The sequence below is a fragment of the Triticum aestivum genome, chromosome 1D (genome assembly GCF_018294505.1).
Source record: "Triticum aestivum cultivar Chinese Spring chromosome 1D, IWGSC CS RefSeq v2.1, whole genome shotgun sequence".
Taxonomy (NCBI): domain Eukaryota; kingdom Viridiplantae; phylum Streptophyta; class Magnoliopsida; order Poales; family Poaceae; genus Triticum; species Triticum aestivum.
In genome coordinates this window covers 36858232-36930320 of record NC_057796.1, presented here as the reverse complement: position 1 = coordinate 36930320, position 72089 = coordinate 36858232, and positions in this window count along the sequence as shown.

The window sequence follows — 72089 nt, the reverse complement described above, 5'->3', positions numbered from 1 at the left end:
TTATCTTGAGCCATCGTGACAAGCAAGCAATCCAACACACGAGCAAACAAGAAGCAAGCGAAAAAGAGGCGAACGGAAAAGAGAGGGCGAATAAAATGGCAAGGGTGAAGTGGGGGAGAGGAAAATGAGAGGCAAATGGCAAATAATGTAATGCGGGAGATAAGGGTTTGTGATGGGTACTTGGTATGTTGACTTTTGCGTAGACTCCCCGGCAACGGCGCCAGAAATCCTTCTTGCTACCTCTTGAGCACTGCGTTGGTTTTCCCTTGAAGAGGAAAGGGTGATGCAGCAAAGTAGCGTAAGTATTTCCCTCAGTTTTTGAGAACCAAGGTATCAATCCAGTAGGAGGCCACGCACGAGTCCCTCGCACCTACACAAACAAATAAATCCTCGCAACCAACGCGATAAGGGGTTGTCAATCCCTACACGGTCACTTACGAGAGTGAGATCTGATAGATATGATAAGATAATATTTTTGGTATTTTTATGATAAAGATGCAAAGTAAAGAAAGCAAAATAAAAACGGCGCCAGAAATAGCTTGTTGTCGGGAGATTAATATGATGGAAAATAGACCCGGGGGCCATAGGTTTCACTAGTGGCTTCTCTCAAGAGCATAAGTATTTACGGTGGGTGAACAAATTACTGTTGAGCAATTGACAGAATTGAGCATAGTTATGAGAATATCTAGGTATGATCATGTATATAGGCATCACGTCCGAGACAAGTAGACCGACTCCTGCCTGCATCTACTACTATTACTCCACACATCGACCGCTATCCAGCATGCATCTAGAGTATTAAGTTCATAGAACAGAGTAACGCTTTAAGCAAGATGACATGATGTAGAGGGATAAACTCATGCAATATGATATAAACCCCATCTTGTTATCCTCGATGGCAACAATACAATACGTGCCTTGCTGCCCCTACTGTCACTGGGAAAGGACACCGCAAGATTGAACCCAAAGCTAAGCACTTCTCCCATTGCAAGAAAGATCAATCTAGTAGGCCAAACCAAACTGATAATTCGAAGAGACTTGCAAAGATAACCAATCATACATAAAAGAATTCAGAAGATTCAAATATTGTTCATAGATAAACTTGATCATAAACCCACAATTCATCGGTCTCAACAAACACACCGCAAAAGAAGATTACATCGAATAGATCTCCACGAGAGAGGGGGAGAACATTGTATTGAGATCCAAAAAGAGAGAAGAAGCCATCTAGCTAATAACTATGGACCCGAAGGTCTGAGGTAAACTACTCACACATCATCGGAGAGGCTATGGTGTTGATGTAGAAGCCCTCCGTGATCGATGCCCCCTCCGGCGGAGCTCCGGAACAGGCCCCAAGATGGGATCTCACGGGTACAGAAGGTTGCGGCGGTGGAATTAGGTTTTTGGCTCCGTATCTGGTAGTTTGGGGGTACGTAGGTATATATAGGAGGAAGGAGTACGTCGGTGGAGCAACAGGGGGCCCACGAGGGTGGAGGGCGCGCCCAGGGGGTAGGCGCGCCCCCTACCTCGTGCCTCCTGGTTGATGTCTTGACGTAGGGTCCAAGTCCTCTGGATCACGTTCGTTCCGAAAATCACGTTCCCGAAGGTTTCATTCCGTTTGGACTCCGTTTGATATTCTTTTTCTGCGAAACTCTGAAATAGGCAAAAAACAGCAATTCTGGGCTGGGCCTCCGGTTAATAGGTTAGTCCCAAAAATAATATAAAAGTGTATAATAAAGCCCAATAATGTCCAAAACAGAATATAATATAGCATGGAACAATCAAAAATTATAGATACGTTGGAGACGTATCAAGCATCCCCAAGCTTAATTCCTGCTCGTCCTCGAGTAGGTAAATGATAAAAACAGAATTTTTGATGTGGAATGCTACTTGGCATAATTTCAATGTAATTCTTCTTAATTGTGGTATGAATATTCAGATCCGAAAGATTCAAGATAAAAGTTCAATATTGACATAAAAATAATAATACTTCAAGCATACTAACTAAGCAATTATGTCCTCTCAAAATAACATGGCCAAAGAAAGTTCATCCCTACAAAATCATATAGTTTAGTCATGCTCCATTTTCGTCACACAAGAATGCTCTCATCATGCACAACCCCGATGACAAGCCAAGCAATTGTTTCATACTTTAGTAATCTCAAACTTTTTCAACCTTCACGCAATACATGAGCGTGAGCCATGGATATAGCACTATGGGTGGAATAGAATATAATGATGGGGGTTATGTGGAGAAGACAAAAAAGGAGAAAGTCTCACATCAACGAGGCTAATCAATGAGCTATGGAGATGCCCATCGATTGATGTTAATGCAAGGAGTAGGGATTGCCATGCAACGGATGCACTAGAGCTATAAATATATGAAAGCTCAACAAAAGAAACTAAGTGGGTGTGCATCCAACTTGCTTGCTCACGAAGACCTAGGGCACTTGAGGAGGCCCATTGTTGGAATATACAAGCCAAGTTCTATAATGAAAAATTCCCACTAGTATATGAAAGTGACAAAACAAGAGACTCTCTATCATGAAGATTATGGTGCTACTTTGAAGCACAAGTGTGGAAAAGGATAGTAACATTGTCCCTTCTCTCTTTTTCTCTCTTTTTTTGGCCTTTCTCTTTTTTATGGCCTTTCTCTTTTTTTATTCCTCACTTGGGACAATGCTCTAGAAAATGATGATCATCACACTTCTATTTATTTACAACTCAATGATTACAACTCGATACTAGAACAAAGTATGACTCTATATGAATGCCTCCGGCGGTGTACCGGGATATGCAATGAACCAAGAGTGACATGTATGAAAGAATTATGAATGGTGGCTTTGCCACAAATACTATGTCAACTACATGATCATGCAAAGCAATATGACAATGATGAACGTGTCATGATAAACGGAACGGTGGAAAGTTGCATGGCAATATATCTCGGAATGGCTATGGAAATGCCATAATAGGTAGGTATGGTGGCTGTTTTGAGGAAGATATAAGGAGGTTTATGTGTGAAAGAGCGTATCATATCACGGGGTTTGGATGCACCGGCGAAGTTTGCACCAACTCTCAATGTGAGAAAGGGCAATGCACGGTACCGAAGAGGCTAGCAATGATGGAAAGGTGAGAGTGCGTATAATCCATGGACTCAACATTAGTCATAAAGAACTCACATACTTATTGCAAAAATCTACAAGTCATCAAAAACCAAGCACTACGCGCATGCTCCTAGGGGGATAGATTGGTAGGAAAAGACCATCGCTCGTCCCCGACCGCCACTCATAAGGAGGACAATCAAAGAACACCTCATGTTTCAAATTTGTTACATAACGTTTACCATACGTGCATGCTACGGGACTTGCAAACTTCAACACAAGTATTTCTCAAATTCACAACTACTCAACTAGCACAACTTTGATATCACTACCTCCATGTCTCAAAACAATCATCAAGTATCAAACCTCTCTTAGTATTCAACACACTCATAAGAAAGTTTTTACTAGTCTTGAATACCTAGCATATTAGGATTATTTAAGCAAATTACCATGCTGTTTAAGGCTCTCAAAATAATCTAAGTGAAGCATGAGAGAATCAATAGTTTCTATAAAAAATCCACCACCGTGCTCTAAAAGATATAAGTGAAGTACTAGAGCAAAAACTATATAACTCAAAAGATATAAGTGAAGCACATAGAGTATTCTAATAATTTCCGAATCATGTGTGTCTCTCTAAAAAGGTGCGTACAGCAAAGATGATTGTGGTAAACTAAAAAATAAAGACTCAAATCATACAAGACGCTCCAAGCAAAACACATATCATGTGGTGAATAAAAATATAGCTCCAAGTAAAGTTACCGATGGAAGTAGACGAAAGAGGGGATGCCTTTCGAGGCATCCCCAAGCTTTGGCTTTTAGGTGTCCTTAGATTATCTTGGGCTCTTGCCACTCCTTGTTCCATAATTCATCAAATCTTTCACCCAAAACTTGAAAACTTCGCAAGACAAAACTTAACAGAAAATCTCATGAGCTCCATTAGCGAAAAAAACAAAAGACCACTTCAAGGTACTGTAATGAACTCATTCTTTATTTATATTGGTGTTAAACCTGCTTTATTCCAACTTCTCTATGGTTTATAAACTATTTTACTAGCCATAGATTCATCAAAATAAGCAAACAACACACGAAAAACAGAATCTGTCAAAAAACAGAACAGTCTGTAGTAATCTGTAACTAACGCAAACTTCTGGAACTCCAAAAATTCAGCCAAAATAGGAAGACCTATACAATTTGTTTATTGATCAGAATCAATTGGAATCAATATTTTATCACGTTCTGGTGATTTTTAACAATTTTTTCGTGAACAGAAAGTTTCTGGAATTTACAGCAAGATCAAATAACTATCATCCAAGAAGATCCTATAGGTTTAACTTGGCACAAACACTAATTAAAACATACAAACAAATCTAACCAGAGGCTAGAACAAATATTTATTCCTAAACATAAGCAAAAAGCAAAAAACTAAAAATAAAAATTGGGTTGCTTCCCAACAAGCGCTATCGTTTAACGCCCCTAGCTTGGCATAAAAGCAAGGATAGATCTAGGTATTGCCATATTTGGTAGGCAATGCATAAGTGGCTCTCATGATAGATTCATAAGGTAATTTTATTTTCTTTCTAGGGAAGTGTTCCATGCCTTTCTTTAATGGAAATTGGAATCTAATATTACCTTCCTTCATATCAATAATTGCACCAATCGTTCCAAGGAAAGGTGTACCAAGAATAATAGGACATGAAGGATTGCAATCTATGTCAAGAACAATAAAGTCTACGGGCACATAGTTCCTATTTTCAACAATAAGAACATCATTAATTCTTCCCATAGGTTTCTTAATAGTGGAATCCGCAAGGTGCAAGTTTAAAGAGCAATCATCAAAATCACGGAAACCTAGCAAATCGCACAAAGTTTTTGGAATCGTGGAAACACTAGCACCCAAATCACACAAAGCATAGCATTCATGATCTTTAATTTTAATTTTAATAGTAGGTTCCCATTCATCATAAAGTTTTCTAGGGATAGAAACTTCCAACTCAAGTTTTTCTTCATAAGATTGCATCAAAGCATCAACGATATGTTTGGTAAAGGCTTTATTTTGACTATAAGCATGAGGAGAATTTAGCACGGATTGCAACAAGGAAATACAATCTATCAAAGAGAAATTATCATAATTAAATTCCTTGAAATCCAAAATAGTGGGTTCATTAATATCTAATGTTTTGATCTCTTCAATCCCACTTTTATCAATTTTAGCATCAAGATCTAAAATCTCCGAATTTTTGGAACGCCTTCTAGGTAAAGGTGGATCTTATTCAGTCCCATCATTATCAAGATTCATATTGCAAAACAAAGATTTAATAGGGGACACATCAATAACTTTTAGATCTTCATCTTTATTTTCATAGAAATTTGAAGAACACGCTTTCACAAAGCAATCTTTCTTAGCACGCATCCTAGCGGTTCTTTCTTTGCACTCATCAATGGAAATTCTCACGGCTTCGAGAGACTCATTGATATGATGCTTAGGAGGAATAGATCTAAGTTTTAAAGAATCAACATCAAGAGAAATTCTATGAACGTTCCTAGCCAATTCATCAACTTCAAGCAATTTTTCTTCAAGCAAAGCATTGAAATTCTTTTGCGAATTCATAAATTCCTTAACACTAGTCTCAAATTCAGAAGGCATCTTATTAAAGTTTCCATAAGAATTGTTGTAGGAATTACCATAATTATTAGAGGAATTACTAGGATAAGGCCTAGGATTAAAGTTTCCTCTATACGCGTTGTTACCAAAATTATTCCTACCAACAAAATTCACATCCATAGGTTCATTATTATTCTCAATCAAAGTAGAAAAGGCATATCATTAGGATCAGAAGAAACACTCTTAGTAGCAAATAATTTCATAAGTTCATCCATCTTTCCACTCAAAACATTAATTTCTTCTATCGCATGCACTTTTTTATTAGTAGATCTTTCAGTGTGCCATTGAGAATAATTAACCATAATATTATCTAGGAGTTTAGTAGCTTCTCCTAAAGTGATTTCCATAAAAGTGCCTCCCGCGGCCGAATCTAAAAGATTTCTAGAAGCAAAATTCAATCCGGCATAAATTTTTGTATAATCATCCACAAATTCAAACCATGCGTAGGGCAATTACGTATCATTAATTTCATCCTCTCCCAAGCTTGTGCAACATGTTCATGATCAAGTTGCTTAAAATTCATAATATCGTTTCTAAGAGAGATGATCTTAGCGGGAGGAAATACTTAGAGATAAAAGCATCTTTGCACTTATTCCAAGAATCAATACTATTTTTAGGCAAAGACGAAAACCAAGCTTTAGCACGATCTCTAAGTGAAAAAGGAAATAGCTTCAATTTAACAATATCATTGTCCACATCTTTCTTCTTTTGCATATCACACAAATGAACGAAGCTATTTAGATGGGTAGCGGCATCTTCACTAGGAAGGCCGGCGAATTGATCTTTCATGACAAGATTCAACAAAGCAGCATTGATTTCACAAGATTCAGTATCGGTAAGAGGAGCAATTGGAGTGCTAAGGAAATCATTATTGTTGGTATTGGTAAATTCACACAATTTGGTATTATCTTGAGCCATCGTGACAAGCAAGCAATCCAACACACGAGCAAACAAGAAGCGAACAAAAAGAGGCGAACGGAAAAGAGAGGGCGAATAAAACGGCAAGGGTGAAGTGGGGGAGAGGAAAACGAGAGGCATGGCAACTAATGTAATGCAGGAGATAAGGGTTTGTGATGGGTACTTTGTATATTGACTTTTGCGTAGACTCCCCGGCAACGGCGCCAGAAATCCTTTTGCTACCTCTTGAGCACTGCGTTGGTTTTCCCTTGAAGAGGAAAGGGTGATGCAACAAAGTAGCGTAAGTATTTCCCTTAGTTTTTGAGAACCAAGGTATCAATCCAGTAGGAGGCCACGCACGAGTCCCTCGCACCTACACAAACAAATAAATCCTCGCAACCAACGCGATAAGGGGTTGTCAATCCCTACACGGTCACTCACGAGAGTGAGATCTGATAGATATGATAAGATAATATTTTTGGTATTTTTATGATAAAGATGCAAAGTAAAGAAAGCAAAATAAAAACGGCGCCAGAAATAGCTTGTTGTCGGGAGATTAATATGATGGAAAATAGACCCGGGGGCCATAGGTTTCACTAGTGGCTTCTCTCAAGAGCATAAGTATTTACGGTGGGTGAACAAATTACTGTTGAGCAATTGACAGAATTGAGCATAGTTATGAGAATATCTAGGTATGATCATGTATATAGGCATCACGTCCGAGACAAGTAGACCGACTCCTGCCTGCATCTAATACTATTACTCCACACATCGACCGCTATCCAGCATGCATCTAGAGTAGTAGGTTCATCAGAACAGAGTAACGCTTTAAGCAAGATGACATGATGTAGAGGGATAAACTCATGCAATCTGATATAAACCCCATCTTGTTATCCTTGATGGCAACAATACAATACGTGCCTTGCTGCCCCTACTGTCACTGGGAAAGGACACCGCATGATTGAACCCAAAGCTAAGCACTTCTCCCATTGCAAGAAAGATCAATCTAGTAGGCCAAACCAAACTGATAATTTGAAGAGACTTGCAAAGATAACCAATCATACATAAAAGAATTCAGAAGATTGAAATATTGTTCATAGATAAACTTGATCATAAACCCACAATTCATCAGTCTCAACAAACACACCACAAAAGAAGATTACATCGAATAGATCTCCACGAGAGAGGGGGAGAACATTGTATTGAGATCCGAAAAGAGAGAAGAAGCCATCTAGCTAATAACTATGGACCTGAAGGTCTGAGGTAAACTACTCACACATCATCGGAGAGGCTATGGTGTTGATGTAGAAGCCCTCTGTGATCGATGCCCCCTCCGGCGGAGCTCCGGAACAGGCCCCAAGATGGGATCTCACGGGTACAGAAGGTTGCGACGGTGGAATTAGGTTTTTGGCTCCGTATCTGGTAGTTTGGGGGTACGCAGGTATATATAGGAGGAAGGAGTACGTCGGTGGAGCAACAGGGGGCCCACGAGGGTGGAGGGCGCGCCCAGGGGGGTAGGCGCGCCCCCTACCTCGTGCCCTCCTGGTTGATGTCTTGATGTAGGCTCCAAGTCCTCTGGATCACGTTCGTTCCAAAAATCACGTTCCCGAAGGTTTCATTCCGTTTGGACTCCATTTGATATTCTTTTTCTGCGAAACTCTAAAATAGGCAAAAAACAGCAATTCTGGGCTGGGCCTCCGGTTAATAGGTTAGTCCCAAAAATAATATAAAAGTGTATAATAAAGCCCAATAATGTCCAAAACAGAATATAATATAGCATGGAACAATAAAAAATTATAGATACGTTGGAGACGTATCAGCAACCAATCCACCCAGATGTGTATTTAAGTAGCCACCTTAAGTTAACCATTAATATCTCTCACATCTGTCATGGATACACTCAACCAATCAATGTCTACGAGCATAGCATAGCAGTAATAGCATAACGTAGAAGTAACTCCCAGGGTTTGATAATAAAGGGCAATAGGTTCTACCTCATCATCTACTTCCCAATGCCCACATATTAATCAGATCCTACTCATGCAATGTTGGAGGATTGGAACTAATGCATAAAAACTACGTAATAAAGGGGTATGATCAAAGTGTTACTTGTCTTGCTGACGATCTGCAAACCCTAGAGACTCGTAGTAGCACGATTCGCACTCCGGAAATTCTATCGCAAACAAAAAATAGCATACATAAGCACTCAAGCATAGATGCAAGGGTAAAACTTAGATAATAAAGATCAAACTAAAAGTTCAACGGAAGTGCTTCGATTTACAAAAAGAATCAACCAAATCAGAACTACGAAACTCAAACTGTGTTCAAAAGAAATTCGAATTCAAATCTGCTTGAAACCAAAATTTTAAATTGTCAAAACAATGTTCAAGTTGGTTAACTGGAAAGAGGGGTTCGGGATGGAGATTTTGGCGTTGGTTACACTGGATTTGGACGAACGGTTAAAAATTTACAGGGGTTTGAAGATCAGGGGCTAATCTGCGATAAAAAATCATGGATAGGTCCCTGGCGAAAATAAAACAGAAAAAAGAAAAGTCTATCGGATGAATGTCCGCTAACAGAGACAAACGAATGAATTCGTTCGTTAAAACGAACTAACGGGTGAACATTCGCTAATTAGCGAACTGAACGGAAAAATAAACTGAGAAAAGCCTAAAAAAACCGATCTAGGTTTTACCTAAAATAGGCAAGAAAAACCGGCGGATCGGCGGCGGTTTCCGGCAAGGCGGGCTCCGACGAGGTGGCGGCTTGGGGTTGCGGGTGGCGGCTATGGCGGCGGCGGGGGAAGACGAGGGCAGAGGGGGCCGGGGCCGGCCCTTTTAAAGGGGGGGGGGGCATCCCGAGGCGGTGGCGGCGTCACGGAGTCCTTCGGGACTCCGGCGGCGTGTCCGCGCTGGACTCCGAGCGGGAGAGGGCGGTGGCGGCGCGATGGGCTTCGGCCTGCTCGGCTGGGCCGTTGGCCCAGTCGGGCGAAACGTTTTTTTAAACAATTCCGCCGAAGAAAATCCTAAATAATATTTTTTTCTAAAAATGCCAAAAAAAATTTCACCGTCTAAATAAAATATTTAGAACAAAGTGAACATTTTTCTGGCCTAAAAATGCAATTTTGAAAAATTCATATTTTTTTATAATTCAAATAAAATCTCAAATAAAATCCAAATAAAATATTTATTTGATTTTAATATTTTCCTCCAATATTTCTTTTATTTTGGAGAAGTCCTTTTATCTCCTCTCTTTTATTTTTATATTGGAAATATTTCAGATCGAAAAATATTAAAACCAAAATGATCCTATTTTCAAATTTGAGAAAAATTGAAATATGAAAATAAATGAAATCCCCAACTCTCTCCGTGGGTCCTTGAGTTGCTTAGGATTATCTAGGATCGCAAATGAGATGCAAATGAAATATGATATGCATATTATGACCTATTCATATTCGAAATTGAAAATTTGGGATGTTACACTAAAGATGAAGGTGTTGTCGGTCTTTCACTTGTGTCATCCAACTCCTACGACATATTTGACTCACCAAATGAAGGGATTGGAAGATGCTTCATGGCTAAAGGCCCCATGGTATCACACCCCGAGTATGTTGATTTCAATAATGATGAAGATGATTTGCTAGGTGATGATGATTTACTTGTTGACAACACTAGTGATGAAAACTATGATGGAGTTGCTATTAATCATGCTAATCAAGATGAAACAAATGACAATGATAAGAAGGGGATTGAGTGTCTAGCTAAAGAACTAAACACTCTTAAGTTAGCTCATGAGACTACCTTAGAGGATCATCGAAAGCTTTTAAAGACTCATGAGAAGCTACGCTTTGAGAAGCTCAATTTAGAGCAAGAGCATGGGTTCTTAAAAGCAATCAATGATGATCTTTGAAAGAAAAGTTCTTCTTACATTGCCAAGCATTTACTCTTGTCTACTTACATGCCACAAGTAAAATCTAGCAACAAGAGCAAGAAAGATTGTTCTTCTAGTAGTAACAATAATCATGCTAAATCCAATATTGTTGCTTCTAGTAGTTCTCTTGATTCCACTAATGATTCTCTTAGCCAAGTTACACTTGAGCAAGAAAATAGCCTGTTGAAGGGAATTTTAGAGAAAGGTGTTTACAAGATCCTTGCCGGAAGTAAGCAATTTGAGGAAATTATACGCAAGCAAGGAAGGCACGTGAAGAATCAAGGTGTTGGTTTTGAACGCAAGTTCAATGGCAACGGAGTTGAGTGGGAAGAAGATTAATACCCCAAGACGAAGTTTGTTCCTCAACAAGAGAAGTATGACCCCACTTCTTTCAAGGGAACACAAGCTCACGATGATCTTCCACCACAAGACCACAAGAAAAAAGGCAAGGACAAGCTACAAGAGGAGATTGATGCATTTGAAGAAGCTCGTAAGGCCTTGGTCAAGTGGGTTCCCAAGACTACATCAAGTTCTACTTCATCAAATACGACTACAACTCCAAGGATTCCCATCAAGTTCATGTGGGTCCCAAAGAAGAAGAACTAGAGAGTTCATGAGGGTCACTCCGCCAACATACTTCATTCATATTCATTTTGGCAAGGACAAGTGCAATCAACTTCACTAGTTCAAGGAGTCAGAAACCCTCTTGTTGGTAAGTCAAGGGACAGGTAACGTAATGCCTTCATGGACGTCATCATATATGTACTTCACTCTATGTCTATGGATATCCTTGTTTGTTCCTTGTGGGACTAACCCATGTAGGTATTGAAAGTGAAACTCACACTACTGCAGGATACTGCTAACGCGACACTATGATCAGAGACCCTTTGCCGAAACTGTGTGCAATGCAATAATCGCAAACGATGGTGTAAAAAAACAGTTAAAAAAGGTGCAAAACATTGGCGATGGCGGAGCCATCAAACACGGTTCAGATTTTAGTTGCGTGTGCGATGCGGGACACACGGTTAATCCATTCGAACTGTCTGCGATGAGGCGGAACAACAGAAATGAGCAGCCATAACAATGTGTGTGTGATGCAGGACACACGGTTAATCCATTCGAACTGTTTGCGATGAGGTAGAACAAGAGAAACGGGTAGCCATATCAATGTGTGTGCGATATACAGCATACGGTTAACTCGGACGAACTGTTTTCGATTAGGGAACACAACAGAAATGGTTCAACTTAACAAGATGTGCGTGATATGCGGCATACAGTTCACAAGGATGAACTGTTTGCGATGAGCCAAAAGAACACAAACGAGTCGTGTAAACAAGATGTGTGTGATACGTGGCAAACAGCCGACTCGGATGAACTGTTTGCGATGAGAAATTACAACCCAGACGGTCAATACAGTTACTTCGTGTGCGATTCTGTGTGTACAAACAACTTTGAAAATGCGAACTAGTTGCTTGCGGTGGCGGAGTATCGCACACGATGCGTCTGCGAGTACTCGTGTGCGATGATTAGTATGTTACACATACGTTTCCTTATGTTAACATGTGTGTGAATTTGCAATATGGACAGTTAATATGCAAATGCCTTCTGGACATCGGGCACACGCTTAAACTCAATGAACTGTGTACGATACTAATACTTTCCATGAAAATTTATGAACTTGGGTAACAACATTTGAGTAACATATATATAGTGGTTACACTATTCGACAAAAGGAGGATCTTCGTAACACGGTTTTGACAACCATATCCATATCTACATACTTAACATAGTAACAACTATCACATTTTAAGAGGCTAAGGGCCAACAACCATATGGTCCATATCTACATACTTAACATATATAGTAACAACTAGCACATTTTAAGAGGCTGAGGGCCAACAACCACAACTATCCACTGGAAGCAGCTTGATCACGGCGACTCGGCATCTCGTCAATGAAAAGGAAGAGCCCTCCTGTGCCTTGGTAGAGCATGAGTAGAACAGTGTCTCCAATTTTCCAATATGGATGCATTGCCACGAGAAGCGAGAACTTGTTAATTTGAATGGTTCCATTTCTGCGGGAAATGCAGTACCTTGCAATCACTTTGGCGTTATTAGCAGGCACAAGTGTAATTCGACCACGCCGGGAAATCGATCCAGGAACTGCTATAGGGGGCAATTTCTGTTGACATGTAGAATAAAAAACAATTGTAACATATCGTTGAAGATATATATAGTTTATGAGCATCAACATTAAAATAAGACTTTTTACCAGCGTTTTGTGCACACAATTGGTCTTGTTCAGTGTGTGCACCATAGGTCTAATTAATCCCATCCAAAATCCAGCATTCATACGCTGTGCTATCTCTGTCAGATTATCAACAAAGTTTATGACATGCTTCAAGTCCTTCCAGTGAAATTTGGTACGCTTAGTAACATACAGATCGTTCACTATGCATCCAACATATCCTGCTTAAAAGGTGGAAAGGTATTATTTATTCAGAACATGGCAGAAGAATATATAGTGCGCATAAATTGGTAAATAGAATTTGTTACTGCCTAGGAACGGAGTCAGAATATGATATCACAATTGGTTGCTTAAATAGTGATCAATTGGTTGCTTAAATAGTAATATGACAGCATGGAGAAAGTTGAAAGGACACTAACCTCGATCAGACTTTGATCGGCTGATGACGTTGGGGAAGTAAACATCCATGTTAATTAGACAAGGCTGTGGTGCACGCACTAGAATTTTATTGCCATCTTTCAGTTCATAACACTTAGACATTTTTCTCCAAAGGTCCGCATTAAAATAGGAGTGACCATCTTTATCAAGTTTTACGCTAACCGTCATTGTAAATCCATGTTGCGTTGTCAATATGACATCCTGGGAGTCATCAGCAAAGTAAAGCCCAAGATTTCCTTCTACTATTGTTCTTGCAAAGCAAGGGATGTACTGCTTGAAATGAAAATTAAGATCATAAATTAGATATATTGAAATAACAGAGCAAGATGGAAATATGGGAGTAACTGATAGAACAGATCCATATATATATAGATGAAAGCAAAGTACAAAAATATAGAATAAAAATAGATAATGTAACAAAGATTTGATGCAAATATATAGATAATGTAGCAATAGACGGCATATGTTCACAAATTTAGGCCATGCCGACCGTGGTAGGTTGAGATTGAACATACCAAGCGCTCCCTGAAGTCATCCGGAATGGTGAGATAGAACTTCGTTTCTGACTGGCCACGACCACAGTTGCCCGATTTGTGCTCGCACTGTGGACACATGAATGAACACCCACGAATCAGCTAGAACAAAAATGATTCCACGGCGATTTCCGCCGGTTGATTAACAGCGACGAATGGACTGCGATAAGAGATGAGTGAATATTTCGCTAATTAATTTCATTACCTTCTCCATGAGAAAAATCCCCGGCCCAATCCTGCAGAAAACCCCAGTCGACCTGAATCTAGAATGTCGGTGCAGATAGCCGGCAGAAAGCGGTAGGGGCGAAATCTGGTGCCGTTTGGAGCGCGACCTACGCCCGCCGCCAACAGCCGTCGACCTTAGGGTGCAGAGTTGCGAAGGAGTCCGCGGCGAGTGAGTGGGGACAAAGTGGGCGAGGGTTTTGTTTTTTCCTTTTGCATGTGTGAGTGAACACACACGGTTCGCAGAGGCGACGGAGATGAATCGTGTGCGATAGTAAATCACCGGGATTGAATGGGAATCCAAATTTCCTTTGTCCTTCATCCATGATTTTTTTCTACGATGAACATAAACCCTACTAATCATCATGTTCAAATTTGACACTTTTCCGGCTTCATTTACAATATTTAGGGGATTATGTGCATTTTGTAGGCATTAATGCACATAATTAAAATTCAAACAATCGGTGCATGAAAGGGTGCACAAGAACGGTCTGAAAAACCATACTCGTGGTATTTAGTAATTTCTCAAGCCTTTTACAAGGAATGGGTAGAGATTTCAATGGAATGCGTGGCAATAGTCAACCACAAATGCGTCATTTACTGGGTTATCAACTATAGAACAATGAAATATGTGCTTGAAAAACATGACGGCTGGCATGGTGCCATGGTATGGCCTCACCATGCCCTGGTTAAAAGCTAAGAAGGTTTGATTTATGTCGTCATGCACGCCCTTCATAAATCGAACCATCACCGAGGAAGTTCAATGCTTTCGAGAGGGAAATCACCAAGATTGAAGGGGAATCCAAATTTCCGTCCTAGTTTGTCATTCAGTTTTTTTCCAACGATCAACATACCGCCTCAAATGCAATGTGTTCAAATTTGAAATTTTTCCGAACTTATTTACCATATTTAGGGGATCATGTGCATTTTATAGGCATTAATTATGAACATAATTCAAATTCAAACAATCAGTGCATGAAAAGGTCCACAAGAACGGTCTGGAAAACCATGCTCGTGCTATTTAGTACATTCTCATGCCTTTTACAAGGAATGGGCAGATATTTCAAGGAAATGTGTGGCAATAGTCAACCATAAACGCGTCGTTTACTGGGTTAACAACTATACAAAAATGAAATACATGCTTGGAAAACATGACGCCTGGTGTGGTGCCATGGTATGACCTCACCGTGCCCTGGTAAAAATGTCGTCATGCACGCCTTTCATAAAACGAACCATCACCGAGGAAGTTTCATGGTTTCGAGGGGGAAATCACCAAGATTGAAGGGGGATCCAAATTTCCTTTGTCCTTTGTCCACGAGTTTTTTTCTATGATGAACATACAACCTGCAAATCACCGTGTTCAAATTTGGCACTTTTCCGGGTTCATTTGCCATATTTAGGGGATTATGTGCATTTCCTAGGCATTAATGCACATAATTCAAGTTCAAACAATCGGTGCATGAAAGGGTCCACAAGAACGGCCTGGAAAACCATGCTCGTGCCATTTAGTAAATTCTCATGCCTTTTACAAGGAAATGGACAGATATTTCGATGAAATGTGTGGCAATAGTCAACCACAAATGTTTGTTTGTTGGGTTTTCAACTATAGAAAAAATGAAATAAATGCTTAAAAAACATGACGCCTGGCATGGTGCCATGGTATGACCTCACCATGCCCTGGTAAAAATTTGAGAAGGTTTGGCTTATGTCGTCATGCACGCCCTTCATAAATCGAACCATCACCGAGGAAGTTCCATGCTTTCGAGAGGGAAATCCCCAAGATTGAAGGGGAATCCAAATTTCCGTCCTAGTTTGTCATTCAGTTTTTTTCCAACGATCAACATACCGCCTCAAATGCAACGTGTTCAAATTTGACATTTTCCCGGGCTCATTTACCATATTTAGGGGATTATGTGCATTTTCTAGGCATTAATGGACATAATTCAAATTCGAACAATCGGTGCATGAAAAGGTGCACAAGAACGGTCTGGAAAACCATGCTCGTGTTATTTAGTACATTCTCATGCCTTTTACAAGGAATGGGCAGATATTTCAAGGAAATGTGTGGCAATAGTCAACCATAAACGCGTCGTTTACTGGGTTAACAACTATACAAAAAATGAAACACATGGTTGGAAAACATGACGCCTGGCGTGGTGCCATGGTATGGCCTCACCATGCCCTGGTAAAAATTGGAGAATGTTTTCCTTATGTCGTGATGCGCGCCTTTCATAAATCGAACCATCACCGAGGAAGTTTCATGGTTTCGAGGGGGAAATCACCAAGATTGAAGGGGGGTCCAAATTTCCTTTGTCCTTTGTCCACGAGTTTTTTTCTACGATGAACATACAACCTGCAAATCACCGTGTTCAAATTTGGCACTTTTCCGGGTTCATTTTCTATATTTAGGGGATTATGTGCATTTCCTAGGCATTAATGCGCATAATTCAAGTTCAAACAATCGGTGCATGAAAGGGTCCACAAGAACGGCCTAGAAAACCATGCTCGTGCCATTTAGTGAATTCTCATGCCTTTTACAAGGTATGGACAGATATTTCGATGAAATGTGTGGCAATAGTCAACCACAAATGTTTGTTTGTTGGGTTTTCAACTATAGAAAAAATGAAATAAATGCTTAAAAAACATGACCCCTGGCATGGTGCCATGGTCTGACCTCACCATGCCCTGGTAAAAATTTGAGAAGGTTTGGCTTATGTCGTCATGCACGCTTTTCATAAATCGAACCATCACCGAGGAAGTTCCATGCTTTCGAGAGGGAAATCCCCAAGATTGAAGGGGAATCCAAATTTTCTTCGCTCTTTGCCCTGGAGTTTTTTCTACGACGAACATACACCCTACAAATCACCGTGTTCAAATTTGGCATTTTCCCGGGCTCATTTACCATATTTAGGGGATTATGTGCATTTTCTAGGCATTTAGCGCATATAAATCCTATCTAGCTACATGTGCACGGGTGTGATGTGAGGGACGTGGATTGCCATTCGATCGCGACGCATCCTACGGTGCACACGCGCGATCCGCGTGGCTGGGGTTCCAGCCAATCATAACACAACACACAATAGGCTCAGCGCACACTGTTTCCGGAAGCGACGGAGATGAACCGTGTGCGATAATGAACGAGCAAAATTGTAAGGGAAGCCAAATTTCTGTTGTCGTTTGTCGTTGAGCTCTTGAATACCACCGCACTGTACGGCTGCTCGGCCCCTCCATCCTAGAGCTCTCTCCAGGCTTCGTCCATGGCACCGCGGTGCACAGTAACTGGTAAGGAAGCGATGGCATCCTGCCGCGCCGCGTTCCTCGCCGCCCGCGACCGCACACATGGTAAGGAAGCGATGGCATCTCTCCGCGCCTAGTTCATGGCTGCCGGCGGCCAGACAGTTACATGGGTGGACTTTGAGGCTGCCATGGCCAAATGGGTGGCAGATCTAGAGGCAGCCAAAGCCGCACAGAAGGAGCGGAAAAGGAAGAAAGCAGTCAAGAAAAGAGAGTCCCGCCGCCACAAGAAAAAAGAGGTCACACACCATGGTGAGGAGAGCTTGGCGGAGATCGAAGCACGGTGGGCTGCCACCTACAAGGCCGGGAAGGAGAACGCCGGCGTCTAGCCAGCATGCCCTGATGGCAGCATGTGAGAAGTAGGTTAAGTTTGTTGTTTTAGAGCAAATTACCAGTAGTACTTTATGTTTGTAGTATTAACGTACAATGTCGGTAAGAGCATCCTTTGAGGGCTTTGAGCGTTGATTAGCATGTCTGCCTGTGTGCGTTTTTTTGCGTTAATCATTAGAAGATCACAAAACACATGGTTTCTATGCCGTACCCATCTGCGTTTTTTTGCGTTAATGACCCATAAGTCAGTTACCTGTGCGATGTTTCCTAATAAACCAGGCATACCATGGACCAAAAAAAATCAAGTACACGTGTACATTTTTTTGGAGACGGGATCAGCCAACTTTCTTTTTTCTCGCACACGAGTATTTTACGCGCTTCGTATGCATTGTGTGTTTCCCCCGCCCAAGTTTCAAGTTTTGCAGAGAAATTTTCATTAGGCGCAGGATTTCAGAATTTATTCCTCCAACCACGTCTCCAGCCTTAGTAACCCTCCTCCCTCACGCCTCCCCCTGCCGACATCTCAAACAGCCACCGCCGCAACCATAGCTTCAACCACATCTACGTTCTGCTCGGATCCAGTCAGGTAACCCACCAATATCTATCACGTCCCGGCCTGATTACTTAAATGGCGCTTGCGAAACATCCTCATGCCTCCAAATCCCCCCGCCAGGAGTGGATGGTGGTCCATGGCGCGATGGCCGCTGTGTGTGTTGACCCGGAGGAACACCTCGCCTCCACCACTGCCGCCGACATGGTGCAGGCTCTGGCCCAGATGAAGTCCCCCAGCGACTACCCCCCAGGATTTAATAGGTAAGATCTGACCAGCTAAATCTTACCAATACCACTTGCAACGGCTATGATCTGTACGATTGATGTATTAAGCATGTTCGTGCCTTGTTTATTTCAGTACTGCACACTGTGTGATGTCGAAATATTACCGTGTCCAGCTCAATTTCACCAATACCAGCAACAAACTTACAATACATGACTCAGGATATCACTAGAGATGCTGCCCGTTTGCTATTTTTAGTGGATGCTAACCCTGTTGTACTTAACATGCCTGTCCATGTACTTACGCAGGGTCATGTCTTACAGTATTTCACATAATTTGTGCAATTGCAGTTTAACTTCTACCATTTACTGGTTGCCTGTAGGTACACATGTCAGTGGCACTGATCCACGCTTCGACCCGGAGGAATAGCTCGCCTCCGCCGTCGCTGACTTTGGGCGGGCTCTGGCCAAGATGAAGTGCCCCAGCAACTACCTCTCAGGACTTACCAAGTATGTACTCACCAGTTCAATCTTACCAATACCAGTTGCAATTAATGGCTATGTTCTGTATGGTCGATGTATTAAGCATGTTCTAGTAAACATACCTAACACGTTTTTGCTACTTTCCCTACCTTTTTATAGACATCTGGGCCATTCTCTGCTCTGGCAGCACCTGCCTTGTGATGTTTAACTATGCCAATTGCATTTTTATCAGTACCGGTTTCAATGTCTATTAAGCCTATTGCAATTAACAGTTGAATCCATTTTTAAACAGTTGTATTTCAATTTCCACAAACATACAAAACATGACTTAGGATGCTGTTAAGCCTGTTGCAATTAACAGTTGTATCCATTTTTTAATCTATACATTTGCTACCATGCTACTCTCCGCAATGAAGATATGCTAGAGATGCTGCCTATTTGCTATTTTTGTTGGATGCTAACCCTGTTGTACTTAACATGGTTGTCCATGTACTTACGCAGGGTCATAACGGCCGATGCTGTTGTTTGCCGTCGAGGTTAGCTGCATCCCATGTCTTACAGTATTTCACATCATTTGTGCAATTGCAATTTAACTTCTACCATTTACTGGTTGCCTATAGGTACACATTTTAGTGGCACTGATCCACGCTTTGACCCGGAGGAATAGCTCGCCTCCGCTGACTTTGGGCGGGCTCTGGCCAAGATGAAGTGCCCCAGCAACTACCTCTCAGGACTTACCAAGTATGTACTCACCAGTTCAATCTTACCAATACCAGTTGCAGTTAATGGGTATGTTTTGTACGGTCGATGTATTAAGGATGTTGTAGTAAACATGCCTAACACGTTTTAGCTATTTTCCCTACCTTTTTATAGACAACTGGGCCATTACACTACTGGAATCAGCTAATTTGCCATCTGCCAGATCTTTGCCGTCTACTAGCTGACGGCAAAGACGCTCTTTGCCATCAGCTACCCAAAAGCAGACGGCAAAGAAAAGGCTGACGGCAAAGAAGCTCTTTGCCATCTGCCAGCTCTTTGCCGTCTGCCAGCAGATGGCAAAGAATCTTTGCCGTCCGCTGGCAGACGGCAAAGAGTGAGGTGGCCCCCACCCCCCGCTCGTTTGAAAAAATCTTAACGGCCCACCTCTTTGCCGTCCGCTAGCAGACGGCAAAGAGGCAAAAAGGCGGACGGCAAAGGCTGGCAGACGGCAAAGAGGGCACTTGACTAACGGCAGGTACCCCCCGCCCGTTACTCACTTCCTCCTCGCCTCTCCTCCCACCCCGCCGCCGCCGCCGCCGCCCGCCGCGCGCCGCCGCCCCGTCGCCCCCGCCGCCCCGTCGCTCCACCGCCCCGGCTCCCCGCCGCCCGACCGCCCCGTCGCCCCCCGCCCCGGCCCCCCGCCGCCCCGCGCCCCACCGCCGCCGCGGCCCACCGCCGCCCCGGCCCCCCGCCGCCCCGCGCCCCCCGCCGTCCCAGGCCGCCTCCTCCACCGCCCCGCCCCGGCCCCCCCCGCCGCCCCGGCCCCCCGCCGCCCGGCCCCCGCCGCCCGGCCCCCTGCCGCCCCGCCTCCTCCACCGCCCCGCCCCGGCCCCCCGCCGCCCGGGTCCCCGCCGCCCCGGCCCCCGCCGCCCGGGTCCCCCGCCGCCCCGGCCCCCCGCCGGCCGGGCCCCCGCCGCCCCGCCTCCTCCACCGCCCCGCCCCGGCCCCCCGTCGCCGGCCCCTCCCCGACCCGTCGCCGCCCCCCACAATGAGCCCCTCCCTTTTTTTTTCTGTTTTTTGTTTTTCTTTTCTGTTTAGATAAGGTTTTTTAGTTTAAGTTTTTCAGTTTAGAATTAATTAGTTTAGGTTATTTAGTTTAATTAGTTTAGGTTTAATTAGTTTAAATAGTTTAGTTTTAATTAGTTTAGGTTTTTAGTTTAGGTTTAGGTCAAGTAGAAGGGGGAAGAAGAAGAAGAAGAAGAAGAAGAAGAAGAAGAAGAGGAGGAGGAGGAGGAGGAGGAGGAGGAGGAGGAGGAGAAAGAAGAAGAAGAAGAAGAAGTAGTAGAAGAAGAAGAAGAAGAAGAAGAAGAAGAAGAAGAAGAGGAGGAGGAGGAGGAGGAGGAGGAGAAAGAAGAAGAAGAAGAAGAAGAGGAGGAGGAGGAGGAGGAGGAGGAGGAGGAGAAAGAAGAAGAAGAAGACGGGGGATGAGAAGAAGTAGAAGAATGAGAAGAAGTAGAAGTAGTAGAAGAATGAGAAGACCCCCTCACCCCCTCACCCCCTGACCCCCCAACCCCGACACCACACCCCGACACCCGACCCCGACTCCACCCCGACACCCGACCCCCTAACCCCCTGACCCCGACACGACACCCCGACCCCCCGACCCCCTAACCCCGACACGACACACCGACCCCCCGACCCCGAAACAGCACCCCGACCCCGACACGGCACCCCGACACCGACACGGCACCCCACACCGACACGACACCCCGACCCCCGACACGACACCCCCGACACCCCGACACCGAGACCCCGACCCCGACCCCGACCCCGACACCCCGACCCCGAGCCTGACCCGACACCCCGACCCCGACACCGACACGGCACCCCGACCCCGACCCGGCACCCCGAGACCGACACGACACCCCGACCCCGACATGGCACCCCGAGACCGACACGACACCCCGACCCCCGACACCTCCCGAAAAGGTGTTCTTTGGCCTTCCAGAAGCCGACGGGGTCATATATTTGTGAATTATTAGTTAGGTCATATATCTTTCGATTTTGTTATGAAAAACATCATATATAATTGTGGTGATCGGGTAGTTTAAATGTGCAGTTGTTTCATCGCTGCGAGGTTTGGTGTTCGACGACCTCGCCGTGCGTTTGACGAGCTCTACCCCTTCGTTCGTGGGTGAGCACAAATGACATGTCCTCCTCCCCCATTAATTATTTGATCTATTCCGATGAAACTTGATAGCTAGATATATATGTGTCTTGAATCATCAGTATGCGTAACCAATATGTGTCTCCCGTTCGAAAGTGTCATAGTTATAAATATGCATGCATTTGCATATTTATAACCTTGATTCTTTCGAATTGTCCAACGCTATCCATGGACAGCCCGAGTATGTTTAGATTGGGTTCGTTTTCCCATATGCTTTGCTCCGAATCCGACGCATAAATTTCTTCAGTGCCTCCCCTGTTGTTCTCCGGGTACACATCCGCTCTGTTTATTGCAGAGACGTGTATCAGGAGAACAGCGGGGAGGTGCTGCCGAAATTTTGTGTAGGATCCGGGGCATAGCATGGGAAAATGAACCCAATCTAAACATACTCGGGTGGGATTAGGACCTATCATTACCTATTAGAGTGTAGGTTGCATGGACGTAATAAAATTGACAAAGTAGATCAACTGATGAATACATACATGGTGAATTATATATATATATATATATATTTGTTGTGTGTCTAGTAGCTCTGAAAGTCAAGATGAGTGATCGTGCGTGGATGTACACCGGTCACACTGGTCAGAACAAATGGAGCACTGAATGGTTCACAAAAACCAACGGGTTTGTGAGAGCCGCATTTGCAAATGGCCAGAGGAAAACCTGGTGCCCCTGTTTACGGTGCGGCAATTGGGAAAAGAGGACAGAGGCTGAAATGGGCAAACACCTGCAGAAGAGTGGTTTTACGCCCGATTATACGGTGTGGACATTTCATGGTGAGTCTGCCCAACGTGACCGAGCTGAGGTGGATCGTCGTCGCACCGACGAGCATGGTACCGGGATGGAAAACATGGTGCAAGACTTTGATGATGCTCGGGATTCGGACAAGGAGATGGAGGAATCTGCAAAGGCCTTCAATGAAATGTTGGAGTCTTCAAAACGTCCGCTCCATGAGCACACTGAGCTTTGTCAGTTGGATGCCATCTCACAAGTAATGGCTCTGAAGGCTCAGTTCAACTTGGGCAGAGAATGCTACGATGCAATGATGACAGTATTTGGACGCTTTCTACCCAAAGGCCATGTAATGCCTGCAAACCTGTACCAGTCGGACAAAATCCTCCGTGCACTGAAGATGCCCTATGATAAGATACATGCCTGTGAGAAAGGATGTGTCTTGTTTAGGCTTGACTATGCGGACTTGAACTATTGTCCCATTTGCAAGTCTTCCAGGTATGTTGTGGTAGACAACGGTATTTGTGAGAAGACACAGACCAAAATCCCCGTTAGTGTTCTTCGGTATATGCCAATCGTACCAAGACTTCAACGTCTTTTCATGGTCGAAGAGACGGCCAGACAGATGACATGGCACAAAACGGGCAAAAGAACCGAACTAGATCCAGATGGGAATCTGATGATTGTACACACATCGGATGGTGTTGCGTGGAAAAAGTTTGATGAATTACATGGTGACAAAGCGGCAGATCCGAGGCATCCTCGAGTCGGCATCAGCACGGATGGGTTCAGTGTGTTTGGTATGACGGCAGCCCAATACAGTTGTTGGCCCGTATTTGTCTTTCCACTCAATCTCCCCCCCGGACAGATTATGCAAAGAAAGAACATTTTCCTGACGTTGATAATTCCAGGGCCCAACTATCCGGGGAAAAATATGAATGTGTACATGCAACCGCTTAAGGACGAATTGCAAGAAGCCTGGGATAATGGGTTCAAGACATACGATGCCTATAGCAAACGGAACTTCATAATGCGTGTCTGGTACATGTACTCGACGCATGACTTGCCGGCGTATGCGCTATTCGTTGGCTGGTGTGTGCATGGAAGGTTCCCGTGCCCCACATGCAAGGGAGCTCTTGAGTTTCGTTGGCTTCAGGCCGGTCGCAAGTTTTCTTGCTTCGACATGCATAGACAGTTCCTGAATCCTCGCCATAAGTTCAGGAAAGACAAGAAGAACTTCATCAGAGGTAGAGTTGTCAAAAACTCTGCACCACATGCATTGACAGGCCAACAGACCCTGGATCAGTTAAACGCTCTCGAGCCAGATCCAGAGCGTCCAGGGTACTTCAAGGGGTATAATTCTAACCACGCCTGGACTCACAAAACATGCTTATGGGACCTGCCTTACTTCAAAGACCTCCTTTTCCCACACAACATCGACGTGATGCACACTGAGAAGAATATCGCCGAGGCACTTTTAGGTACATTGTTCGGCATAGATGGGAAGTCAAAGGATAATACTAAGGCTAGAGTCGATCTGGAGGCGCTATGTGATAGGCCGTTACAAAACATGAAAGAACCGAAAGGAAAGCAGAACTGGACGAAGCCATAGGCATGGTTCAATCTTGGAAGGCCAGCTATGAGGGAAATTATCTTGGAAGGCCAGCTATGAGGGAAATTATCTTGTGGGTGAAAATGCAGGGTCGACTGGCCTTCGGCCCACGAGAGTTCGGCCCACGAGAGTTCGGCCCACGAGACCCCGGAGGAGCACACGTCCGGATGGGGTACCTGGCCGGATCAGCCCGAGGAGCCGAGTGGCCATGCTGATGATGGCGGGGAGCCAACTGATCTTGAGGAGGAGGGTGGCACCGTCTACCAGCGTGGTGCTACACGGCTCCCGTCCGTGCATGGCGACCCGCGAGCAGAGGTGGTTGATCTTCCCTGATGGGGAGAGGTACGTAAGTGCATTTAATATTTTTGTACCTTCTGCATTCACGTTTCTTCAAATAACTAATGCGTTGGCCTTGTCATGCTGCAGGGGTTGGGACCACCATCATAGTGTCCGCCGGCCCAACTCCGTCCTTGGAGTTCTTTGCCGGCAAAACTTCCCGGGGTTTGTCACGTTGCCTGGTGAGGTCGGCTTCCAGAGCTTGGGTTGAGCTGGGAGCACTACGTGGCTGCCCCGGCCCCGCCGGATGTCATTATCGACGGTGTCGTGTGCGACACGAGGGCAGACATGGTGATCAGGACGTTCTGGGTAATTTCTCCTTTACACATTTCAAAATCTTCAACTAGCTAGTTATTAATTGTACTAATCAATATTGTCTCATTTGATTGCAGACATTCTACAGGTGTGAGGAGGGATACGAGGAGGACAGCGCAAATGTTATCCAGAACGTCTGCAAGCGCCTACTCCAAAACTTACGGCACGAGGCTCGGGTGCAGGCTGTTCGAGACTACTATGCCTTGCGTGGTATCAAGAAGACCAAGCCGGCGTGCCGCGATAAGTTCCTGAGTAAGGAGCAGTACATGAAGGTAATTCTTAAGGCCTTCTACTTAAGTTCCTTCATTTAGTAATTCTTAGCCGTAGCGCTCAAGTTTCTATTTGCTAACTTAGGCGCCTCCGAGATGGTGTGCGGATCGGATGGATTGTTGGGAGGTGTTGGTCGATGAGTGGTGCTCACAAGAATGGCTAGCCCTCCACAACCAGGCCAAGGACAAACGTGCCCAAATGGAAGGTGTGCCACACCATCAAGGCAGCTCCAACTTATATCAGTTCGGGCGCAACTAGGTATGTGGTTTGCTTCATGATTCATGCAATTCATTCATCATGCTAGCTTGAGCCCTTTAATTACTAATTTTCATTTTTTCTCTCTTTCAGGCACGCTACAATAAGGCGGATAAGGTGCCAGAGGTGTACGACCTGTATGCCATGGCCCACACTGGCTCTTTCAAGAAAGTCAAGGCTTTCTCTCAGTCTGACCTCGATGATGCAAACAACTTCACCAACATCTCCTCCCACAACAAGCTCGTGAGATATAGAGATGAGGGGAAGGCGAGGAAAGGGGAGGACTTTAACCCGAGCCAGGGTCCCATTGATCCAGAGCTGGTGATGATATCTGGTGGCGGGAGGTCCCATGGCTCCATAGCCATTGGAGATGGACTTATCCGTTGTCCTAGCACTCTCCCGGAGATCAAGGTGCGCCAGTCGAGCTCCGCTCCTGAGATAAGGCCTCGTGAACGGCCAGTGCAACTCGCCATCAAGGTTAGTGATACGTACTCAGTTATCTTTCTCCATTACATTGTGTGCGCTTCCATCAATGATTACAAATGGTCATGTGAGTGGTGTTGCAGGCTGCTATACAGACTGAGAGAGATAGAACGGAGAAACTTTTGGCGGAGGCGGCGGAGAGGCAGCGGGAGATGGAGGAGAGGACGAGAAAGATGATGGAGGAGGAGAGGGCACGGAATGACATGCAGGCAAGGGCCATGTACGAGCTCCTTGTGGTAAGTTTCTTCTGCAGATTACTTGCTAGTCTTAACATTTGAGTCTCATTACTAACTAGTATGACTCTGTTCTGAAAACCAAATGTGCAGTCTGTGTGCGAGAAGTCCGGTCAGCCCGCTCCGCCGATGCCAGTGATTGCTCCTGGGAGCACGGTGAGTTTAGTTTGAATGGACATTACTTGGTAGTCTTAACATTTGAGTGTCGTAATGCTAAGGAGACGTTGGAAATGATCTTTGGTGCAGCTTAACTCCAGAAACGCATCGCAAGATCCTTCTCCAGGTAGCGGCACTAGCCACCCCGCTCCTACACCTCCCTGATCACGGTAAGTTTCTCTAGTGTTTTGCTTAACAAATGCATAAAGACCTAGACTTAGCTTTATTTCCTCCAATATGCTTACCATAATGACCTAGAGTTAGCTTATTTTCCTCCAAAATGACCCATTTTACCTAGGTTAGCTTATAAATGATGCAGTTCATCAAAGTTAGCTCAAAAATGACCCATTTTACCTAGATTAGCTCCTAAATGATCCATTTTACCTACGTTAGCTTTAAAATGGCCCATTTCACCTAGGTTAACTCCAAAATGACCCATCTTACCTAGGTTATCTCATAAACGATCCATTTCAACTAATTTAGCTCATAAATGATCCATTTGACCTAAGTGAGCTAAAAAACGATCCATTTCACCTAAATTAGCTCTTAAATGATCCATTTCACCTAAGTTAGCTCAAAAAGATCCATTTCAACTAAATTAGCTCTAAAATGACCCATTTTACGTAGATTAGCTCCTAAATGATCCATTTTACCTACGTTAGCTTTAAAATGACCCATTTCACCTAGGTTAGCTCCAAAATGGCCCATTTCACCTAGGTTAGCTCCAAAATGACCCATCTTACCTAGGTTAGCTTATAAATGATCCAGTTTATCCAAGTTAGCTCTAAAATGACCCAATTTACCTGAGTAGCTCCTAGGTTAGCTTATAAATGATCCAGTTTATACTTCTTGTTCTAGTCTTCTTCTTGTTCTAGTCACCTATTTCTAACTTTCTTATTTACCATTTTGCAGATTTCATTCACTTCATGGAAGCTAGCTTGCTATGATGGAGTGCTTGCTTTTCCTTTGATGAAACTTTGCATTGTATCTAGCTTGCTATGATGGAACTTGCTATCTTGATGAAACTTTGCATTGTAATATATATATGGATGGAACAATGTGTATGGATGGAACTTGCTTATGTATGAACAATGTGTATGGATGAAACTGATGTGATATGTGATATGTGATATGAAACTTATGTGCTGGATATGTGATATGGAAATATATCTATATATGTCATATATATTTTCTGTGCAAATTGTGGGATTTAATAAAAAACAGAAAAAACAGCCAATATGCAGGCTCTTTGCCGTCTGCCACCGACGGCATAGAGCTCTTTGCCGTCTGCCGCGGACGGCAAAGAAGCCACGTGGCAGCCAACTGTGCTTCCTGGGAGCTGACCCATTTGGTCAGTTTGCCTACAGTGGCAGATGGCAAAGACTTTGCCATCTGTGGCAGACGGCAAAGAACCTGCACTTTGCCATCTGTGGCAGACGGCAAAGACCAGAGAAATTTTGCCGTTAGCGGCGGACGGCAAAGGTCTGCCGTTAGCCACTTAACGGACTGACAGCGCAATTATTGCCGTCCGCCGTCTTTGCCGTCCGCCGCAAACGGCAAAGAACCTTTGCCGTCCGCCGCCAGGAAGCAGACGACAAAGCAGCTATTTACCGTAGCCTTCTTTGCCGGAGCCTTTTGCCGTCCGCGGCTGACGGCAAAGGTCTTTGCCGTCCGCCTTTCGAGCCTTTGTCGTCCGCCGTGGCAGACGGCAAAGTAGCTGTTTCCTGTAGTGATTATTTGCTCTCCCAACACCAGCCCTGTGATGTTTAACTCTGCCAATTGCATTTTTATCAGTACCGGTTTCAATGGCCATTAAGCCTGGTGCAATTGACAGTTGTATCCATTTTTAAAGAGTTGTATTTCAATGGCTACAAACTTACAAAACATAAATTAGGATGTTGTTAAGCCTGTTGCAATTAACAGTTGTATCCATTTTTTAATCCGTCCCTTTGCTACCGTGCTACTCTTTCGAAATGAAGATATCACTACAGATGCTGCCTTTTATTACCATTTGCTATTTTTGGTGGATGTTAACCCTGTTGTAGTTAACATTGGCTTTCCATGTACTTATAGAGGGCTACAATGGGCGATGCTGTTGTTTGTCGTCGAGGTTAGCTGCATTCCATGTCTTATACACCATCTATTCCTAAATATAAGTATTTTTAGAGATTCCAATGTAGACTACATAAGGAGCAAAATGAGTGAATCTAGATTCTAATCTAAACTATATCTATAATTCTATATACATCCGTATGTAGTTCATATTGAAATCTCAAAAAATACTTGTACTTAGGAACATAGGTAGTTGTATTTTACATCATTTGTGCAATCTCAGTTTAGCTTCTAACATTTACTGGTTGCTTGTAGGTACATATATGAGGGTACTGATCCACGCTTCGATCCCTTTTGCGTATGGCGCAATGAGATATTCATGAACAACCGTCCAGTGAGGAAACTAAGAAAGATTGTTAGGCAAAATAAACGGGTGATTGGAATGAAGCTCTTTATTTACACTTTGTCGAAGACAACAGTGAACTTTAGGATGGTAAGTAATGTGTTGCCTTTTCCCCCTGCCCACAACAAGTTACTCTATTAGACCTCAGTATCTGATATTTTTCTCTTTTCAGTGGTTTCCGAAGCTATTTACTGATGATTACCTTGCAAACTACAGACCGGAGTGGAGGCAACTAAGGTTAAAGTATATAATTCATGCTACCATGATAATGCTCTAGAAGTCTTCCTGAAGGCGGTGAAGGATCGGCGGGCGATCGTCAGAAGGGGTTGAATAAAAGTGGTTCGTGCCTATGGCATGCAGGAAGGCACATTACGGGCATTCCGCTTCTTCAACACCGTCAGCAGTCAAAATGATTTACACTTGTCTCTTCACCTTTACCGCCTTTAAATACTATGGTTCATCATAGTCAATTGCTGCCTAATCGTGTAATTACTGAACATATTGTAGTGGCAATTTTATTTATGGATTCGTTGTTGAACCATTGTGCTGAGAATTTGAATTGCATGATTCATATTTCATAATTTCCAATTCGAATAATAAATTACAGGAAAAAATAAAAAGAGAAAAGACGGTCATGGACCTTTGCAAACTGTTCTGGCAGTAAAAGCGCTTGTGATGGATAGCCCAATGCCACACAGTTTTCTACGTCAAATCGTGTGTGATGTAGTTAATGAAAGCAAACAGTTAACCATGGCAGAGCGTGTGTGATAGTTACACCTTTCACACACGAGCGTATACATAATACTGTATGGGATGTACATACGAACGGAAACGTTTTCCCTGGATTGACTGTGTGGGATGTACATAAGAACAGAAACGTATTCCTTGGATTGACTGTGTGTGATACATATGAACGGAAATGTTTTTCCGGGATTCACCATGTGGGATGTACATACCTACGGAAATGATTTTCTCGGATTACCGTGTGGGATGTACATACCTACAGAAATGATTGGGTTTCGATGCCTCGTCTGATCGCACACGGCCCCAGCCGGTGTGCCAGGAGGGCCTATCCCCGACAATTTCTGGGTCGTGTGGGAAGGAGTCCCCTATCGCCCACACTGACTTGGCGATGATTCCAAATGCCGTCGTGGAAAGGGGTTAAAAACCATTTGTATAGCACCGACGCGCACACGTATCACTCCAAAGGACTGCTCCAAATGATCTACATCAACATTGAGCATCCACATCTTCAACTGAAGTCATCATTGACAAAACCCAAGGTTAGTTCATCCCTCTAAGGGCGGATATCACATCTAGGGGGAGCTTTTCTCTAAGAATTGAGCTAAAACAACTAAAATGGTGTGAACACAACAATGCTTTTGTTGGCGTTCTGGGAACCAGGGTACCCAGACTTGCCTGCCTGCAACCCACGGCGTGGGTCCATCGGCGGCCCGGTACGGCCCGTCTTTAGCACCTTCAAGGCAAGACCCTCGCGAGGGGCCAAGCCTTGCGAGGCAGACGACGCCAAGACCTCCAGAGGGAGCGGCCTCTTCAGGCTGGCTCCTGACACTACAAAAAAATACACTACCGTGATGATACGTGTTTGTCACAGTAGGTCACCTTTCCTGTCATGTCTGTACATCCATGACGATTTTATGACAGAGTCAAGATAGTCATACCTGTGCTATCGTAGAGGTGTTCCATGATAATACCAAAATTATCATCATGGAACTATTCACTTCCATGATGATAAATAACGCGTCATGGAAGTGCTTTCGTCAAGGGTAACCGACACGTGGCATGCACTATAACGGGTCGCCATTAAGCTATCGGGTCCGGTTTTGTATCCGATAACCCGTTAACATCCCGGACCAATGGCAATTTTCCACGTGTAAAATTCTCATTGGCCGAAGGAAACACGTGTCAGCTCGTCATTGGGTCAGATAGGCGCCTATGATATGTCGACACATGCGACGGCCCACCATTGGCCCATTTAGCTTACAAAGGCCGGCCCGTTTGACTTGGTCACAAGTTAGCGGGCCAGCCCATGAAAAGCCTATTAATGGTCTGTTCGCAAATAGCCCATTTTATGGCCCGGTAACTCACGGCTCGTTAGGGCCTTCCCGAAATCGGCCCAACAGCGTCATGTGGACCGTCGAATATAACACGAGCCCATTTCACTTTCGACCCATGCATGGCCCACGACATCTTTCAGCCCATATGACGCCTTTTGTATCTTTAGGCCCTTTAGTGGCCCATGGTGACTCTAGCCCATAATGTACAATAAATTTCTTTGTACCCATTAACGGCCCATGATTCACATGGGCCGTTTCCAGCCCGTGTTAGCTTTCGGCCTACTGACGGCTAATACGTTCTTGGGCTCCTTTCCGGCCCTCGATTACTTCAGGCCCGTTACTGACCTGTTCCCCTAATGGGCCAAATTCGGCCCGTGGCTAGAATCGGCCCGTTTGTGGCCTGTTAAGTCGTTGCGCCGTTTCCAGCCCGTCCTATATTCTGGCCCATTAACGACCCGTTATGCCTATGACAGAATTAAGCCTTTGCTGTCTTCCGGCCTGTTAACGGTCTATTACCGTGCTGGCCGGATACCAATTACGCCCGTTTACGGCCCATGTGGACCCATTTATCCGACGGCCAGAGGCCCACCGATTCTATGGCCCGTTGGAGGCCCATTTATCTGGCGGCCCGTAGGAGGCCCATGGATCCTACGGCCTGTAGCAGGGTCAAGGTTACCACGGTCCGTATATGGCCCATGGTTGTTGCGGCCACTAGCAAACCAGGGAAAAAGAAGACTAGGAAATAAATAAGCCCGAAATTAATGCTAGGCTATTAAGGCGATTGCACAGATTACATCCATTGGGCATCAAAGTTCGCCACCAGTGCAAATGTAGGGAACACCCTACACTATAGAAAAATGGCTTGCTATTTTCTTCAGCGCATGGCTGCACGTTAAGAAAATTTTTGTATCGCAACAAAACAAATTACAACCATAAAACAAAAGGAAGGTTGGCATAAAAGCAAACAGTCTGGCAGATAAATGTGTTGGAAATATGCCCTAGAGGCAATAATAAAATGGTTATTATTGTATTTCCTTGTTCATGATAATTGTCTGTTGTTCATGCTATAATTGTATTAACTGGAAACCGTAATACATGTGTGAATACATAGACCACAACATGTCCCTAGTAAGCCTCTAGTTGACTAGCTCGTTGATCAATAGATGGTTATGGTTTCCTGACCATGGACATTGGATGCCATTGATAACGGGATCACATCATTAGGAGAATGATGTGATGGACAAGACCCAATCCTAAGCATAGCACAAGATCATGTAGTTCGTTTGCTAGAGCTTTTCTAATGTCAAGTATCATTTCCTTAGACCATGAGATTGTGCAACTCCCGGATACCGTAGGAATGCTTTGGGTGTACCAAACGTCACAACCTAACTGGGTGGCTATAAAGGTGCACTACAGGTATCTCCGAAAGTGTCTGTTGGGTTGGCACGAATCAATACTGGGATTTGTCACTCCGTATGACGGAGAGGTATCTCTGGGACCACTCGGTAATGCATCATCATAATGAGCTCAATGTGACTAAGGAGTTAGCCACGGGATCATGCGTTACGGTACGAGTAAAGTGACTTGCCGGTAACGAGATTGAACAAGGTATTGGGATACCGACGATCGAATCTCGGGCAAGTAACGTACCGATTGACAAAGGGAATTGTATACGGGATTGATTGAATCCTCGACATCGTGGTTCATCCGATGAGATCATCGTGGAACATGTGGGAGCCAACATGGGTATCCAGATCCCGCTGTTGGTTATTGACCGGAGAGTCGTCTCGGTCATGTCTGCATGTCTCCCGAACCCGTAGGGTCTACACACTTAAGGTTCGGCGATGCTAGAGTTGTAGAGATATTAGTATGCGGTTAACCGAAAGTTGTTCGGAGTCCCGGATGAGATCCCGGACGTCACGAGGAGTTCCGGAATGGTCCGGAGGTAAAGATTTATATATGTGAAGTCCTATTTTGGCCACCGAAAAATGGTCGGGATTTTTCGGTATCGTACCGGGAAGGTTCTAGAAGGTTCCGAAGTGGGGCCCACCTGCATGGGGGGCCCCACATGAAAGTGGGTAGTGGGGGCAAGGCCCCACACCCCTGGTCAAGGCGCACCAAGATCCCACCTTAGAAGGAATAAGATCATATCCCGAAGGGATAAGATCAAGATCCCTAAAAAGGGGGCATAACAATCGGTGGGGAAGGGAAATGATGGGATTTCTTTCCCCCACCTTTGCCAACGCCCCAATGGACTTGGAGGGCATGAAACCAGCCCCCTCCACCCCTATATACAGTGGGGAGGCGCATGGGAGCAGCACCCCAAGCCTGGGCGCCTCCCTCCCTCCCGTGACACCTCTTCCTCCCTGCTTGCGCTTGGCGAAGCCCTGCCGGGATCCCGCTACTTCCACCACCACGTCGTCGTGCTGCTGGATCTCCATCAACTTCTCCTCCCCTCTTGCTGGATCCAGAAGGAGGAGACGTCCCCGCTCCGTACGTGTGTTGAACGCGGAGGTGCCGTCCGTTCGGCGCTAGGATCATCGGTGATTTGGATCACGATGAGTACGACTCCATCAACCCCGTTCTCTTGAACACTTCCGCGCGCGATCTACAAGGGTATGTAGATGCACTCCCCTCTCTCTCGTTGCTAGCTGACTCCATAGATTGATCTTGGTGATACGTAGAAAATTTTAAATTTTTGCTACGTTCCCCAACAGTGGCATCATGAGCCAGGTTTATGCGTAGATCCTATCCACGAGTAGAACACAAAGTAGTTGTGGGCGACGATTTGTTCAATTTGCTTACCGTTACTAGTCTTATCTTGATTCGGCGGCATTGTGGGATGAAGCGGCCCGGACCGACCTTACACGCACTCTTACGTGAGATAGGTTCCACCGACTGACATGCACTTGATGCATAAGGTGGCTAGCGGGTGTCTGTCTCTCCCACTTTATTCGGATCGGATTCGATGAAAAGGGTCCTTATGAAGGGTAAATAGCAATTGGCATACCACCGTCGTGGCTTTTGTGTAGGTAAGAAATGTTCTTGCTAGAAACCCATAGCAGCCACGTAAAACATGCAACAACAATTAGAGGACGTCTAACTTGTTTTTGCAGGGTATGCTGTGTGATGTGATATGGCCAAAAGGATGTGATGAATGATATATGTGATGTATGATATTGATCATGTTCTTGTAATAGGAATCACGACTTGCATATCGATGAGTATGACAACCGGCAGGAGCCATAGGAGTTGTCTTAATTTATTGTATGACCTGCGTGTCAATGAAAAACGCCATGTAATTACTTTACTTTATTGCTAACCGTTAGCCATAGTAGTAGAAGTAATTGTTGGCGAGACAACTTCATGAAGACACGATGATGGAGATCATGATGATGGAGATCATGATGATGGAGATCATGGTGTCATGCCGGTGACGAAGGTGATCATGCCGCGCCTCGAAGATGGAGATCAAAAGGCGCAAGATGATATTGGCCATATCATGTCGCTTTATGATTTGCATGTGATGTTTGTCATGTTTACATCTTATTTGCTTAGAGCGACGGTAGCATAAATAAGCTGATCCCTCACTAAAATTTCAAGAGATGTGTTCCCCGTAACTGTGCACCGTTGCGAAGGTTCATTGTTTCGAAGCACCACGTGATGATCGGGTGTGATAGATTCTAACGTTCGCATACAACGGGTGTTGACGAGCCTAGCATGTACAGACATGGCCTCGGAACACAAGCAAAACACTTAGGTTGACTTGACGAGCCTAGCATCTACAGACATGGCCTCGGAACACAAGAGACCAAAAGGTCGAACATGAGTCGTATAGTAGATATGATCAACATGGAGATGTTCACCGATGATGACTAGTCCGTCTCACGTGATGATCGGACACGGCCTAGTCGATTCGGATCATGTATCACTTAGATGACTAGAGGGATGTCTATCTAAGTGGGAGTTCATTAAATAATCAGATGAACTTAATTATCATGAACATAGTCAAAAGGTCTTTGCAAATAATGTCGTAGCTTACGCTTTAGTTCTACTAAGATATGTTCCTAGAGAAAATTTAGTTGAAAGTTGATAGTAGCAATTATGCGGACTGGGTCCGTAAACTGAGGATTGTCCTCATTGCTGCACAGAAGGCTTATGTCCTTAATGCACCGCTCGGTGTGCTGAACCTCGAGCGTCGTCTGTAGATGTTATGAAACATCTGACATACACATTTTGATGACTACTTGATAGTTCAGCGTGTGATGCTAACGGTTTAAAATTGTGGCACCAAAGATGGTTTTGAAACGTCACAGAACATATGAGATGTTCCAAAGACTGAAATTGGGATTTTAGACTAATGCCCACGTCAAGAGGTATGAGACCTCTGACAAGTTTCTTAAGCCTGCAAACTAAGGGAGAAAAGCTCAGTCGTTGATCATGTGCTCAGATTGTCTGAGTACTACAATCACTTGAATCGAGTGGGAGTTAATCTTCCAGATGAGATAGTGATGGTTCTCCATAGTCACTGCCACCAAGCTATTAGAGCTTCGTGATGAACTATAACATATCAGGGATAGACATGATGATCCTTGAGCAACTCGTGATGTTTGACACCACGAAAGTATAAATCAAGAAGGAGCATCAATTGTTGATGGTTAGTAAAACCACTAGTTTCCAGAAGGCAAGGGCAAGAAGGGATACTTCATGAAACGGCAAATCAGTTGCTACTCTAGTGAAGAAACCCAAGGTTGAACCCAAACCCGAGACTAAGTGCTTCTGAAATGAGGGGAACGGTCACTGAAGCAAAACTACCCTAGATACTTCGTAGATGAGAAGGCTGGCAAGGTCGACAGAAATATATTGGATATACATTATATTAATGTGTACTTTACTAGTACTCCTAGTAGCACCAGGGTATTAGATACCGGTTCGGTTGCTAAGTGTTAGTAACTCAAAATAAAAGCTGCGGAATAAACGGAGACTAGCTAAAGGTGAGATGACGATATGTGTTGGAAGTGTTTCCAAGGTTGATGTGATCAAGCATCGCATGCTCCCTCTACCATCGAGATTGGGGTTAAACCTCAATAATAATTATTTGGTGTTTGCATTGAGCATAGACATGATTGGATTATGTTTATCGCAATACGGTTATTCATTAAAGGATAATAATGGTTACTCTGTCTATTTGAATAATACGTTCAATGGTCTTGCACCTAAAATGAATGGTTTATTGAATCTCGATCGTAGTGATACACATGTTCATGCCAAACGATATAAGATAGTAATGATAGTACCACATACTTGTGGCACTGCCACTTGAGTCATATTGGTATAAAACGCATGAAGAAGCTCCATGTTGATGGATCTTTGGACTCACTCGTTTTTGAAAAGATTGAGACATGCGAACCATGTCTGTTAGTATATATGCATGAAGAAAGTCCATACAGATGGATCATTTGGACTCACTTGATTTTGAATCACTTGAGACATGCAAATCATACCACATGGGCAAGATGACTGAAAGGCCTCGTTTTCAGTAAGATGGAACAAGAGAGCAACTTGTTGGAAGTAATACATTTGATGTGTGCAGTCCAATAAGTGCTGACGCACGCAGTGGATATCGTTATGTTCTTACTTCACATATGATTTGAGTAGATGCTGAGAATATTTACTTGATGAAACACAAGTCTGAATTATTGAATGGTTCATGTAATTTTAGAGTGAAGTTGAAGATCGCCGTGACAAGAGGATAAAATCTCTATGATATGATCATAGAGATGAATATATGAGTTACGAGTTTGGCACACAATTAAGAAATTGTGGAAATTGTTTCACGACTAATACCGCGTGAACACCATATTGTGATGGTGTGTCCGAACATCATAACTGCACCCTATTGGATATGGTGCCTACCATGATGTCTCTTATCGAATTACAACTATCGTTTATGGGTTAGGCATTAGAGACAACCGCATTCACTTTAAATAGGGCACCACGCAATATCGTTGAGACGACACCGTATGAACTATGGTTTAGAGAAACCTAAGCTGTCGTTTCTTAAAAGTTTGGGGCTGCGACGCTTATGTGAAAAAGTTTCCGGCTGATAAGCTCGAACCCAAAGCGGATAAATGCATCTTCATAGAATACCCAAAACAGTTGGGTATACCTCCTATTTCAGATCTGGAAGCAAAATTGATTGTTTCTAGAAACGGGTCCTTTCTCGAGGAAAAGTTTCTCTCAAAAGAATTGAGTGGGAGGATGGTGGAGACTTGATGAGGTCATTGAACCATCACTTCAACTAATGTGTAGCAGGGCACAGGAAGTTGTTCCTGTGGCACCTACACCAATTGAAGTGGAAGCTTATGATAGTGATAATGAAACTTCAGATCAAGTCACTACCAAACCTCATAGGACGACAAGGATGCGTACTACTTTAGAGTGGTACGTAATCCTGTCTTGGAAGTCATGTTGCTAGACAACAATGAACCTACGAGCTATGGAGAAGCGATGGTGGGCCCGGATTCCGACGAATGGCTCGAGGCCATAAAATCCGAGAGGATCCATGTACGAAAACAAAGTATAGACTTTGAAAGAACTACTTGATGGTCGTAAGGCTATTGGGCACAGATGGATTTTAAAGGGAAGACAGACAATGATGGTAAGTGTCACCATTAAGAAAGCTCGACTTGTCGTTAAGATGTTTTCCGGCAAGTTCAAGGAGTTGACTGCGATGAGACTTTCTCACTCGTAGCGATGCTAAGAGTCTGTCAGAATTATATTAGCAGTTACTGCATTATTTATGAAATCTTGCAGATAGGATGTCAAAACATTGTTTCCTCGACGATTTTCTTGAGGAAAGGTTGTATGTGATACAACCAGAAGGTTTTGTCAATCCTGAAAGATGCTAACAAGTATGCAAAGCTCCAGCAATCCTTCTAAGGATTGGAGTAAGCATCTCGGAGTTGGAATGAACGCTTTGATGAGATGATCAAAGATTTTGGGTTTATACAAAGTTCATGAGAAACTTGTATTTCCGAAGAAGTGAGTGGGAGCACTACAAATTTTTTGATGAGTATATGTTGTTAACATATTGTTGATCAGAAATGATGTAGAATTTCTGGAAAGCATCCATGGTTATTTGAAAAGTGTTTTAATGGAAAACCTGGATTAAGCTACTTGAACATTGAGCATCAAGATCTATAAGGATAGATCAAAAACGCTTAATAGTACTTTCAAATGAATACATACCGTGACAAGATTTTGAAGGAGTTCAAAATAGATCAGCAAAGAAGGAGTTCTTGGCTGTGTTACAAGGTGTGAGTATTGAGTAAGACTCAAGACCTGACCACGGCAGAAGAAAGAGAAAGGACGAAGGTCGTCCCCTATGCTTTAGACGTAGGCTCTACAATATGCTATGCTGTGTACCGCACCTGAAGTGTGCCTTGCCATGAGTTAGTCAAGGGGTACAATAGTGATCCAGGAAGGGATCACATGACAGCGGTCGAACTTATCCTTAGTATCTAGTGGACTAAGGAATTTTCTCGATTATGGAGGTGGAAAGGGGGTTCGTCGTAAAGGGTTACGTCGATGCAAACTTTGACACTAATCCGGATGACTCTGAGTAGTGAACCGGATTCGTATAGTAGAGCAGTTATTTGGAATAGCTCCAAGTAGCGCGTGGTAGCTGCATCTACAAGATGACATAGAGATTTGTAAAGCACACACGGATCTGAATGTTGCAGACCCGTTGACTAAAACCTCTCTCGTAAGCATAACATGATCAAACCCTAGAACTCATTGAGTGTTAATCACATGGTGATGTGAACTAGATTATTGACTCTAGTAAACTCTTGGGTATTAGTCACATGGCGATGTGAACTTTGAGTGTTAATCACATGGTGATGTGAACTAGATTATTGACTCTAGTGCAAGTGGGAGACTGTTGGAAATATGCCCTAGAGGCAATAATAAAATGGTTATTATTGTATTTCCTTGTTCATGATAATTGTCTGTTGTTCATGCTATAATTGTATTAACTGGAAACCGTAATACATGTGTGAATACATAGACCACAACATGTCCCTAGTAAGCCTCTAGTTGACTAGCTCGTTGATCAATAGATGGTTATGGTTTCCTGACCATGGACATTGGATGTCATTGATAACGGGATCACATCATTAGGAGAATGATGTGATGGACAAGACCCAATCCTAAGCATAGCACAAGATCATGTAGTTCGTTTGCTAGAGCTTTTCTAATGTCAAGTATCATTTCCTTAGACCATAAGATTGTGCAACTCCTGGATACCGTAGGAATGCTTTGGGTGTACCAAACGTCACAACCTAACTGGGTGGCTATAAAGGTGCACTACAGGTATCTCCGAAAGTGTCTGTTGGGTTGGCACGAATCGAGACTGGGATTTGTCACTCCGTATGACGGAGAGGTATCTCTGGGCCCACTCGGTAATGCATCATCATAATGAGCTCAATGTGACTAAGGAGTTAGCCACGGGATCATGCGTTATGGTACGAGTAAAGTGACTTGCCGGTAACGAGATTGAACAAGGTATTGGGATACCGACGATCGAATCTCGGGCAAGTAACGTACCGATTGACAAAGGGAATTGTATGCGGGATTCATTGAATCCTCGACATCGTGGTTCATCCGATGAGATCATCGTGGAACATGTGGGAGCCAATATGGGTATCCAGATCCCGCTGTTGGTTATTGACCGGAGAGTCGTCTCGGTCATGTCTGCATGTCTCCCGAACCCGTAGGGTCTACACACTTAAGGTTCGGTGATGCTAGAGTTGTAGAGATATTAGTATGCGGTTAACCGAAAGTTGTTCGGAGTCCCGGATGAGATCCCGGACGTCACGAGGAGTTCCGGAATGGTCCGGAGGTAAAGATTTATATATGGGAAGTCCTATTTTGGCCACCGAAAAATGTTCGGGATTTTTCGGTATTGTACCGGGAAGGTTCTAGAAGGTTCCGAAGTGGGGCCCACCTGCATGGGGGGACCCACATGAACGTGGGTAGTGGGGGCAAGGCCCCACACCCCTGGTCAAAGTGCACCAAGATCCCACCTTAGAAGGAATAAGATCATATCCCGAAGGGATAAGATCAAGATCCCTAAAAAGTGGGGATAACAATCGGTGGGGAAGGGAAATGATCGGATTTCTTTCCCACACCTTTGCCAACGCCCCAATGGACTTGGAGGGCAAGAAACCAGCCCCCTCCACCCCTATATATAGTGGGGAGGCGCATGGCAGCAGCACCCCAAGCCTTGGCGCCTCCCTCCCTCCCGTGACACCTCTTCCTCCCCGCTTGCGCTTGGCGAAGCCCTGCCAGGATCCCGCTACTTCCACCACCACGCCGTCGTGCTGCTGGATCTCCATCAACTTCTCCTCCCCTCTTGCTGGATCAAGGAGGAGACGTCCCCGCTCTGTACGTGTGTTGAACGTGGAGGTGCCGTCCGTTCGGCGCTAGGATCATCGGTGATTTGGATCACGACGAGTACGACTCCATCAACCCCGTTCTCTTGAACGCTTCCGCGCGCGATCTACAAGGGTATGCAGATGCACTCCCCTCTCTCTCATTGCTAGATGACTCCATAGATTGATCTTGGTGATACGTAGAAAATTTCAAATTTCTGCTACGTTCCCCAACAAAATGCAGCACCAGAAGTTCAGAAGCTTAGTTCATTTGAGCAGACTATTATGTTTTCATGTTGTATTGTCCGATGGAGCACCATAACCTTCGCCTTCATTTCTCCTAGGCTCCTGAACAACATAGCAAATGTCTGATAGTCTGGTTTCAAAACCATGCATATCTTGACGACATCGAACAATGTCTGTCCTTGTTTCACAAAGGGTCTCTGTTAGGGAATGGACTTGTGTCTGGAGCGCAGATATAACATTGTTTTGAGCTTGCATATCTTGATCATGAGGCAGTTTGGACGAGGTTGCCTTAACAACCAACCCAGTATTATGCAGGAACATGCTTTTGGCACTGTTAGTGGACAGGTACTGACCCACTGCAGCAGGAGGTGACATTGCGGTTATAGTTTCCTCGTCACCTTCAGAAGGTGGCAGTTCCACCATTTTTTCCATAGCTTGTTGTAAAGTTGAGTTTTTTACATTAGTAGTACCAGAACAGATGATATTAAGGAGGCAGCAAAACCAAACAAAATAGCTTTGGTCTATATACAGAACTTATTACGGTGAACCTGTGTAAAATATTAGTTGTATTTTATAGCAAAGTACATAATAAAACCAGGTTCCAAACATATGACCATGTACCATGGCTAATGTATTGTCTATTTCTTGACATTGTATTGACAGCTAAGGATAAAGAGACAATGTCTATAATATGGTAAGCATAGTATGACATCAGTCATATCACAAAACAACTAAGAATAGACAAATAGGAAATTGTAACGTTGTGTGGGAAAGTCCAGCACGGAACTAGATTACATATCAAGATCAAAGGAACATCACTCCTCTCTTTTAAACCTTGTAAGGTGCAATGATACACTAAGACAATTGTGTATAAAATTGAAAAGAGTAATAGACATTGGCTGCAAACCATGCAGTTCAATGCACAAGTCAGAGTAAGTAGTAGTTAAAAGGCATGAGGATTAAGGACTTACAATAGCGGCTTTGACTGGTGTAGTCATGCCCTTCGTCTTGCTGGTGTGACAGTCCTTGAAGATTTCCACAACATTTTGTTCATGTATTTTTTGGTCCTTGCGGGCTTTCCTCTGCATTTGGAACAAGTCAATATAGATCTGATAATATGGTACAACGAAAAGAGTGAAACAGCAGCTAATTACAAGAGCCTCGCAGTGTGCAATATAGCTACGAGATCCTGTCGTGTGTTAGAATTTCACTTTCGTACAGTTGGCCTTGTTCTTTGCACAGTTCACCTACAAGAAGATAGATTTGTGAGGCACATGCGTAAATAGGAGTTCAACATGTGATCCAATCACATACATATAATGTACCTTACACTTTGGATTAGACCAGTGTTTAACGAGGCCTCTCCAGTCTTCATCCGATATATTTTCCACTTGAGATGTTTGGGCAAGTTCACAGTTAGCCTTGCCTTCAAATTGAGTTTTCCTCAAGTTATACCGATACTGTCGTAGAACATACTCGAAATCATGGGTGCAAGCTTGTCTGGTTGCATCATCTTGGCTATCCAACTTGAACCTCATCTGTTGAAAATTATGGAAGTCTCATTGTCAGCAACCTAGAAAGTATGGGACAGAGCAAGATGATATTACTAGTTTCCGTACATAACCATACTTATAGATAAATGGTCGAGGAAGGTGTTGAACTAGGTTTCGTCTTTGCCATTCCTGTACTGAATCCATGTTAGGAGGATACGTACATGACACCTAATGGCATCCGCTGCCTCTAATACTAACTTGGCTGACTCTGTAGCATCACGTGGCCTTTTTAAACTTGCCTCAAAACGGATCTCCAATCTTCCTCCTCTAGATTTAGTTAACCTATCGAGCATTAACCCTGATGTTTGTTTCCTCTTGCGCCTAGGTGCTAGTCCAATAATGAACATAGGAAGTGTTAGTGTACATCAAACTTTGAGACTTCATATAAAGAAGCATGCAACTGTAACTTGACTCCAGCAACTACCTTCTTGCTGTTGAAGCTCACATAGTTCATCTGATCTTGCCAACTCGCCTTGTGTCAAGAGTGCGTCAGAAGTAGTGTCAGGTGGCAAGGGAGCTTGGGAACGTGCTGCTAGCTGAGTTGCCGAATGAGTAACTCGTGCAGCTGGTGGTACTGTGGAAGGTGTTGCAACAACTAGGGCTGTCTCTGCTTATTTGGTGGCAGCTATTGGTTTCTATTTGGCTTGTTCTGCAGCTCGTGTAGCACAGGATACCCCATTTGTACAATTTTCTGCTGGACTTTAACCTTCTATTGCACAATCAGTACCAGTAGAATCTGCAGGATTCTTCCGCTTCCATTTCCGTGTGTCCTTAGTACTAACACCATCCCCTATTATTCTGTGTTCCTTCCTCTTTCTCTGTGCCATGTTAAGTCAAGCCGACAAGAAGAAGGAATAACAATTTAGTTCTTCAGAACAAATTGATGCGTGATACAGACGATTGAACTGAACTTTGATGTTAGACAACCACATGATAGGAGGATGTAATATGTACGAAAAATAGGACGGCATGAATAAAAATTCGTTTTTCATAACTCATTGATGCAGGATGCTGATGAGCACTACTTTAATGTAAGGCGACCGCATGATACGACGATTGAATGTGTAAGAAAAAAGGACAACATTGCATATTCATAGCTATGATGTGTAAACTAAGCAGAAGGCATTTCAACAAATTAGAAGCAATGAAAGCTAGACACCATATGAAAGAAGCAATGAATATCACTCTACCAAGTTAAAACTGTCTCGTCATATGTGTCATTTCAACAAATTAGAAGTAGTACAAGCTAGAAAAGAATGCGAGATGTAACCTATATCACACTCCCCAGTCAAACGTGTCTTATGATAAGTGATTGTTGCAGGTTACACAATAGTAGTACTTTGATGTAAGAACATGGTGTGATAGACAGATATTGTATGGTCTGGAAAGAGGAACACCTGTCTTATTTACAAGTATAATGTGTAAAGTAAGCAGATGGAATTCAACAAAATTAGAAGCAATACAAGCTAGACATCATACATAACATGCAACCACATATAACAGTGCGAAGTTAGAGGGAGCACCTGTGATGGTGCACTAGGGGAGATGTGCTCATCATCAACACAGCTACGTTGAGTGCCTATGCATGTGTTGTCTTGAATATCATCTTGGGCGTGGAGGAGTAGAATCTGTAGAGGCCCTTCGTTTGGAAGGAGCACCTTTATCCGCCGCCTTGCTAATTTCTTTCCACTTTATTGATTTTGAATTGTCAAGTAAAACCGACAAGAAAAGCAAAAAAATTCAAACTTCAGAACTCATTCATGCATGATACTGACAATCACTACTTTGATGTAAGGCAAACACATGATACCAGGATGGAATATGACAAAAAACAGGACGACATGGCATATTTACAACTGTTTGTGTAAACTAAGCAGAAGCCATTTCAACAAATAAGAAGCAATGCAAGCTAGACACCACATGAAAGATGCAACCAATATGACTCTGCCAAGCGTCCCATCATAAATGGCATTTCAACAAATTAGAAGCAATGCATGCTATAAATCATATTAAAGATGCAACTAATATCGCACTGCATATACTAAAGGTGTATCGTCATATTGATTGATGCGGGATACAATAAAACAATAGTTTTATGCAAGAACATGCTTAATAGACAGATTTACTATGTACTAAAAACAGGAAGGCATGTCACATTAACAGGTATAATGTATAAACTAAGCAGAATAGCACATGCAATTTAACCACATTGTAAGAATTACAATCTAGACACCATATGCAACATGCAACCACATATCACGCTGCCAAGTTAGAACAAGCACCTGCGATGTTGGTGTAGGGGAAATGTGGTAATCAACTACAGAGCTACATTCACTATCTTCATCTAGCCCTCCTGTTTCTTGAGAATCATGTGGGGAGGCTGATGCTGCATTCTTTAAATGAGGATCTTTTCTCACAGTAGTCCACTGGCCTGACTGCCTCATCATAAGTGATTGATGAGGGATACACAAGAATATTAGTTTGATGTAAGAACATGGTTAATAGACAGTTGTACTAGTATGTACCAAAAATAGGAAGGCATGTCATATTCAAAAGTATAATGTGTAAGCTAAGCAGATGCAATTTAACCAAACTGGAAGCAATACAAGCTAGACATACGGCTGGAGTGGTGAGCATGATCATCTAGGACCTAAGAGCCTGGTGGGAGGCGGGCTGCTTCGCCACCATCGTGGCTTTTTAGTTGGCTTCCAGGTGATAAATGACAGGAGACATATGATAGCTCTACGACATTGCATGGCAAACAATATTAGATTCTACTCTGTATGATTTTGTAACATATGAGCACAGGGATGGCTGGGAAATGCAGGTACTCCTCCAGCACACTACCACATGTGGTCCTATCAAAATAACAGTCGACTGAAAATAAATAAGCCAGTCGATTTTTTTATGAACCGTTCGATCTATAAGGAATGGGCGGATGGCCTTCGTCTACCTCCCGCCAGTAACTGTTGACTAACTTTCTCGAACCGCCAGCGACCACCGGCCCAGACCCTTGCCTCCGCCGCCCCGCCCTCCCCTCGACCTCACACCACCGTCATGCTTGGCAGCGCCCCTCGACCATCCCTTTAATCCCAGCCGACCTCCAGATTGGGCGCCAGCAGCTCCTAGGCCACACACACCCCTAAGATAAACACCGAGGCGCTTATTCCCGGGCATAATAGGCAGACTAGCGCCTGTTACGCCGGGGAATGCTTCCTTTAATCAGGAATCAGCTGACTAGAAACTGAAATCCAGGGGGGCGACGGACCTCTAGCTAAGGTGAAATAGTATATGAGGAGAAATCTTGTGCATCGCGAGTTACTAGGAATATCTAGTATCAAGAAGAAGCGGTCAACTAGTGTCTTCTGTTGGATGAATACCGTGCAAGCAGACACGTAAGATTTGCACGAGTAAGGGAAGAGGAGTACCATTTCCTCTTGCCAGTGCTGGGTCCTCTGGATGTCGCGGCGATTTTCTTGGGTTTACCTGGGGAACCGATGTTTTGGAGGAGGGTCGAGCCTTGGACGAACCCATGGCCAAATTGTTGACTCTGTTGCGGTGGCCGTCTGTCAGCCGAGGGGAAGCAGATCCGAGGCGGCGAAGGATGGTGTAGCGGGAACAACTCCGGTGCGGTGGACAGTGGCGAAGTTGCAGCGGCAGCGGTGAGGCGCAGGACAACGTGGTTGAACTGGCTCGGGTACGGACAGCTCAGCCTCGGCTTCAACTACTAGCCATGGAGGGCGTTGCGGTTATGGTTGCGGTGGACGACGACATCGGGGTATCGGCTCCGGCGTGATGGATGAGGGCGGCGGTTGACGGGTGGGATGGGGTGGCAGACGGAGGACGCCGGGGTTTCGCAGCTGGTGGAGAGGTAGTTTTGGCGCCCACGGAGTACGAATGGGCAATCGGACGGGGGGGGGGGGGAGGGGGCGGGGGGAGCTAAGGAAGAACCATGTTTCGGTTTGGGATGCGCTTGTTTTTTGGTTTTTTGAACAGATGGGACGCGCTTGTTTGAAATTTGGAGAAAGTGCAAACTTTGCCCCCCTCTTAAATTTCGGACCTACTACGGGTCGGGGGTAGGATGGTAATACCAGGTGTCCCAAAAAGTGGGCGGGAGCGATCCCGGCCGCGCGCATGTGTGCTTAGGCGGCTGTCGGTGTCAAAACCGGCGGATCTCGGGTATGGGGTCCCAAACTGTGCGTCTAAGGTCGATGGTAACAGGAGACAGGGGACACGATGTTTACCCAGGTTCGGGCCCTCTCTATGGAGGTAATACCCTACTTCCTGCTTGATTGATCTTGATGAATATGACTATTACAAGAGTTGATCTACCACGAGATCGTAATGGCTAAACCCTAGAAGTCTAGTCTGTATGATTATCATTGATTCTCTATCAACTAGCCTAAGCTCGGTTTATATAATGCAACAGAGGCCTAGGATAACAAGAGTCCTAGTCGAATACACCGGTGGGGAGGAGTCCTTGTCTTGATCACCAAGTCTTGGGGAATCTTCCTCGTGTATACATCGGTTGTCCGAACTGGCCCATGAGTATACGGCCATGGGGGTCCTCGGCCCAATCTAACTGATCGGGAGCCGACGTGGTGAGTACCCCCTAGTCCAGGACACTGTCAGCGGCCATTGTGTACGAATGTTTTTCGGAGGCGGTTGCGTGGCGTCTAGATGAAGCTACAAACCTACCCCGGTTTAGACCTTTGGACGCCGGGCCAGTATGTTTCACGGGTCGGAGTTAGAAAAGTAATTTCCTTCTACCAAACATTGGTCTCACACGGTTTCGGGCGAGTAGAGGCTCTTTTGGCGCTTCGTTCGAAATTTTGAAACAAAAGCATTCACGTTTAGAGTACTCTTGAACTTTGAGGATTGACCTAAATAGAGAACGTTAAATTTGACCTTGTATGTGAAAACCTCATTAAATTATGCGCTTTTTTTTTTGAAATTTTGACACTTGAAAATCCTATAACAACGATTATTTTGGAATGGAGGAGATAAGTTTGAATCTATTTTGTACACGACTATATTGCTATTATGTACAAAAGCAGAGCAAAGATTGGTGCCCCCATAATTGAGATATGATTTACAAATTCCATGATATCAAATTCAAATAATTGAATGGACTTCATGTTGAATGCGATTTTTTTAAACCACCTTAAGTTGAATTCAAATGTATGCTAGTTCATAGCTAGCTATTTATAACTATCATTGTGTAACTTTTGTATGTATAATGTGCTTTACACACACAACATGAACTATACTCACATTTATATTCAATTGCTAAAGCGATGCATTGTCTGGAGTTCAAAATACTAACTATGTGGATCAATTATGTCGAATAATAACATAGACATGCTCAAATTCGATAGAATATATATGTTTGATGGATCAATGACCGTTCCTTATGCGAATTGCAAATATCATGATCCCATCCTAATATTTGGATACAATTTATATTTTTAATCAATGTGTACATCAGTCTTTTATGTGTAGTTTCACTCTCTATCAGTGGTCTCTCACACATGCTCACACACTCTCTCCCGAGGTGTCTTTCTCGCAGACATGCTCTCGATATAACCCTCCCTCCCTCTCGTAACCATTTATGACTGTTTTCACTAACCTTTATCACAAGCACTCTTCCTCTCACAAGCATACACATGCACAATCCACATTGACCCTTTCTATATACATAGACCTGCCTACGTGTCTCCCGTACGCACATTATCTTTAGGCATGTCTCTCACGCATTGTCTCCACCTCTTTACCTAATCGACGAGTATGATTCTAGCAGAGCATTCTGTAGGACGCCCCTTAAAGTTAGGTTGGATGAATAGTAATATCAGAGATAAGGGGTTACCTTAGTGCGAGGACCTAGGGTTACAAATCCGAACCGGCTTTGTTAGTGGACACAGAGTCCTTCACGACTCTGCTATCTTTGTCTGGTACGACTAGTCCTCCATGGGTCTCCCTAAATGCGTCACGGGCCGACCAATGTGGCGCAGGACGGAACCGAACCAAGGGCCTCACCTCGGCCCACCAGCCCTCACGCAGTGACACACCCTCTGCCCCCAGGTCTCGTTATCTTCTCACACCCACACATACCAACACAGACATCACACAAATAAATTCTCCTCGTGCCTCTATCCCCCCTTGCATATACACACTCAAGGGCATCTCTCACCGTGACATCATATTCGTCTCTCTCTCTAGACGTCTCTCATTTCTCGTGCTATCTCTCCCACGTCCCCCCCCCCCGCTGGCCCCTCTATCCATGCCTCTCTCGAATACGTAATACACACACATACCTCTCTAGGCCCTGCCAAATACATCAACTACACGTTCACACATGTTACATCATGTACCCCATTGATCTAAAAAGCCCTATCTTCAAATTTATTTCGCATACAACATTCCTTTTGAATAAAGTGTGGCCAAAAAAACTATTTTAGAATTTCTACATATATACAATATTACAAAGTTATATGGATGAGGAGTATGAACGTTAATTTGCATTGCATGGTGCCCACAATGATATTTATTCCGCACTAAGAATTTTTATATTTTTATACTATATATAAAGTTAGTCATAATAAAGAGAAACGAAGAGCATCTCTCTCTCCATCGCATACACCCCCTCTATGCCCCTTTCACGTATGCACACAAACTATCTGTAGGTCCTCTAAAAGTACGCCCCCAGCACATTTCACGCATGTTTCATCTTTCTCTCGCGATATATATAGTGACGATCATTGTATTTGAAGTGAAAGCAAGATACGTACATTGGACTTCAGAATCCACTCATTGCGGTCACCATTTATGTTTTGTGGTTATTATACAGTCACGGGCTCACCGTACAGCTCTGTATTTTCTCAAGACACGACTAGTTGACCAGTTAAACGCTCCACGTGGCACCTCTAGTGTTGCATAGAATTATCTCACTACCATTGGGCCCACCTGTCGGCTTGTATCTACTCTACACTCTTATAAAAAACAGAGTTGGTGATGATGGTGTGCCTGCCATCCTGCAATACAGGCCGTCCGATTTATATCTGACGGATAGGAAGGAAACTATGGCAATTTTGCAAAAAGGTACCCACATACCTCTCCACATTTGCAAATAAGGCCTTCCCTCGTTCATCATTTTCTCTCACAAGATAAACTACTCATACAAATGCATCTTGATGTTACGTGCAACACACAGGCATCTTGCTAGTAAGAATGAAAACAAACGATAAAAAAATATTGGACGGTGGTTCGAAGTCATGACCACGGGCACAGAGGACAAGGTGGCCTTGTATTGGTATTTGGAGCCGTCTGTTTTAACACACAGGAGCTGGTGTGGTGATTGTACACACACGCACGCATGCACACGAACTGCATGCACGCAACACTCACACGAACACATGCAGCCACGCACGCACGCAACACACACACACATACACACGCAGACATGCACGCACGCAACACTCAAACGCACACACGCACGCATGCATGCACACACCACACGACCAGCACATACTCTCACGCTCAAGTGCTCAACCTACACGTGCATGCGCACACATCAGGCCCTGACAAACACACACACAACCAGGTGGTTCCCGCGCACGGGTTGGAGTCTTGTCGCGCCTGCGTAAATTTGTGTTTATCTGACCTTTTTCCTATGCGAACTGACAGGTTGAACCCACAAGGAACGTGGTCAATTTAACTAGTCAACATAGTGCCACGCAGACTATTTGGCCGGTCAACAGAGTGCAATCTGATGCTGAACGGTGAGCAAGTGACCGTATAATCACCGCAAAATGTATATAGTGACTGTAATAGGCGTATTCTGAAGTCTGGTGACCGTATTATGCTTTTCTCTCTGTAAGCCCTCCAAAACTACATCTCTACACGTTCTCGCATGTTACATCTAATAACTATGCAATACAGCACTACTACTACACTCTAACACAATAAATCATATGTGTTTTTAGTTTTACTAGATCTCATATTGTTACTTAATTATTTGGTTTGCATGCATTAAAATGGCCTTTGAAATGTATGGCCAATATCATCTACCCCATGGGAAAAATCCCGCCCTTTCCTGTTTAATCGGGTTTGTATCGATGGATCGTGCAAAACAGCAAAACTATAGTAGTACTACAGTACAAGTAACAGTTCACTGGGCCGCCGTGTCCGTCGTAAGAGTCGAGCACTTGCTTTCTTAATTGTTCGAGTCCCTTTCGCCGACATGTGGCACATCAAGCTACCGGGTCCATGTGCCATACTGAAATACAGTGCAGAGTGATGTCTGGTAGGACTACGTCGGTATTTCCCCAAAGAGGAAGGGATGATGCAGCATAGCAACGGTGGGTATTTCCCTCAGTGATGAGACCAAGGTTATCGAACTAGTAGGAGAACCAAGGAACACTACGTAAACAGCACATGCACACAAATAATAAATACTACGTATTAAAGGGGTTGTCAATCCCTTTCGGGCAATGACACCAGACATTGGCAAACGTATGTGAGAGAGTTGTAAATATTGATAGATCGAACGCCAAATAAAATAAATTGCAGCAAGGTACTTTTGTATTTTTGGTTTAATAGATCTGAAAATAAAAGGTAAATAAAGTAGATCGCAAAGGCAAATAATATGAGAAAGAGATCCAGGGGGCGTAGGTTTCACTAGTGGCTTCTCTCGAGAAAAATAGCAAACGGTGGATGAACAAATTACTTTTGAGCAATTGATAGAACTTCAAATAATCATGACGATATCCAGGCAATGATCATTATATAGGCATCACGTCCAAGATTAGCAGATCGACTCCTGCCTGGATCTACTACTATTACTCCACACATCGACCGCTATCCAGCATGCATCTAGTGTATTAAGTTCATGAAAAAACGGAGTAATGCAATAAGAACGATGACATGATGTAGACAAGATCTATTTATGTAGAAATAGACCCCATCGTTTTATCCTTAGTAGAAACGATACATACGTGCTGGTTCCCCTTCTGTCACAGGGATCAAGCACCGTAAGATTGAACCCACTACAAATCACCTCTTCCCATTGCAAGATAAATAGATCAAGTTGCCCAAACAAAACCGAAATATCAAAGAATAAATACGAGGCTATAAGCAATCATGCATATAAGAGATCAAAGAAACTCAAATAACTTTCATGGATAAAAAGATAGATCTGATCATAAACTCAAAGTTCATCGGATCCCAACAAACACACCGCAAAAAGAGTTACATCATATGGATCTCCAGTAGACCATTTTATTGAGAATCGAACAAGAGAGAGGAAGCCATCTAGCTACTAACTATGAACACGAAGGTCTACGAAGAACTACTCACGCATCATTGGAGAGGCACGAATGGAAGTGGTGAACCCCTCCGTGATGGTGTCTAGATTGGATCTGGTGGTTCTGGAATCTTCGGCGGCAAGTATTGATTTCCATCGACTCCCCTAGGGTTTCTGGAATATTGGGGTATTTATAGAGCAAAGAGTCGGTTCAGGGGGCACCCGAGGTGGGCACAACTCACCAGGGCGCGCCTGTGCCTCCTGGCGCGCCCTGGTGGGTTGTGCTCCCCTCGGAGCACCCCCAGGCGCTTCTCCGACCCATTGGATGTCTTCTAGTCCAAAATAATCCACAAAAATTTTCGCTGCGTTTGGACTCCGTTTGGTATTGATTTCCTGCGATGTAAAAAACATGCAGAAAACAGTAACTCGCACTTGGCACTATGTCAATAGGTTAGTACCAAAAAATGATATAAAATAACTATAAAATGATTATAAAACATACAAGAATGATAATATAACAGCACGGAACAATCAAAAATTATAGATACGTTGGAGACGTATCAGTATCCCCAAGCTTAATTCCTGCTCGTCCTCGAGTAGGTAAATGATAAAAACAGAATTTTTTATGTGGAATGCTGCCTAACAAGTCACCTCATATTCTTTTCTTTATAGCATGGACATTTGGACTTTTATATGATTCAAATCAATAGTCTAGTTTTGACACGAGGACTTAAATACTCAAGCATGCCAAGAAGCAACCATGTCTTTCAAAATATCAACGCTAAAATAAGCTATCCCTAGCCCGTCATGCTCAACCATTGATCCATTCATGAAACACACTCGCATATTAGCTACACCTAATGCTCAAGTACGATCATTGTGCCCCCTAGTTAGTGCTTTATAAGAGAAGATGGAGACTCAAAATAAAAATTGCATAAAGTAAAAGAAAGGCCCTTCACAGAGGGAAGTAGGGATTTGTAGAGGTGCCAAAGCTCAAAGAGAAAATTGAGAGATAAAAACATTTTGAGAGGCATACTTTTCCCAGAAAATGACTTAGAGCTCCCAACACTTTCCATGCTAGATATATCATAGGTGGTTCCCGAACAGAAAATAAAGTTTAATCCTTTGTCAACCATACTTTCACTTTCCATGGCTAGCCATATCCACGGTTGCCCTCCATACCAACACTTTTGACGGGATTTATTATTGGACAACATAAAGTAAATTCATTTTTCATTTCGGGACTGGGCATCCCTAATACCTTTGCCTTACTCTCGTGCAATGACAAGTGAATAAACACTCATCGTAAGAATAACACACTACAGAGATTCGGGTCTATTGCAACAAAATTGTTCGTCGCAATACATGCTGATTTGTGGCGATAAGTACCTATTGCCACGAAACAGCATTCATTGGCAGCCGTTGCGACTGGACACATGGTAATAGGTTATTTCCACAAAAAGCAACTGTGGCAATAAAGAGTGCTATTGCAACAGCCATGTGGGAAGTCGCCACATGTTTTCCCGTGGCAACACTCATCTGATGCCACAATTTTGCTTTGTGAAGATAGCTTTAATGCAACATGTAACGAATCATGGTGACTGATAGCTTGGGGCGATAGACATTTGTGGCAACAACCTATGCCAACGATGCTCGTTTCGTGGTACTGTTCTGTGGCAATAAACTATGGCAACAATCCTTGTTTTTGTGGCATTAGGTATTTTGCCATGAACCGCTACACTTGTGGCATTAAGTTATGGAAACAAATATTCTAGTCGTCGTACACATCTAGCATGGAAAATATTAGCCACCCTCACCACCTCGCGAGAGGTACGAGCACACAAAAGAAAAATTTATTTTGAATATTAGAGATGGCACATACAAATTTGCTTAGAACGGCAAAAGAATACCACATATAGGTAGATATAGTGGACTCATGTGGCAAAACTGGTTTAATGGATTTTGGATACACAAGTAGTGATCATACTTAGTGTAAAATGAAGGCTAGCAAAAGATTGAGAAGCGACCAACCAAGAAACGAATAATCTCATAAGCGAGCATTAAGCATAATTAACGCCGAATAATCCACCACAAGTAGGATGTAATTTCATTGCATGACTATTGACTTTCGTGCTTGCATAGGGAATCACAAACCTTAACACCAATATTCTTACTAAAGCATAATTACCCATCAACATGACTCACATATCACATCATCATATCTCAAAACTATTACTAAGAATCAAGTTTATTTTGTCCAATGATCTTCATGAAAGTTTATTAGTATATCCTTCTTGGATATCTGTCACTTTGGGACTAATTTTCATGTGTTGCTTTTGACAAACTCAAACAAATATAAGTGAAGATCATGAGCATAATTTTTCTTTCTCCCTGTCACAGCCCCAGATCAGCCCTTGTTTGACTTTTGCTTGTTCCTCATGTCATCATGTTTAATTTTCAAAGAAACTTGAAATGGGGATGTTGAAACCCTAGCACCAAATGCATTCAACTAGGTTCAAGTAAAAAATATTTTCAATGAACCCAAATGCCCTTTAGAAAAGTTCATGATTTTTGTTAAAGGTGAAAACCCCTGCCAAAAATGATGCACCTATTTCTAGGCCATCCTGGATTTTGAATTAAATCTTATTGTATTTGACTTTTGGGCATTTAAATGCTATAAATAATTTAAATGTTCAAATAATGTTGGAACTATTTTTGGGCCACTGAAATAATTCAGCAAGTGTCCATGAATATTTTCAGGATTTTAGGAAATGCCTTGGTATTTTTCCTAAGCTCAAAACAGAGGCAAATAATTAGAAAACAAAAACAAATTAGAAAACAGAAGAGGGAGAGAAAGTTACCTGGACCTACCTACTGTGCAGCCCACCTGGCCGGCCCAGCTGGCGGCCCAGCCCACCAGGCGCTCTCCTGTCGCCTTCCTCCTCGCGCCAGTAGGCGAGGGCGCGTGCCCGACGCGCGCAGCTACACGCCGCGGCCACCTCCTCCCTCCCAGCCTGCCTGGCTCCTCCCCGTTGCACCTAGACGGCGCCAAGACACCCCCTCGACGCCTCGACCTCTCCCCCGAACGCTCTCCCCTCCTCTGTTCTTCCGCCCGAACACCTCCGTCGCCGCCGCTCGCCACCACCGCGGACACCGCCATCCCGGCGACGCCCTGAGATGCCCAAGAGCTCCGCCTAGTATCCCTCTTCCTCCTCGTCGAGCTGTGCAACGCCGGACGCCCCCGAGTGCCTCCACGTCGTCGTCTTCAACCTCCCAACGCCGGAGATCCCTCTCGCCGCCCCGCTCGCTCCGGTGCTTCCCCGAGCACGCTGAGGCCACCTCTGCACTCACTGTGAGCCCCTGCGTCGAACCCCCCTCCTCTCTGCTCCGTTTGCTCATTGTAGACGCCGCCCCCTTGCTCACCGTAGCACGCCGCCGCGCGAGCTCGACGCCAGCATCACTCCGGTGACCATTTGGTCACGCGCGGTGCCTAACACACTCACCGCACCTCGTAGCGTCTCGCTAGTGCATCCATTCACCCACTAGCACGCTACAGCAGCAAAACCACCGACGCCCGAACTCCGGCCGCCGCATTCGTGCTCGCCGCCGTCGACTTAGACCACCCCAGCTCCTCCCGCTTGGCCTACTAGATGCGCGCGAGCCCCAGCTACGCGTAGGACCAAACCGCGGTCGATTTGGTCGACCGTGGGCAAATCCCGAGCCCCTCCGCCGTCCCGGGTTTCACCGGCGACGAGCCGTGGACCAAGTCCGGCGGGTTTGACCCAGCTTGACCGGGGTTTGATTTTCCCCCCTGACCCACTGACGTGTGGGGCCAGCCCCTATTAAAAGTTAGTTTAGTTTAAACCTAAAAATAATTAGGCACTGAGAGACTGACACGCGGGACCCACTGGTCAGGTTTGACCTGGACCAGCCGCCGTTGACCTGCTGACGTCACACTGACGTCAGGCTGACGCAGTATAGCATTTTCGGGATTTAAAATAATTCAGAAAATTCCAAAAAATAGTATAAACTTGTAAAAATCATATAAAATCAACCGTAGCTCAGAATGAAATAATTTATGTATGAAAAATTATCAGAAAAATGCAATCTATCCATCTGTATCATTTTCATGCATGTCAAACTAAGTTATACCTGCTGTATAGGTGAAAACATGATAATGCACTATTTGAATTCATAGTTTGAATTTGAATTTGAATCTTTGGTTCAAATCAACTCAAACCATTCTGTTCTAGCTGGCATTAGCCCAAAACACATTCATATTGCCATGTCATAGCATGCATCATATTGTGCATTGCATTGATCGTGCCCTTCTTTGTTTGCCGGTAACCGTCCCCTCTCAGTAGCCGATGCTCCGATGACGTGATCGATGACACCGATGAAGAACTATAATATCTTCAGAAGTGCCAGGCAAGCATAACCCCCTTGTTCATTCCGATACAATCCCACTCTCTCGCTCCTGCTCTCTTTTACTACATTAGGACAACAACGATTCAACCGTTACTTGTTGCGGTAGTTGAACCCCTTATCCTCTGCATGACCTGTCATTGCCACAGTAAATAGATGAAACCCACTAGCATGAGTAGGAGTTGTTTGAGCCCTGGTGTGCCTACTCATTCATGCTTGTTTGTCATGCCTGCTATTGCTTAGAGTTGTGTCAGGTCTGATTCATCGGGGATGAGTTGGAATGGTGATGAACATGTCCTACTGTGTGTGAGCTAAGTGTGTGAACACGATTTGGTAAAGGTAGCGGTGAGAGGCCATGTAGGAGTACATGGTGGGTTGTCTCATTGCAGCCGTCCTCAGGAACTGAGTTCTGTGTTTGTGATCCATGATACATTTACTACCACGCATTGGGCCCGAAACCAATGGACCCTCTCGGCTTCTTAATCACCCTTGTCCTCTGTCCAGGAGTTGCATGTAGTTTCTGGTGTTAGTAGTATGCTGGAGGCCGTGGACAGCGCTGACCGAGGGGTGGGCTGTGATGCGGTAGGCACGTGGCACGGTGTACCGGGCGCCCGTTTGGTGTCTCGGGAACCCTGCACACATCATTCGGGGCCGTATGTGGAAACCTCGGCCGGACTACCTGCGGATGGAACCTGAATAGGCGATAAACCTGGACTAGAGACTTGAGTGTTTAGGTAGGCTGTGGCCGACTCCCTCGCCAGGCTTCCGCTTGAAGGTTGCCGAGGTACACGACGTGTACATGGTGGTAAGTGGCGAGAGTGTGTGTGACGAAGTACACCCCTGCAGGGTTAACATCATCTATTCGAATAGCCGTGTCCGCGGAAATGGACTTCTGGGTTGCCTATAACAGTTCATAGACAAGTGAAAGTGGATACTCTAAAATGCGCAAGATAAGCGTGAGTGCTATGGATGGCGTTCTCGTAGGGAGACGGGAGCGGATCCATAGTGGAGTATTGATATGGTGATTAGGTGGACTCGTGTGCACCACCTCAAAAGAGTTGCTTGCAGTCGTTGTTAGGATAGCCACCGAGTCAAAGCTGGCTTGCTGCAGTTAAACTCCACCACCCCCCTTTGTTGATACCGATGCATATGTAGCTAGTTCTGATGTAAGTCTTGCTGGGTACATTTGTACTCACGTTTGCCTATTTTATGTTTTGCAGAGAGACGCCAGTCTCGCTAGTAGTTTCGTGTGGACTTCGACGTTTAGCTTGATACCTCAGCTACGATCTTGTGCCCTCGGCAGGATCTGGTAGATAGTCAGGCTTCTCAGCCTTTTTCATTTGTAGATGTCTGTACTCAGACATGTTAAGCTTCCGCATGTGCTTTGACTTGTATGCTCTGAATGTTGGGTCATGAGACCCATGTTTGTAATATCTGGCTCTTCGGAGCCTAATGAATAAATACTCTGAGTCGTAGAGTCTTGTTGTGATGCCATGTTGTATTTGCACATATCGAGCATATTGTGTGTATGATTGAAATGCTTGGTATGTGTGGGATCCGACAACCTAGTTGTTTATCCTTGGTAGCCTCTCCTATGGGGAAATGTAGTCTTGTGCTCCCATGAGCCATAGTAGTCCGCTACAGCCCGGTTCACCGGAGTCCTGCTAGCCCAGCACTACTGCTCCGGAACACTTGACTGGCCGGCATGTGTTTCATATCGTTCCTGTGTCTGTCCCTTCGGGGAAATGTCACGCGGTGACATCCGGAGTCCTGCCTAGCCTGCTACAGCCCGGGTTCCCGGAGTCCTGTTAGCCCAGTGCAACAGCCCGGATTCGCACGCTGCTGACCGACACGTTCGATGTTGATTCAGGTATGCCTGTCCCCATACGTTAGTGCCGCTTTGGGTTCACGACCAGCCATGTCGGCCCGGGTTCTCTGTCATATGGATGCTAGCGACATTTTCATATACGTGAGCCAAAATGCGCAAATGGTCCCGGCCATGGTAAGGCGACACCCGTGGGGGTACCGTGCGTGAGGCCGCAAAGTGATATGAGGTGTTACAGGCTAGATCGGTGTGACTTGGAATCGGGGTCCCGACACTCCCAAAATAGTTTAAGTGAAGCAAGAGAGAATTTATTGAAATTTTTACTAAATCTAAAATAAATCTAAGTGAATCAAGAGATCATTTCTTCAAAAATAGTAAAGCACACCGCGCTCAAAAAGATATAAGTGAAGCACTAGAGCAAATCCATAGCTCATAAAATTTTAAGTGAATCATAGAGAGCAATTCTAACAAGTCATGGCATAATTTTGGCTCTCTCAAACAAGTGTGTCCAGCAAGGGATCAAGACTAAAAAGACAAAGCAAATCAAGCAAAGACTCATATCATACAAGTCGCTCCAAGCAAAACACATAGTATGTGATGAATAAAAATATAGCTTCGAGTAAAATACCAAGGTTGTTAGAAGGAAGAGGGGATGCCACTCGGGGCATCCCCAATCTTAGTTGCTTGCTTCTCTTTGGATAATAACTTGGGATGCCATGGGCATCCCCAAGCTTAGGCTCTTCTTACTCCTTATTCCTTCATCCATCATAAGATAACCCAAAACATGAAAACTTCAATCACGCAAAACTCAACAAAACATTCGTGAGATCCTTTAGTATAAAAAAACAAATCACTACTATAAGTGATGTCACAAACCAATTTTTATTTTATTCTTGCATTATATCTACCGTATTCCAACTTTTCTATGGCAAAAAATCATCAAAGAAAACCATAGAATCATCAAAACAAGCACACAACGCAAAGAAAACAGAATCTGTCAAAAACAGAACAGTCTGTAGCAATCTGGATATTTCTAATACTTCTGTAACTCCAAAAATCTTGCGAAGTTAGGAAAGCCTGAGAGATTTGTATATTAATCTTCTGCAAAAAGAATCAGAGCAAAAACACGTTTCTGTGATTTATGAAAATTATTTTCGTGAGTGCATAAGTTTCTGTTTTTCAGCAAGATCAAACAGCTATCACCCAAGAAGATCCTAAAGGCTTTACTTGGAAGAAACACTAATTAAAACACAATAATAAGAGTAGCATAATTGTGCTGACACTCAAGAACATAAAGCAAAAAGCAAAAATAAATTTTATTCATTGGGTTGCCTCCCAACAAGCGCTATCGTTTTACGCCCTTAGCTAGGCATATAGCAAGGATCTATGTTTTGTTATATTTCTTCTTCATTTCTTTAGAGGTGTTTTCGTCATGAGATTTTGTGAAAACAACATGAAACATATAGTCCATAGAAACCTTAGCACTATTAAGTTGCCCATTATCATAACTGCGTTGATTTCCAGCAACAATCCAAGAGTAGTGTTGATTAACATTATTGAAAACTTGTTGGATTATATATAGAATGGGGACTTCCTTTTTAAGATTCTCATCAAAGATTTTATTATCCCCAAGCACATGTCTTAACGCATAATCGCTATTGTAAAGAATTTCATCTATCTCGGGCTTTTCATGATTCATACCATAAAAATCAAAGATTTCCCTAGCTTCTCGTATTATGTAGTCAAACTCATTCATAAGAACGAGAGTGGCCAACCTTTTATCCTTAGGATTCTTTATAACGGGAAGCTCAAAAAACAATCTTTGCAAAGTAGGATGAGTATGGATAAATTTAATTTCAAGTTTCAGAACTAGTGCTGAAATAGCATCCGCATAAGATCTAGTAGTCCTAAGTATAGGAGCATCATCAATACTTAAATTTCCAACACAATTGAAAAAAATCTTGGATACGTTCTTTTCCCATAACATTCCCTTGCCCCAAGATAGAAGTTTTAGCATACAGATTGCCCGTACATCCAATCTTAGGAGTTAGGCCATCATCTGTTGCTGCCATACCAAAATCACTCATGATTGCAAGCAAATGATAGATCTGAAGAGAAAACGACAAACGAAAAAGAGGGCGAATAAAACGGCAAATTTTTATGAAGTGGGGGAGAGGAAAACGAGAGGCAAATGGGAAATAATGTAAATTTCGAGGAGATGAGATTTGTGATTAGGAACCTGGTAGATGTTGATGATCCTCCCCAGCAACGGCGCTAGAAATTCCTTTTGATGTCTGCTAGGACTACGTCGGTATTTCCCCGAAGAGGAAGGGATGATGCAGCACAACGACGGTAGGTATTTCCCTAAATGATGAGACCAAGGTTATCGAACCAGTAGGAGAACCAAGCAACACTACGTAAACAGCACCTGCACACAAATAACAAATACTCACAACCCAACGTATTAAAGGGGTTGTCAATCCCTTTCGGGCAACGGTGCCAGAAATTGGCAAACGGATGTGAGAGAGTTGTAAATATTGATAGATCAAATGCCAAATAAAATAAATTGCAACAAGGTATTTTTGTATTTTTGGTGTAATAGATCTGAAAATAAAAGGTAAATAAAGTAGATCGCAAAGGCAAATAATATGAGAAAGAGACCCGGGAGCCGTAGGTTTCACTAGTGGCTTCTCTCAAGAAAAATAGCAAACGCAGTGATCATTATATAGACATCACGTCCAAGATTAGTAGACCGACTCCTACCTGCATCTACTACTATTACTCCACACATCGACCGCTATCCAGCATGCATCTAGTGTATTAAGTTCATGGAAAAATGGAGTAATGCAATAAGAACAATGACATGATGTAGACAAGATCTATTTATGTAGAAATAGACCCCATCATTTTATCCATAGTAGAAATGATACATACGTGTTGGTTCCCCTTCTATCACTGGGATCAAGCACCATAAGATCGAACCCACTACAAAGCACCTCTTCTCATTGCAAGATAAATAGATCAAGTTGGCCAAACAAAACCCAAATATCGGAGAAGAAATACGAGGCTATAAGCAATCATGCATATAAGAGATGAAAGAAACTCAAATAACTTTCATGGATAAAAAGATAGATCTGATCATAAACTCAAAGTTCATCGGATCCTAACAAACACACTGCAAAAAGAGTTACATCATATGGATCTCCAAGATACCATTGTATTGAGAATCGAACGAGAGAGAGGAAGCCATCTAGCTACTAACTACGGACCTGAAGGTCTACAAAGAACTACTCACGCATCATCGGAGAGGCACCAATGGAAGTGGTGAACCCCTCCGTGATGCTGTCTAGATTGGATCTGGTGGTTCTGGACTCTGCGGCGGTTGGAATTGAATTTTGTCGACTCCTCTCGGGTTTCTGGAATATTGGGAAAGAGTCGGTTCAGGGGGCACCCGAGGTGGGCACAACCCACCACGGCGCGCTTGGGCCTCCTGGCGGGCCCTGGTGGGTTGTGCTCCCCTCGGAGCAACCCCCAGACGCTTCTCCAGCCCATTGGATGTCTTCTGGTCCAAAAAATCCACAAAAAGTTTTGCTGCGTTTGGACTCCGTTTGGTATCGATTTCCTGCGATGTAAAAAACATGCAGAAAACAAGAACTGGCACTTGGCACTATGTCAATAGGTTAGTACCAAAAAATGATATAAAATGATTATAAAACATCCAAGAAGATAATATAACAGCATGGAGAAATAAAAAATTATAGATACGTTGGAGACGTATCACAGAGCAGCAGGCGTGAAGCACCCCAGTCATGGCGCCGGCGTAGTAATGAGCAGTGAGGCGTCAAATCACAAAGCTGCACCTTTCCCGCAGTTAAGTTGGAGGGACGAAGTAATAATGCAAAAAAAGAAGTTGGAGGGACGAAGCAACCATCATTTCACTCGTTGTTGAATCCGCTTCTCCCTCATCTTCTTCAAGTTAACCACATGTTGCTTCTGCTGTTGTTCTGCCTCATGTCGGATGCGGATCGGCTTGGTAAAGCACTGACACGTGGGACCGCACGTTAGCAAACCGCCAGGCCAACATCCTCTAAAAATAAGAAACCTCCCCCGCCATCCGCGCTGCAAAATCACCTCCTTTTTACTAATCTTGATACTATAATTTTTTAGATCAATATAATTGAGATTTGTATAGATAGCACACAGGGGCAAAAGCAAGTGGTACGGTTAAGGGCATCCATAATGTGTAGCCAAATGTGAAAATAGCTTTTGGCATCGATGGGAACCATTGTGGATGGTGCTGCCAAAGCCAAAAAGATGGAACCGAAGCTCCCTAACTGATTGATTGAAGGAATAGAAATATTCAACGTCTCTCCTCTTTCTCCCGTGCTTGGACGCATGTATAGTATAGAGCATAGAGTCTACTCCCCTGTCCCTTCTATCGCAAATCACAAAGCATTGAGGTGTCAAATCACAAAGCACGGATGAAGCAACCATCATTTCACTCTTCGCTGACTCCGCTTCTCCATCTTCTTCTTCGAGGAACCACCTCACTACACTAAGCTGGACGGACGACGCTATTGTGTAGTACTAGTACATTTACGCGTCCTTTGGTTGAACGGACTTCCTTGATGCAAATAAGGCGGTTGTCTCAGCTTGCAGGCGGCACTAGCGAATGACTTACCGTGGTCTCCCTCAATGGTGTGCTCTGTCGAACGGACTTCGCCAAACCACAAAGTTCGAGATATCGTCGACGTCACCGCAATGGGGAAGGAAGTCAAATAGTTACTATCTCCATTTTTTCGTACACAAGGCTAGTATATCAAAATTACAATTTGCAGAAGGCCACTAACAATAATCGAGGCAAAATGGATGGGGTTTGCCTCATACTAGCAACCAAGGACATTAATATACCCTTGCATGCATGCGGAACTGAGAAGGTTGGTTTCCATGGCGCTGCATTAATCAAGAGATGAGGAGTGAGATGGTTAGCTCTTTGGGCGTTGGAGAAACAAATATGCATTAATTGACACGTCAAACGAGGATTTGTATCGATCAATCCCGCGAAGGAAAACCCCGCCTTTCTTTTTTAACACAAGTAGTACTCCTATGTACGTACTTGTATCCTGTTTGGGTCTAGGCCTTGCATTGCCATACTTCGCCACACATTTTTGCCAAGCTTGCCTAAAGTTTTCAGAATGAAAAGGAGTTACACTTGCGCACGGCTGTGGCGGTCGCACCGCACCCTCACAGAGTCGCTCCTGCACGCCGCAAACCCAACCAAGGGAACAGACCCTCACTGACACATGATACCTCATGTGATCAAAACAAACTCAGCCATCCAACCATTGACTCATAATTTATGTTCATATAGTATGTTTATCCAACCGCATGTTGGGGAAGATCCGTACGACCCGTGCGGTGTTCTATTGGGGAAGAAGAAGAGGTGAGGAAGAAGGGTTAGGAGACATAGGATATTCATCCAACCGCCTGAAATGGTCGACTGACCCAAATGATAAAAGTCAGGCGACTTGCAGAAATATATGTTTTTACATAGCAAAAGATCCCTAAAAACAACATCATAAAGAAAAACTATCACTGCTCGTGGAACGAGACGGCCTCGTCGTCTTTGGCTGCCAGCGCGAACCAGCCATAGCTGCCGACGTGTGTCTCCGCATAGTGGTTGTCATCGGCCTCCAGCTACTCGTACACGTGGAGCGTTCGTGTGATCCGAAGGAATGAGAGCACCGCCCGGTTCAAGTCCAGGACGTCCAGTTCCGCCTGTAGCAGGGGCTCGATGGCAGCGGCATCCGCGCGCTCCACGTTGAGTTGAGCCTTCGCTGCCCGGTTCAAGTCTAGGACGTCCTATTCCGCCTGCAGGAGGGCCTCAATGGCAGCGGCATCCGCGCGCTCCGCGTCGAGTCGAGCCTCCTGTTGGGGAACGTAGCAGAAATTCAAAATTTTCTACGCATCACCAAGATCAATCTATGAAGTTTACTAGCAACGAGAGGGAAGGAGTGCATCTACATACCCTTGTAGATCGCGAGCGGAAGCGTTCAAGAGAACGGGGTTGATGGAGTCGTACTCGTCGTGATCCAAATCACCGATGATCCTAGCGCCGAACGGACGGCACCTCCGCGTTCAACACACGTACGGAGCAGCGATGTCTCGTCCTTCTTGATCCAGCAAGGGGGGAGGAGAGGTTGATGGAGATCCAGCAGCACGACGGCGTGGTGGTGGAAGTAGCGGGATTCCAACAAGGCTTCGCCAAGCGCTGCGGGAGGAGGGAGATGTGTCACGGGAAGGAGAGGGAGGCGCCAGGGCTTAGGTTTTTCTGCCCTCCCTCCCCCCCCCCACTATATATAGGGCCAAGGGAGAGGGGGGGGCGCAGCCTTGGCCCTTCCTCCAAGGAAGGGTGCGGCCAGGGAGGAGTCCATCCTCCCCAAGGCACCTCGGAGGTGCCTTTCCCCTTTAGGACTCTCCCTTTATCTTATCTCTTGGCGCATGGGCCTCTTGGGGCTGGTTCCCTTGGCCCATATAGGCCAAGGTGCACACGCCACAGCCCATGTGGCCCCCCCAGGGCATGTGGACCCCTTGGTGGACCCCCGGACCCCTTTCGGCAGTCCCGGTACAATACCGATAATGCGCGAAACTTTTCCGGCAACCAAAATAAGACTTCCCATATATAAATCTTTACCTCCGGACCATTCCGGAACTCCTCGTGACGTCCGGGATCTCATCCGGGACTCCAAACAACATTCGGTAACCATGTATATCTATTCCCTATAACCCTAGCGTCATCGAACCTTAAGTGTGTAGACCCTACGGGTTCGAGAACCATGCAGACATGACCGAGACGTTCTCCGGCCAATAACCAACAGCGGGATCCGGATACGCATGTTGGCTCCCACATGTTCCGCGATGATCTCATCGGATGAACCACGATGTCAAGGATTCAATCAATCCCGTATACAATTCCCTTTGTCTACCGGTATAGTACTTGCCCGAGATTCGATCATCGGTATCCCGATACCGTGTTCAATCTCGTTACCGGCAAGTCTCTTTACTCATTCCGTAACACATCATCCCGTGATCAACTCCTTGGTCACATTGTGCACATTATGATGATGTCCTACCGAGTGGGCCCAGAGATACCTCTCCGTTTACACGGAGTGACAAATCCCAGTCTCGATTCGTGCCAACCCAACAGACACTTTCGGAGATACCTGTAGTGCACCTTTATAGCCACCCAGTTACGTTGCGACGTTTGGTACACCCAAAGCATTCCTACGGTATCCGGGAGTTGCACAATCTCATGGTTTAAGGAAATGACACTTGACATTAGAAAAGCTCTTAGCAAACGAACTACACGATCTTGTGCTAGGGTTAGGATTGGGTCTTGTCCATCACATCATTCTCCTAATGATGTGATCCCGTTATCAACGACATCCAATGTCCATGGTCAGGAAACCGTAACCATCTATTGATAAACGAGCTAGTCAACTAGAGGCTTACTAGGGACATGGTGTTGTCTATGTATCCACACATGTATCTGAGTTTCCTATCAATACAATTCTAGCATGGATAATAAATGATTATCATGAACAAGGAAATATAATAATAACCAATTTATTATTGCCTCTAGGGTATATTTCCAACAGTCTCCCACTTGCACTAGAGTCAATAATCTAGTTCACATCACCATGTGATTAACACTCACAGGTCACATCACCATGTGACCAACATCCAAAGAGTTTACTAGAGTCAACAATCTAGTTCACATCACCATGTGATTAACACTCAATGAGTTCTGGTTTGATCATGTTATGCTTGTGAGAGAGGTTATTAGTGAACGGGTCTGAACCTTTCAGATCCGTGTGTGCTTTACGAATATCTATGTCATCTTGTGGATGCTACCACGCGCTACTTGGAGCCATTTCAAATAACTGCTCTACTATACGAATCCGGTTTACTACTCAGAGTCATCCGGATTAGTGTCAAAGTTCGCATCGACGTAACCCTTTACGACGAACTCCTTTTCACCTCCATAATCGAGAAAATTCCTTAGTCCACTAGATACTGAGGATAAGTTCGACCGCTGTCATGTGATCCATTCCCGGATCACTATTGTACCCCTTGACCAACTCATGGCAAGGCACACTTCATGTGCGGTACACAACATAGCATACTGTAGAGCCTACGTCTAAAGCATAGGGGACGACCTTCGTCCTTTCTCTCTCTTCTGCCGTGGTCAGGTCTTGAGTCTTACTCAATACTCACACCTTGTAACACAGCCAAGAACTCCTTCTTTGCTGATCTATTTTGAACTCTTTCAAAATCATGTCAAGGTGTGCGTTCTTTGAAAGTATCATCGGGCGTCTTGATGCCCAATATGTAAGCAACTTCATCCAGGTCTTCCTTTGAAAAACTCCTTTCAAACAACCCTTTATGCTTTCCAAAAATTTTACATCATTTCGGATCAACAATATGTCATTCACATATACTTATCAGAAATGTTGTAGCGCTCCCACTCACTTTATTGTAAATACAAGTTTCTAACAAACTTTGTATAAACCCAAAAACTTTGATCACTCCAGCAAAGCGTATATTCTAACTCCGAGATGCTTACTCCAGTCCTTAGAAGGATTGCTGGAGCTTTGCATACTTGTTAGCATCTTTCAGGATTGACAAAAACCTTCTGGTTGTATCACATACAACCTTTCCTTAAGACGAGGAAACAATGTTTTGACATCCTATCTGCAAGATTTCATAAATAATGCAGTAACTGCTAATACAATTCCGACAGACTCTTAGCATCGCTACGAGTGAGAAAGTCTCATCGCAGTCAACTCCTTGAACTTGCCGGAAAACATCTTAATGACAAGTCGAGCTTTCTTAATGGTGACACTTACCATCATTGTCTGTCTTCCTTTTAAAATCCATCTGCACCCAACAGCCTTACGAGCATCAAGTAGTTCTTCCAAAGTCTATACTTTTTTTTATACATGGATCCTCTCTCGGTTTTTATGGCCTCGAGCCATTCGTCGGAATTCGGGCCCACCATCGCTTCTCCACAGCTCATAGGTTCATCGTTGTCCAACAACATGACTTCCAAGACAGGATTACATACCACTCTGAAGTAGTACGCATCCTTGTCGTCCTATGAGGTTTGGTAGTGACTTGATCCGAAGTTTCATGATCACTATCATAAGCTTCCACTTCAATTGGTATAGGTGCCACATGAACAACTTCCTGTGCCCTGCTACACACTAGTTGAAGTGACGGTTCAATAACATCATCAAGTCTCCACCATCCTCCCACTCAATTCTTTCGAGAGAAACTTTTCCTCGAGAAAGGACCTGTTTCTAGAAACAATCACCTTGCTTCCGGATCTGAAATAGGAGGTATACCCAACTGTTTTGGGTATTCTATGAAGATGCATTTATCCGCTTTGGGTTCGAGCTTATCAACCTGAAACATTTTCACATAAGCGTCGCAGCCCCAAACTTTCAAGAAACGACAACTTAGGTTTCTCTAAACGGTGTCGTCTCAACGGAATTGCGTGGTGCCCCTTTTAAAGTGAATGCGGTTATCTCTAATGCCTAACCCATAAACGATAGTGGTAATTCGATAAGAGACATCATGGCATGCACCATATCCAATAGGGTGCAGTTATGTTGTTCGGACACACCATCACACTGTGGTGTTCCAGGCGGTATTAATTGTGAAACACTTTCCACAATGTGTTAATTGTGTGCCAAACTCGTAACTCGGATATCTCTATGATCATATCATAGACATTTTATCCTCTTGTCACGACAATCTTCAACTTCACTCTAAAATTACTTGAACCTTTTAATAATTCAGACTTGTGTTTCATCAAGTAAATATTCTCAGCATCTACTCAAATCATCTGTTAAGTAAGAACATATCGATATCCACTGCGTGCCTCAGCACTCATTGGACTGCACACATCAAATGTATTACTTCCAACAAGTTGCTCTCTTGTTCCATCTTACTGAAAACGAGGCCTTTCAGTCATCTTTCCCATGTGGTATGATTTGCATGTCTCAAGTGATTCAAAATCAAGTGAGTCCAAACGATCCATCTGCATGGAGTTTCTTGATGCATATATACCAATAGACATGGTTCGCATGTCTCAATCTTTTCAAAACGAGTGAGTCCAAAGATCCATCTACATGGAGCTTCTTCATGCGTTCTATACCAATATGACTCAAATGGCAGTGCCACATGTATGTGGTACTATCATTACTATTTTATATCTTTTGGCACGAACATGTGTATCACTACGATCGAGATTCATTTTAGGTGCAAGACCATTGAAGGTATTAAAAAGAGTAACCATTATTCTCCTTAAATGAATAACCGTATTGCGATAAACATAATCCAATCATGCTCAACGCAAACACCAAATCTCGATGGTAGAGGGAGCATGCGATGCTTGATCACATCAACCTTGGAAACACTTCCAACACATATCGTCATCTCACCTTTAGCTAGTCTCCGTTTATTCCGCAGCTTTTATTTCGAGTTACTAACACTTAGCAACTGAACCGGTATCTAATACCCTGGTGCTGCTAGGAGTACTAGTAAAGTACACATTCATATAATGTATATCCAATATACTTCTGTCGACCTTGCCTGCCTTCTCATCTACCAAGTATCTAGGGTAGTTTTGCTTCAGTGCCGTTCCCCTCATTACAGAAGCACTTAGTCTCGGGTTTGGGTTCAACCTTGGGATTTTTCACTAGAGCAGCAAATGATTTGCTATTTCATGAAGTATCCCTTTTGCCCTTGCCCTTCTAGAAACTAGTGGTTTTACTAACCATCAACAATTGATGCTCCTTCTTGATTTCTACTTTCGCGGTGTCAAACATCGCGAGTTGTTCAAGGATCATCATATCTATCCCTGATATGTTATAGTTCATCACGAAGCACTAATAGCTTGGTGGCAGTGACTATGGAGAACCATCACTATCTTATCTGGAAGATTAACTCCCACTCGATTCAAGCGATTGTAGTACTCAGACAATCTGAGCACATGCTCAACGATTGAGCTTTTCTCCCTCAGTTTGCAGGCTTAAGAAACTTGTCAGAGGTCTCATACCTCTTGACGTGGGCACTAGTCTGAAATCCCAATTTCAGTCTTCGGAACATCTCATATGTTCTGTGACGTTTCAAAACGTCTTTGGTGCCACAATTCTAAACCGTTAGCATTACGCACTGAACTATCACGTAGTCATCAAAACGTGTATGCCAGATGTTTCGCAACATCTACAGACGACGCTGAGGTTCAACACACCGAGCGGTGCATTAAGGACATAAGCCTTCTGTGCAGCAATGAGGACAATCCTTAGTTCACGGACCCAGTCCGCATAATTGCTACTATCAACTTTCAACTAAATTTTCTCTAGGAACATATCTTAAACAGTAGAACTAAAGCGTAAGCTATGACATAATTTGCAAAGACCTTTTGACCATGTTCATGATAATGAAGTTCATCTGGTTATTTAATGAACTCCCACTCAGATAGACATCCCTCTAGTCAGCTAAGTGATACATGATCCGAGTCAAACTAGGTCGTGTCCGATCATGACGTGAGACGGACTAGTCATCATCGGTGAACATCTCCATGTTGATCGCATCTACTATACGACTCATGTTCGACCTTTCGATCTCTTGTGTTCCGAGGCCATGTCTGTACATGCTAGGCTCGTCAAGTCAACCTAAGTGTTTCGCATGTGTTCCGAGTCCATGTCTGTACATGCTAGGCTCGTCAACACCCGTTGTATTCGAACGTTAGAATCTATCACACCCGATCATCACGTGGTGCTTCGAAACAACGAACCTTCGCAACGGTGCACAGTTAGGGGGAACACGTCTCTTGAAATTTTTTAGTGAGGGATCATCTTATTTATGCTACCTTCGTTCTAAGCAAATAAGATGTAAACATGACAAACATCACATGCAAATCATAAAGTGACATGATATGGCCAATATCATCTTGCGCCTTTTGATCTCCATCTTCGAGGCGCGGCATGATCACCTTTGTCACCGGCATGACACCATGATCTCCATCATCATGATCTCCATCATCGTGTCTTCATGAAGTTGTCTCGCCAACTATTACTTCTACTACTATGGCTAACGGTTAGCAATAAAGTAAAGTAATTACATGGCGTTTTCATTGACACGCAGGTCATACAATAAATTAAGACAACTCCTATGGCTCCTGCCGGTTGTCATACTCATCGACATGCAAGTCGTGATTCCTATTACAAGAACATGATCAATCTCATACATCACATATATCATTCATCACATCCTTTTGGCCATATCACATCACCTAGCATACCCTGCAAAAACAAGTTAGACGTCCTCTAATTGTTGTTGCATGTTTTACGTGGCTGCTATGGGATTCTAGCAAGAACGTTTCTTACCTACGCAAAAGCCACAACGTGATACGCCAATTTCTATTTACCATTCATAAGGACCCTTTTCATCGAATCCAATCCGACTAAAGTGGGAGAGACAGACACCCGCTAGCCACCTTATGCAACTAGTGCATGTCAGTCGATGGAACCTGTCTCACGTAAGTGTACGTGTAAGGTCGGTCCGGGCCGCTTCATCCCACGATGCCGCCGAATCAAGATAAGACTAGTAAGGGCAACTAAATTGACAAAATCGACGCCCACAACTACTTTGTGTTCTACTCGTGCATAGAAACTACGCATAGACCTAGCTCATGATGCCACTGTTGGGGAACGTAGCAGAAATTCAAAATTTTCTACGCATCACCAAGATCAATCTATGGAGTTTACTAGCAATGAGAGGGAAGGAGTGCATCTACATACCCTTGTAGATCGCGAGCGGAAGCGTTCAAGAGAACGGGGTTGATGGAGTCGTACTCGTCGTGATCCAAATCACCGATGATCCTAGCGTCGAACGGACGGCACCTCCGCGTTCAACACACGTACGGAGCAGCGATATCTCCTCCTTCTTAATCCAGCAAGGGGGAAGGAGAGGTTGATGGAGATCCAGTAGCACGACGGCGTGGTGGTGGAAGTAGCGGGATTCCAACAGGGCTTCGCCAAGCACTGCGGGAGGAGGGAGATGTGTCACGGGAGGGAGAGGGAGGCGCCAGGGCTTAGGTTTTGCTGCCCTCCCTCCCCCCCCCACTATATATAGGGCCAAGGGAGAGGGGGGCGCAGCCTTGGCCCTTCCTCCAAGGAAGGGTGCGGCCAGGGAGGAGTCCATCCTCCCCAAGGCGCACACCCCACAGCCCATGTGGCCCCCCGGGGCATGTGGACCCCTTGGTGGACCCCCGGACCCCTTTCGGCACTCCCAGTACAATACCGATAATGCGCAAAACTTTTCCGGCGACCAAAATAAGACTTCCCATATATAAATCTTTACCTGCGGACCATTCCGGAACTCCTCGTGACGTCCGGGATCTCATCCCGGACTCCGAACAACATTCAGTAACCACGTATATCTATTCCCTATAACCCTAGCATCATCGAACCTTAAGTGTGTAGACCCTACGGGTTCGGGAACCATGCAGACATGACCGAGACGTTCTCCGGCCAATAACCAACAGCGGGATCTGGATACCCATGTTGGCTCCCACATGTTCCACGATGATCTCATCGGATGAACCACGATGTCAAGGATTCAATCAATCCCGTATACAATTCCCTTTGTCTACCGGTATAGTACTTGCCCGAGATTCGATCGTCGGTATCCCGATACCTTGTTCAATCTCGTTACCGGCAAGTCTCTTTACTTGTTCCGTAACACATCATCCCATGATCAACTCCTTTGTCACATTGTGCACATTATGATGATGTCCTACCGAGTGGGCCCAGAGATACCTCTCCGTTTACACGGAGTGACAAATCCCAGTCTCGATTCGTGCCAACCCGACAGACACTTTCGGAGATACCTGTAGTTCACCTTTATAGCCACCCAATTACGTTGTGACGTTTGGTACACCCAAAGCATTCCTACGGTATCCGGGAGTTGCACAATCTCATGGTCTAAGGAAATGATACTTGACATTAGAAAAGCTCTTAGCAAACGAACTACACGATCTTGTGCTAGGCTTAGGCTTGGGTCTTGTCCATCACATCATTCTCCTAATGATGTGATCCCGTTATCAACGACATCCAATGTCCATGGTCAGGAAACCGTAACCATCTATTGATCAACGAGCTAGTCAACTAGAGGCTTACTAGGGACATGGTGTTGTCTATGTATCCACACATGTATCTGAGTTTCCTATCAATACAATTCTAGCATGGATAATAAACGATTATCATGAACAAGGAAATATAATAATAACCAATTTATTATTGCCTCTAGGGCATATTTCCAACACCTCCACCGCCCGGTTCAAGTCCAGGACGTCCGGTTTCGGCTGCAGGAGCGCCTCGATGGCAGCGGCATCCGCGCACTCCGCGTTAAGTTGAGCCTGCACCGCCCAATTCACATCCATGACATCCGGTTCCGCTTGCAGG